This window comes from Rattus norvegicus, chromosome 15 (genome assembly GCF_021556685.1).
Source record: "Rattus norvegicus strain SHRSP/BbbUtx chromosome 15, alternate assembly SHRSP_T2T, whole genome shotgun sequence".
NCBI lineage: Eukaryota > Metazoa > Chordata > Mammalia > Rodentia > Muridae > Rattus > Rattus norvegicus.
In genome coordinates, this window is record NC_141548.1 from 50,231,391 (window position 1) to 50,300,244 (window position 68,854).

At 44.1% G+C, this 68,854-nt stretch overlaps 2 protein-coding genes across 2 annotated transcripts; both read left to right on the plus strand.

The window, feature by feature from the left end:
- Window positions 1-27,096: 27,096 nt before the first annotated feature.
- Nkx2-6 (NK2 homeobox 6) lies at window positions 27,097-31,193 on the plus strand. The gene is given in 2 exon segments (NM_001127653.1): window positions 27,097-27,166; window positions 29,820-31,193. Coding segments are annotated over 2 exon segments (642 nt in total). The 5' UTR covers window positions 27,097-27,138; the 3' UTR covers window positions 30,434-31,193.
- Window positions 31,194-57,797: 26,604 nt separating this feature from the next.
- On the plus strand, window positions 57,798-60,390 carry Nkx3-1 (NK3 homeobox 1). The gene is made up of 2 exons (NM_001034144.1): window positions 57,798-58,096; window positions 58,908-60,390. The coding sequence occupies exons 1-2, from the start codon at window positions 57,802-57,804 to the stop codon at window positions 59,327-59,329; spliced, it is 717 nt and encodes a 238-aa protein (NP_001029316.1). The 5' UTR covers window positions 57,798-57,801; the 3' UTR covers window positions 59,330-60,390.
- The last annotated feature ends 8,464 nt before the right edge of the window (window positions 60,391-68,854 follow it).

Below are 68,854 nucleotides of genomic sequence, written 5' to 3' on the forward strand. Positions count from 1 at the left end.
ACCAAGACGAACTCTCAATCCTAAATATCTATGTTCCAAATACAAGGGCACCTACACACATAAAAGAAACCTTACTAAAATTCAAAGCACACACTGCACTTCACACAATAATCGTAGGAGATTTCAACACCCCACTCTCATCAATGAACAGATCATGGAAACAGAAATTAAACAGAGACATAGACAGACTAAGAGAAGTCATGAACCAAATGGACTTAACAGATATTTATAGAACATTCTATCCTAAAACAAAATGATATACCTTCTTCTCACCACCTCATGGTACTTTCTCCAAAACTGACCATATAATTGGTGATAAAACAAGCCTCAATAGATACAGAAAGATAGAAATAATCCCATGCGTCCTATCAGACCACCACGGGCTAAAGCTGGTCTTCAACAACAATAAGGAAAGGATGCACACCTATACATGGACGTTGAACAATGCTCTACTCAATGATAACCTGGTCAAGGAAGAAATAAAGAAATAAATTAAAGACTTCTTAGAATTTAATGAAAATGAAGGTACAACATACCCAAACTTATGGGACACAATGAAAGCTGTGCTAAGAGGAAAACTCATAGCTCTGAGTGCCTGCAGAAAGAAACAAGAGAGAGCATATATCAGCAGCTTGACAGCACACCTAAAAGCTATAGAACGAAAAGAAGCAAATACACCCAGGAGGAGTAGAAGGCAGGTAATAATCAAACTCAGAGCTGAAATCAACCAAGTAGAAACAAAAAGGACTATACAAAGAATCAACAGAACCAAAAGTTGGTTCTTTGAGAAAATCAACAAGATAGATAAACCTTTAGCCAGACTAACCAGAGGACACAGAGAGTGTGTCCAAATTAACAAAATCAGAAATGAAAAGGGAGACATAACTACAAAATCAGAGGAAATTCAAAAAATCATCAGATCCTACCACAAAAGCCTATATTCAACGAAACTTGAAAATCTGCAGGAAATGGACAATTTCCTAGACAGGTACCAGGTACCAGAATTAAATCAGGAACAGATAAACCATATAAACAACCCCATAACTACTAAAGAAATAGAAGCAGTCATTAAAGGTCTCCCAACCAAAAAGAGCCCAGGTCCAGATGGGTTCAGTGCAGAATTCTATCAGACCTTCATAGAAGACCTCATACCAATATTATCCAAACTGTTTCACAAAGTTGAAACACATGGAGCGCTACCGAATTCCTTCCATGAAGCCACAACTACTCTTATACCTAAACCACACAAAGACCCAACAAAGAAAGAGAACTTCAGACCAATTTCCCTTATGAATATCAATGCAAAAGTACTCAATAAAATTCTTGCAAACTGAATCCAAGAGCACATCATAACAATCATCTATCATGATCGAGTAGGCTTCATCCCAGGCATGCAGGGATGGTTTAATATATGGAAAACCATCAATATAATCCACTATATAAACAAACTGAAAGATAAAAACCAAATGATCATTTCATTAGATGCTGAGAAATCATTTAACAAAATTCAACACCCCTTCATGACAAAAGTCCTGGAAAGAATAGGAATTCAAGGCCCATACCTAAACATAGTAAAAGCCATATACAGTAAACCAGTTGCTAACATTAAACTAATTGGAGAGAAATTTGAAGCAATCCCACTAAAATCAGGGACTAAACAAGGCTGCCCACTCTCTCCCTACTTATTCAATATAGTTCTTGAAGTTCTAGCCAGAGCAATCAGACAACAAAAGGAGATCAAAGGGATGCAGATTGGAAAAGAAGAAGTCAAAATATCACTATTTGCAGATGATATGATAGTATATTTAAGTGATCCCAGAAGTTCCACCAGAGAACTACTAAAGCTGATAAACACCTTCAGCAAAGTGGCTGGGTATAAAATTAGCTCAAATAAATCAGTAGCCTTCCTCTACACAGAAGAGAAACAAGCTGAGAAAGAAATTAGGGAAACGACACCCTTCATCATAGTCCCAAATAATATAAAATACCTCGGTGTGACTTTAACCAAGCAAGTGAAAGATCTGTGTGATAAGAACTTCAAGCCTCTAAAGAAAGAAATTGAAGAAGACCTCAGAAGATGGAAAGATCTCCCATGCTCATGGATTGGCAGAATTAATATAGTAAAAATGGCCATTTTACAAAAAGCGATCTACAGATTCAATGCAATCCCCATCAAAATACCAATCCAATTCTTCAGAGAGTTAGACAGAACAATTTGCAAATTCATCTGGAATAACAAAAAATCCAGGATAGCTAAAACTATTCTCAACAATAAAAGGACTTCTGGGGGAATCACTATCCCTGAACTCAAGCAGTATTACAGAGCAATAGTGATAAAAAAAAACCATGCATTGTATTGGTATAGAGACAGACAGATAGACCAGTGGAATAGAATTGAAGACCCAGAAATGAACCCACACACCTATGGTCACTTGATCTTTGACAAAGGAGCCAAAACCATCCAATGGAACAAAGATAGCATTTTCAGCAAATGGTGCTGGTTCAACTGGAGGTCAACATGTAGAAAAATGCAGATTGATCCATGCTTATCACCCTGTACAAAGCTTAAGTCCAAGTGGATCAAGGACCTCCACATCAAACCAGATACACTCAAACTAATAGAAGAAAAAGTGGGGAAGAATCTTGAACACATGGGTACTGAAGAAAATTTCCTGAACTAAACACCAATGCCTTATGCTCTAAGATCAAGAATCAACAAATGGGATCTCATAAAACTGCAAAGCTTCTGTAAGGCAAAGGACACTGTTGTTATGACAAAATGGCAACCAACAGATTGGGAAAAGATCTTTACCAATCCTAAAACTGATAGAGGGCTCATGTCCAAAATATACAAAGAACTCAAGAAGTTAGACCGCAGGGAAACAAATAACCCTATTAAAAATGGGGTTCAGAGCTAAACAAAGAATTCACAGCTGAGGAATGCCGAATGGCTGAGAAACACCTAAAGAAATGTTCAACATCTTTAGTCATAAGGGAAATGCAAATCAAAACAACCCTGAGATTTCACCTCACACCAGTGAGAATGGCTAAGATCAAAAACTCAGGGGACAGCAGATGCTGGCGAGGATGTGGAGAAAGAGGAACACTCCTCCATTGTTGGTGGGACTGGTACAACCATTCTGGAAATCAGTCTGGAGGTCCCTCAGAAAATTGGACATTGAACTACCTGAGGACCCAGCTATACCTCTCTTGAGAATATACCCAAAAGATGCCCCAACATATAAAAAGGACACATGCTCCACTATGTTCATAGCAGCCTTATTTATAATAGCCAGAAGCTGGAAAGAACCTAGATGCCCTTCAACAGAGGAATGGATACAGAAAAATGTGGTACATCTACACAATGGAATATTACTCAGCTATCAAAAACAATGACTTTATGAAATTCAGAGGCAAATGGCTAGAACTGAAAAATATCATCCTGATTGAGGTAACCCAATCACAGAAAAACACACATGGTAACACACACACTCACTGATAAGTGGATATTAGCCCAAATGCTTGAATTACCCTAAATGGACAGAACACATGAAACTCAAGAAGGATGACCAAAATGCGAATGCTTCACTCCTTCTTTAAAAGGGGAACAAGAATACCCTTGGGAGGGAAAAGGAAGGCAAAGTTTAGAACAGAGGCAGAAGGAACGCCCATTCAAAGCCTGCCCCACATGTGGCCCATACATATACAGCCACCAAACTGGATAAGATGGATGAAGCAAAGAAGTGCAGGCTGACAGGAACCGGATGTAGATCTCTCCTGAGAGACACAGCCAGAATACAGCAAATACAGAGGCGAATGCCATCATTAAACTACTGAACTAAGAACGGGACCCCTGTTGAAGGAATCTTAGAAAGGACTGAAAGAGCTTGAAGGGGCTTGAGATCCCATATGAACAACAATGCCAACCAACAAGAGCTTCCAGGGACTAAGCCACTACCCAAAGACTGTACATGGACTGACCCTGGGCTCCAACCTCATAGGTAGCAATGAATAGCCTATTAAGAGCACCAGTGGAAGGGGAAGCCCTTGGTCCTGCCAAGACTGAACCCCCCAGTGAATGTGATTGTTGGGGAGAGGGTGGTAATGGGGGGAAGGGTGGGGAGGGGAACACCCATAGAGAAGGGGATGGGGAGGGGTTAGGGGTAAGTTGGCCCGGAAACTGGGAAAGGGAATAACAATCGAAATGTAAATAAGAAATACCCAAGTTAATAAAGATGAAAAAAAATCATTGGCTGCTCTTCAGAGACCTGAGTTCACTTCCCAGCACCTAAATGATGACTCACAGCCATTCATTATTCCATTTCCAGGGGATCTGACCCCCACTTCTGGCCACACTGAGGAACCAAGGATGTATGTGGTACCCACGCATCCATGCAGGTAAAATGCTAATTCATATAAAACAAGGTTTTAAAGAGAAGAAGAGCAGGAAGAAGAGGAAGAGGAAGAAGAGAAAGAAGAGGAAGAGGAGGAAGTGGAGGAAGAGGAACAAGTTGACCAATGGCATTTATGGCTTGCATATTGGGACCTTTGTAGGTCATTTATTCTGTATATACTTTTTCTAGAACATGCTGTTACAATGTTAACCTTCTCAGGGAGACGTTTCTAGTCTGGTGTCTTTGTATGTTCATTTTGTCTCTACTGCTTTCCTGCTACAACAATTCAGTTGAAAACTTTGAAAGTGGTAAATAAATGCCTCTGTTACTATGTCTTCCCTATGTCCAAAGGATTTTTATTATTAAATTATTTTATTTATTTACCTTCCAAATGTTGATGCCCCTTCCCAGTCCCCCTCCCAGAGTTCCACAATTCAGCCCTCCTCCTCTTTACTTCTGAGAGGGTGCTTCCCCATCCATCCGCCTACCCACCCCCACATCACCTTCACCCCAGGATGCCCCTACAGGATCAAGCCCACCCTCCCTTTCCCACTGAGGTCAAACAAGGCAGTCCTCTGCTACATATGTGCCAGGAGCCATGGACCAGCCCATGTATGCTCTTTGGTTGGTGGTTTAGTCTCTGGGAGCTCCCAGGAGTCTGGTTAGTTGATTCTGTTGTTGGTCTTCTTATGGGGTTGCCATCCCCTTCAGTTCCTTTGATTCTTCCTCTAACTCTCCCATAGGGGTCCCCGACCTCAGTCCAATGGTTGGTTGTAAGTATCCACATCTGTCTCAGTCAGTGTCTGGTAGAGCCACTTAGAGGACAGTCATGGCATCAGTAATAGTATCAGGGTCTGGTACCTATGCATGGGATGCAGGACTCATGCATATGACCTTAGCCAAAATGCCCAACAGTGGACAGATGGGAGCCTGAAGAGACCATCTCCAGTAAATAGACAGAGACCCTAGTGGAGGGATGGGGCCACCCACCCATCTTCAAATTTTTTTGACCCAGAATTGTTCCTATCTCCAAAGAATTTTGTTAAGATAAACAGATGCATGCTTCTGTGCTAAGCAGGTCAGCACTGTTATTGTTTCCTTTGCTCAGAGAGGCCCAGGTATAGGATCACCTGACTTTCTAATTTCACTGTGGCCACTTGATGCTGAGTGGGAGAGGAAAAAGCCTTAGAAAGAGGGACTCTTGTGCTCCCTGCTTGGGCAATCAGACTACTTGTTGGAACAAAGCACAGCCCTCACCTCAAAGGAAATCAGAGATAGTTTATTCCTGAGCCATGTTAGTCCAGGAACATGAATTCAGACTGTAGCAACATATTCCAATGCGGAAGAAGTTTTGTGACGTTTTTAGAGTTGCAGTACAAAAGAAAGTCACAAATCAGAGCCCTTTGCAAATATGTTGGAAACGTGGAAGGTGGCAGGGTTATCTCTGTGAGGCTTTCAGATGCTGTCTGGTGACACTCTTGACTATCGATCTAGTAGACTACTACATTCCAAAAGGCTTCTCCTGATAGTCACAAGAATGGTGGGTCAGCCACAGAGGCTGGCAGAGAAAGCTGTTTCAGGGACCTAAAGACAGTTCAAGATCATTTCCCTGTAGATGAGCAACTGTGCAACTCTACAGGATCAGGAAATACAATCGGCCCTGTAGACTTTTTCTAGGAACATCAGATAAAATCAGTCTCTCCACATTTGCAAAGTTAGCTTGTTTACCAGGCAGGCAGGAAAGCTGAAACTGGCCTCCAGTGAAAAAATACAAAAGACTGACAAACTGGATTGGAGAGGAGTCCTACAGCCCCACAAAACCTTACCAATTTATAATCTTTGGTCCTGTAAAATTATAGAACTACCATAGCAGCAGGACTCTAAACTCCACATCTCTTACAAATGCAGGGAACAGAGCTAGAGACTACATGGAGGCGCCTGTCCTGGTGTGTAAGTGTATCTCATACTCAGAGCTCTAAGTGCACTAGAACCAACCTTAAAATAGCCACTGTTTATAAGTGATCCTTTAAAAGATTTGAACATAAACAGACCCTTACATGAACCTTGACTTTGTTAATATACAGTTTCCTCAGTAGTCAAAAACGTAATGAATCAGTGAAAATGTAAGCAATTGTCTTGTTTGGTTTGGTTTGGTTTGGTTTGGTTTGGTTTGGTTTGGTTTGGTTTGGTTTGGTTTGCTTTGCTTTGCTTTGCTTTGCTTTGCTTTGCTTTGCTTTGCTTTGGTTCGGTTCGGTTCGGTTCAGTTCGGTTTGGTTTTTGAAACAGAGTTTCTCTGTGTAACCCTTGATGTCCTGGAACTCCCTCTGTAGAGCAGGCTGCCTTCGAGCTCAGAGATCCACCTGCCTCTGCGTCCTAAGGGCTGGGAATGAAGATGTGTGCCACCACCATCTGACAGAAGCAATTGTCTTAATAAAACATGAAAGCCAGTTACCTTTTGCAAATGTTACACAAGCAGTATATTTTAAAGAAAGCCTTCTAGCTTTAGACGCAGAATAGGGTTTTAGTTTTGCATTAGTGTATTAAATTTTGAAAGTCTCCTTTTAAAAGTCTCTTCACATTTTGAGGCATCTTTTCTAAAACTTTTTGATAATAGCATCCATGACTATATATAAACTTACCTCACCTGGTCAGATAGGCAAATATATTGCACCTGTGTAATGTGCACATTTTGTATCCCAAAATGTGATGGCCCTTTCAATGCAGTTATAACATGACTATCGAAAGATCTCAGTCTCAATCTGTATAGCTCCACAGCCTAGAGCCACTTGCTGTTCTTCCAGAGGTGAATACACAAACACACAAGCACACAGACACAGAGAGAGGGTGGGAGGGTGCATACAAAACAATTCGTTCTTTTAAATCTCAGCCTAAATGGAAATTTAAGAACTCGTGGTTCTGCTCAAACTCTTCACGCCTATGTATCAGGTCTTCAAACAGATACTTAAATCCAAACTACATTTGGTTCTTTGTGGATGGAACCAGAGAAATTCTGTCGAGCAGACAGGTATGGAGGTTGCTGGCTTGGGTAACCTCCACTCTCTTTCCCCTAGGTTTTCAGAATATTCTGAGCCAGCTGCCTTCTCCAAGAGCCAGGAAGGTGCTCAAACCAAGTGGGTGCGTGATATAATATTTCCAGCAGAGGGCGGTATTGGCTCAAAGTTTCCGCATTTCTCTCTGGTCTGGTTGTACTGTCCTGCGGATATTTGTTTCATAACTATTTTAAAAATACTAAAAAGTACCCATAAGGCCATCACTTCTTTTAATCACGTAACTGCACGCCTCCCAAACAACTTCAGCTACCGATAGTCGGTGACGTAGCATTTAGTTGTCTTTATCCTATTCATAGAGCTAAATACAAATCTACCGCATTTGGTCTAGAGAAAGTACCAGCTGCTCTTCCAGGGGACCCAGGTTCAAATCCTAGAACACATGTACCAGCTCACAACTACCTCCGACTCCAGTTCCAGAGGATCCAAAATCCTCTTCTGCATCTTCCAGAACCAGGCACGCATGCAGTGTACATACGTGCACACAGCCAAAACAGATACATAAAATAATTTTAAAAATCTTAATTCTACCCATTATGTTTTTACACACGCCCACAAATATTCTCCAACAAACTTTGTTTTTCCCAAATGTAACATATAAAACTATAGGCTCCCAGCTCACATTTTATTGCATAAATAAATACATCATGAGTATCCTCTGCACCCACAATTTTAGGGCAGCTGTGTGTTACATAGAAATTTCATGTCATGATCACAGAAAAACCAAAGTGTGCTAATAAATGTTTTTAGCTTTGCAGTTACAAATTCTACTACATTTTCCACCTCTGAACATGAATCTTAATGAATCCCGGAATTACAGTACAACAAATTTAGACCAAGGATATAGTTTTTTTTTTTCTTTCAAAATTAAGTGTTGAGGACTGAACCCGGGGCCATGGGCAAGCACTCTGCCCTTGAACTCGACCCCTGACCCATGTCATTTTATTTTATATTCTATGTGTTTTGAATAGTTTTTAAACATCGTTTGATATATGCTTTACATTAAAAAGAATTACAGCAAGTCCAGCAAGATGGCTTAACAGGTAAAAAGACTTGCCTGATTGCCTGAGTTTGATCCTAAGGACCCACATGGTAAAAGGGGAGATGACTTGGTGGAGGTAGGTTGCTAGCGTGCATTACTTTTCTCATTACAAATGCTTTGAGACAACTTTCTTGAGGTCACTAAAGTATACCATTCATACAAAAGAATATTATTTTTAAAATATTGTACATCTCTCTCACCAGTTTTTAAGTGTGTTGCCCTTTGTATTCTACAACTTAATAAATGTTACTTTCTTTGTCTTTCAGGGTCCCTACAAACAAAAGGGGGGAAGCCAGTTAACCAGATGGTGCTTGGATTAACTGCACATCTTTATGCTGCTGATGAGATGCTGCCCTTCTGCCCTCATTAGGAGAAAGGGGGTCAGTTGCTTGTGTTAAGTTATGGCCACATTAGTGGGAACAAGGAGAGAGTCTCCAACTGGACTTGGGTAGGGGGAGGGTATTGTCTATGTCAAAGGATGGAAGGCTATAGAGCTGTTGGGGCAAAGGTAAGGGTCTTCAAAATGGCTTTGGAAGTGACAACCTCTGTCAAGGGCAAAAAGGTAACAGGGCAAAATAGGCAGCTCAGCCTGCACCCTGGGGAGATGGAGAGGACAGTAAGACTACCTTGCCCTGGGAATGCCCAGCACAGGAGGGCAAGCTTTGCAAATAACAACAACACTAATAATAACAATAATAATAATCTGAATGCATAATTGGAAGAGAAAAAAAGAAACTGAGGGAGTTTTGCATCTCTGTTCAGCATCCGATCAGATTACAAGATAGTTGGGAATAAGGGATGATTATATCTGAGAATGCAAAAATCGAAAGTGGATAGGAGAGAAGAGAGAACACCAAACAAGGAAAGTTTCGATCCAGTTAGCCGGCTTCCCTGGAAAGAAGCAGACCCCTCGCCCTGCTGGTCAATTGCTGGAGCTGCACCACAGGCTCCTAACTTAAATCCTGTTCAAAAAACCTTTAAAAATGTGGTAGGTAGGCCCCATGGAACCTGAGTCAGCTCTGGCTGTGTCCCCTCCCAAACTGTGCTTCCCCCGCCCCTGGAGAAATGTCCCACGGCTTCCCACAGCCTGACACCTGCCAGCTCATGGCAGCGTGGGATAAGCGTGGTCAAATTTCCCGCATCCATCCTCCGGAGAGGCCCGAGTCCTGTGGCGGGATGGATGCGGGACCCCACTATCATACATCTTAGGACTCTGGATCAGTAGAGCATCTTAGAGCTCTTCCCTTTAAAGACAATGATACCAAGGCCCAAAGAATCAACACAAAATACTTATAGTGGCAATCAGGGCTCAAGCTCTTTCTGGTCCCAGCAAACAGCCCTTCCCCATACATGAAGATCATAGAGGAATGTTACTTAGAAAATCTCCTGTTAGACCTAGTTTGAAGGGAGGAGAACTTGGTGTTCTCAAAGGCTCAGCACTTAACAGACGGGTTGTGTTGGCATGAAGGGTATCTAAGAGAGCAGAGAAAGTAGAGACTGCCTAGCTCAGCACTTGACTTGTTCTGAAGACAAGAGCCCACAAAGAGGCTGTTGGGGGCTGAGGGGGCAACCATCACAGTCCTCCTAGTTGGGATTGCTATCCACTGTTCCACAGCTAGAAGCTAGCATCCCAAACGCACCATTTCAATGGTTACATACAAACACAAAAATTGATATGACCTGTGTTAGGTATGTGTTTTACATAGTCCCAGACAATCATTACATTAGGCCTAGTGTAAGGCTTGCAAAAACCAGTGCCAACGAGGTCCAGGGAAATCAAGAGAAGTGTCATATGCCAAAGGCAAGAAGGATTGCAACAAATTGGAGAGTAAACATGGTGCCAAAGAATGTGACTGACTGCCAAAACCCACGTAAAAGTGGAAGATAAAGAAAGTCCACAAAGTTGTCTCTGACCTCTATATACATGCCCTGGCTTGTGTACTCACATGCATACACACCATACACACCTATGATAATAATAAATTAAATTAAATATATATACTTTCATATAACCACTTTATTAAAATCATGAAGTCCACATGAATATATCTCCCTTTTCTCTAACTTTCTCTATGATGGTTTTTATAGCTGTGGTGGTTTGAATATACTTGGCCCAGAGAGTGGCACTATTAGGAGGTGTGGTCCTGTTAAAGTAGTGTGGTCTTGTTGGAGGAAGTGTGTCACTGTGGGAATGGACAATAAAACCTGCCTCCTATCCACATTGGAGCAAGTCCTCTCCTGTCTGCCTTCAGATGAAGATGTAGAACTCTTGGCTCCTCCAGCACCATGCCTGCCTTGATGATATTGAACTGGATCTATGAACCTGTAAGCCAGCCCCAATTAAATGCTGTTCTTTAGAAGAGTTGCCTTGGTCATGATGTCTCTTCACAACAATGAAAATCCTAAGACAATAGTCAAAAGCAAGCAAGCAAGCAAGCAAGCAAGCAAGCAAGCAAGCAAGCAAGAAAGAAAGAAAGAAAGAAAGAAAGAAAGAAAGAAAGAAAGAAAGAGAGGGAGAGAGAGAGAGAAAGAAAGGAATAAAGGAAGGAAGGAAGGAAGGAAGGAAGGAAGGAAGATTTTATGTCTTAGTTTTGTGCCTCTTTAGTCTCCCTGCATCTAGAAATTATTCAGATTTTCCTTGAGATTCATAACTTTAACAGTCATGAAGGACATAAACTTACAATACAATGTGTTTTTCCAAAAATGACTATGGTAATATTTTAATTTTATGTGATCTTCTAGAACATGCTTGTCACTAATAATAATAAGGGAGGATCTATTTCCCCTCCCTGGAAGCTGAGTGGATGGTCGCAAACCTTTTCACTACTGAGAACAGCAAGCACACTGCTCTATGGTTCTGAGGCTGAGCCACACAAAGGATAGTGCTTTTATTACTACCACCACAGCTCTGCCACCATGATGGACTGTTTGCCCTCAAATCCTAGTTCAAAATATGCCCTTCCCTCTTCAAATTTTCTCTCTAATATGTTCTCAAAGCAAGGAGAAAAGTGACCAACATAGTGAAAATCATTCAGTTTGCTAGGCTTGGTAGTGCATACCTGTAATCCCAGAACTCAGGAGGCAGAGGAAAGCAAATCTCTGTAAATTAGAGGCCAGCCTGTGCTACACAGAGTTTCAGGCCAGCCAAAGCTACAAAGTGAGACCTTGTCTAAAATTTAAAAAGGAATCCAGGGTGTATATTTCAACATATAGGCTTAAATATATGATTTGGGCGACTTCAGTACATGGCTTCTGTTAAAATAGTAGAAAGTGGGCTGGAGAGATGGCTCAGTGGTTAAGAGCACTGACTGCTCTTCCAGAGATCCTGAGTTCAAATCCCAGCAACCACATGGTGGCTCATAACCATCTATAATAAGATCTGGTGCCCTCTTCTGGCCTTCAGGTATACATGCAGGCAGAACACTGTATACATAATAAATAAATAAATAAATAAATAAATAAATAAATAAATAAATAAATAAATATTTAAAAAATAATAGAAAGTACAAAGCATACAAAATGCAAAAGCATGAATTTGATGCAAGTAAATTTTCAGGGACAACCACACCACTTTATGTTTTAAAGTTTCAGTTACCCAAGGAATTCTGCTTTTTAAAATTCCAGTCACCCAGGGAGTCCTGCCTTACTTTGAACCTACCTACTGCATCTTCTCACCCTCTACCCTAATTTTGATGCACATTTCCAGAAAATGTATGCAGGAGCAGAGCCCTTCCTAGAGAAGGAAGACAACAAGATGGTTCACTCCTTTAGTCCCAGCAGAGGTAAACAGAGCTCTGAATTCAACGCCAGTGTAATATACACAGAGTTTTCCAAGACAGTCAGGGCTACACATGGATATTCTGTCTCTGGGGGAAAAAAACTAACAGACAAATAAATAAAAGAACAACAACAAAAAAATTATTCCTAGGGCTGCTGGTGTGGGTCAGTTGAGAGAATGTTTGCCTAACATACATGAAACTCTGTGTTTGATCTCCAGAACCTCAGAAATTAGTCATAGTGGTACACACCTGTTAATCCAACATTTTTCAGTCCAATAGAAACAAGAGGGACTATTCTTCATAGCAAGCTCCAGGTTAGCCTAGGGTACATGAGACCTTGTTGAAAGAAACAAAGGGAAAAGGGAGAGGAAGGAAGGGAAGGAAGGAGGAAAAGGAAGGAAGGAAGGAAGGAAGGAAGGAAGGAAGGAAGGAAGGAAGGAAGGGAGTGAGGGAGGGAAGGAGGAAGGGAGGGAGGAAGGAAGAATACCATTGTTGTGTTTTCATGCGGTTAATGTATTTTTGCTAGTTGGTGGTATTTTTTACTTCTCACTTTGGATTGATTGCGAGCATTCTTCTGTGAATGAGAACCAAGAATGAATTCACTCACCGTCCATGTACTACTACCACCTCCTGGTCCCCTGGCTTCTCAAGGCAGGATCATGTTCTCCAGAAACCATGGTATCCTAGGAGATGAGGAGAGACCCCAGGAGAGAAGGAGCTGTGTAAGAACCCTGTAAGCCCCACCCCTTGCATCCTGACTTCTGAGAATACACTAGGATAAGGACTTGGTGTAGGAGCACTCAGCTTGTGCCCACGACCATCATCTTGAAACATCTCTCAGTGATTTCCATTTTTTCTACTACATTTCACCAACATAATTCATCTTTCTAGAACTGATGCCCTTCTCCCCTACCCTATGTAAAAAATTTAAAAAGCAAGAAGTTGTATACTACAGGATAAAAAGATGTCTATGTTCTTTATGAAAGAAAAAAGTTGAGCATGTCAAATACTGAGGTGAATGCTAGCAGCAAACCATTGAACTGAGAACAGGGTCCCTGTTGGAGGAATTAGAGAAAGAATTGAAGAAGCTGAAGGAGTTTGCAACCCCATAAGAACAACAAACCAACCAGAGCTCCCAGGGACTAAACCACCAACCAAAGAGTACGCATGGACAAACCCATGGCTTCAACTGCATATGTAGCAGAGGCTGGCCCTGCTGGATACCAATGGAAGAAGAAGCCCTTGGTCCTGCCAAGGCTGGACCCCCAGTGTAAGGGAATGTGGGAAGTCCCGGGAAGGGGATGGTTGGGGAGGGGGAACACCCTTAAAGAAGAAGGGGATCGGATAGGGGGCTTATGGCTGGGAAACCAGGAAAAGGAATAACATTTGAAATGTAAATAAAAATATCCAATAAAAATAAAAATTAAAAAAAGAAAAGTTGAAAGAAGCAAATACCACATAAGAAATGTAGATTTAAGAATTATATATATGTATATATGATATTCTTTTATGATATTTAATGTAGTTTTCCTTAATACAGCATTAAAAGGCAAATTACAATAATATAAATAATACTTCTTTAAAATAAGTTTATTATACAAAAATATTAAAATTATAGACATATTATCAGATATAGGTAGTGGAATTAGAACTCTTTTTTTTCTATTTTTTTTTTCTATTTTTCGGAGCTGGGGACAGAACCCAGGGCCTTGCGCTTGCTAGGCAAGTGCTCTACCACTGAGCTAAATCCCCAACTCCGGGGATTAGAACTCTTGTGTGTTTATATATTTCTTTTCTTTGTCGTGAATGAATTATGCTTTGATTCTAAAGAAGGGAAGAAGAGAGGAGAGGGACAGAGATTGATTCAAGATGTTCCCCAAATGACTACAGCTTGTTAGGATGAGGTTTGGGTCTTTCCACATTAATCAATCCAATCAAGATAATTCCTCACAGACATTTTCAGAGGTTAACCACAATCTATATAGCATTCACAAGTATACCTGGGCCTGCCTCCTAGGCAGTTCTAAAGCCTACCAAGCTAAGAATTCTAGGAGAAAAGAAGGGAGGGAGGGAGGGAGGGAGGGAGGGAAAGGGGAAGGGAGAGAAGGAGAGAGAATGGGGAAAGAGAAAAAAGGAGAAAAGAATATACTAGTAACAAAGAAGAGAAAGAAGAGGAGGAAGAGGAAGGAGGAAGGAAGATGGAAGAGGAGTAGGAGGAGGAAAAGGGGAAGACGGCAAAGATGGTCTGTGGAATCCCTGGGCTTATTGTTGGGGAAGAGTGGAATTTGCAATTCTAATCTAACAGCCAGAACAACTACCACTGTGAACCATTTCCTAAGAGTAGCCAAAACAAAGAAACAATGTACTCTGTGCTCTAGTCATCTCATTTCCCCTGCTCACCCACCCTCAATTGAATAAATCCACACTGTGAAATAAAAGTTAATAAAAGCCTTGCAGTAATTCCATTGGTATGCCCTGCACAGTACACTCCCTACAACCTTCCCTCCACAAAGACTCACATGGGTTCCTGGCTTCTTGAAGTCCCATTGTCTGAGGCTCCATGCTCAACCTTTGGATTTAGGCACCAGAGGGGCTATCCTACCATGGTCAGCACAGATTGTCCTTAAGTCCAAGACTCACTTTTCACTTCATTTACCTGGCTTGCCAGTGGCATTTCATATCTTTTTTACCCACCCCACCTCACCCCACACTCCACAGGCTTCTTTTAATTGGTTCCTGTGGTGGTTTGAATATGCTTGGCCCACAGAAAGTGACACTACTAGGAGGTGTGACCTTATGAGAGAAGGTGTGACCTTGTTAAACGAAGTGTGGAGGCAGGGGTTTGAGGTCTCAGATATATGCTCAAGTCTGACCAGTGTGGCACAGTCCCCCTTGGCTGCCTGCAGAAGACAGTCTCCTTCTACCTGTCTTCAGATTAAGATGTAGAGCTCTAGGCTCCTCTACTCTATTTGCCTGTACTCTGTCATGCCTCACACCATGATGAAAATGGTCTAAACCTCTTAAATCTTTGCCTTTATATGAATTGCCTTTGTCATGGCAGTTTCTGTCTTTTTACAGCAATAGAAACTCAAACTAAGACAGTTCCCAAGCCATATACCACCCTCTCTAACCTTTTTACCTTTCTCTCTACATTCTTCTTTATTATTTCTCTTCTACCAACCCTTTCCCCTTAATTTTGACATGAAATTTTTAAAGCTACAGAAAGGGAAAAGAGGTACGCCAAGGTACAAAGCATACCTAGTTACCATTCATCAAATAGTCAGTCACTGCCATTTTCCCATGCTTGTCCTGTCACCACATTATCTGTTGAGCTGTCTTGGCTGCTGAGCAGTCCCATTGAAACCACACTCCTGTCTCAAGAAAATTAACAGTAATGGTTTCATTTGTTTGTGTTTCTGTGATAAAACACTGACCAAAAGTAACTTGAGAGATGAGAGTCCATTTGGTTTACAAATTGTAGTCCATCATTAAGAGAAGCCAAGACACGAACTGAAACAGAGAGTCTGGAGGAACACTGCTTACTGGCTTGTTCTCCTGCCTAAGAATGGTACTGCCCACAGTGGGCTGGGCCTTCCTACATCAACTATCAATCAAGAAAATGCCCTACAGAAATGTCAACGAGCCAATTCGATTTTTCCATCTGGAAGCAATTCCTCAGTTGAGATTCCCTCCTCCCAGGTATGTCAGGTTGACAACTGAAGCTAAACTATGACAGCATTGTGTCAGCTGTTACTCAAACTTCCCCATTTCTTCCAATGTACTTAGAGCTAAAGCTCCTTTCGTTTCTCTCAGTCTTCACTAATCCATGTTTTTTTTAAATAACTGTGGTGATTATGGTTAATTACCAGTTTGCTGGGATCTAAAATTGACTAGGAAATAGGCATCCAGGCCTACCTATAAAAATTATCTACATTGTGATTAACCTCTGAAAATGTGCAAGAGGGACTCTCTCAGTTGGGTTCATCTGTGTGAGAAGATCCATCTTAACTATGGATAGAACTGCTTTCAGAGCTGGAACCCTAGATGATATAAAAAGGAATGAACTTAGCACCAGCATGCATCAGTGTGAGCTGAGCACCAGCATGCACCAGTGTGAGCTGAGCACCAGCATGCATCAGTGTGAGCTGAGCACCAGCATGCACCAGTGTGAGCTGAGCAACAGCATGCATCAGTGTGAGCTGAGCACCAGCATGTACCAGTGTGAGCTGAGCACCAGCATGTACCAGTGTGAGCTGAGCACCAGCATGCATCAGTGTGAGCTGAGCACCAGCATGCACCAGTGTGAGCTGAGCACCAGCATGCACTAGTGTGAGCTGAGCACCAGCATCACCAGTGTGAGCTGAGCACCAGCATGCACCAATGTGAGCTGAGCACCAGCATGCACCAGTGTGAGCTGAGCACCAGCATGCACCAGTGTGAGCTGAGCACCAGCATGCACCAGTGTGAGCTGAGCACCAACATGCACCAGTGTGAGCTAGGCACCAGCATGCATTGGTGTGAGCTGATTACCAGCATGCATCAGTGTGAGCTGAGCACCAGCATGCATCAGTGTGAGCTGAGCACCAGCATGTACCAGTGTGAGCTGAGCACCAGCATGCACCAGTGTGAGCTGAGCACCAGCATGCACCAGTGTGAGCTGAGCACCAGCATGCACCAGTGTGAGCTGAGCACCAGCATGTACCAGTGTGAGCTGAGCACCAGCATGCATCAGTGTGAGCTGAGCACCAGCATGCACCAATGTGAGCTGAGCACCAGCATGTACCAGTGTGAGCTGAGCACCAGCATGCACCAGTGTGAGCTGAGCACCAGCATGTACCAGTGTGAGCTGAGCTCCAGCATGCATCAGTGTGAGCTGAGCACCAGCATGCACCAGTGTGAGCTGAGCACCAGCATGTACCAGTGTGAGCTGAGCACCAGCATGCATCAGTGTGAGCTGAGCACCAGCATGCATCAGTGTGAGCTGAGCACCAGCATGCACCAGTGTGAGCTGAGCACCAGCATGCACCAGTGTGAGCTGAGCACCAGCATGCACCAGTGTGAGCTGAGCACCAGCATGCACCAGTGTGAGCTGAGCACCAGCATGCACCAGTGTGAGCTGAGCACCAGCATGCATTGGTGTGAGCTGAGCACCAGCATGCACCAGTGTGAGCTGAGCACCAGCATGTACCAGTGTGAGCTGAGCACCAGCATGCATTGGTGTGAGCTGAGCACCAGCATGCACCAGTGTGAGCTGAGCACCAGCATGCACCAGTGTGAGCTGAGCACCAGCATGCACCAGTGTGAGCTGAGCACCAGCATGCACCAGTGTGAGCTGAGCACCAGCATGCACCAGTGTGAGCTGAGCACCAGCATGCATCAGTGTGAGCTGAGCACCAGCATGCACCAGTGTGAGCTGAGCACCAGCATGCACCAGTGTGAGCTGAGCACCAGCATGTACCAGTGTGAGCTGAGCACCAGCATGCATTGGTGTGAGCTGAGCACCAGCATGCACCAGTGTGAGCTGAGCACCAGCATGCATCAGTCTGTTTCCTGACTCTGGATGCACTAATGACCAGATGCTGCAAACTCCTGCTGCCAGGACCTGCTGCTATAATGAACTGGTCCCTTGAACTGAAAGCCAAATGAGCCCTTCCTCACTTAAGTTGCTTTTATCAGAGTATTTTGGCATAGCAACAGGAAAAGTAACTAAGACAATGACATTAATTCCCCCCAACACACACACACACACCATTCAGACCAGTTGCTTTGTGACTCTTGTGAAAAAATCTCTGACCTTGGCACTAGAGAAATGGCTCAGTGGTTACTAACACTGACTTCTCTTCCAGAGATCCCAGGCTCAATTTCCAGCACCCAGGTGGCAACTCACAACCATCTATATCTATAGTCCCACAGAATCCAATGCCTTCTTCTGGTGTGGAGACATACATGTAGACAAAACACCCATATACATAAATAAACAAATCTAAGAGGGTGAGGAACTCTGACCATGGGACTAAAGAGGTGGCTGCTCTGGCTGTTCTTCCAAAGGACCCAGGTTTGATTCCTAACACCTACATGGTGACACAACTATCTGTAAATGTAGTTTCAGGGGATCCAATGTCCTCAGACACCAAGCAGACATGTGGTGCAGAGCCCCAGCAACAGTCTGTTATTTCTCCAGACCAAGCTGTATCTTACCTGGCATCGCTGCTCCCTGCTACTGCAGGGAATCCATGACTAACCCTAACCCTAACCCCTTTAGGGTACTCTGTGGAGTTGATCTGAACCCGCACATGCACAAGCACATGCACATGCACATGCACACGCACTCACGCACACACAGGCACTCGTGCATGCACACACACCACATTTAGAGTTTTTTTTTCCATGGCTTGTTGGTGGCCTGTCCCTATCAGTGCCTGGTGTTTGGCGGCTGGTGCTGGAATGTTAATTGAAGTGGAGCTGGGAGCTGATGCTGATAAGTGTTGCCTAGCAACAGTGCCACTTGCACTCTACCACCCCTTGGATTACCTCCAAATTCCCTGCATGTTGTGGCTTCGTCTTGCTAACTGTGATGAGTTCCTTTTGCACAGATAAGGTGTGGAGCAGAGGGAGCTGGAAGCCAAAGGCATTGGTGAGAGGTAGGGCACAGGAGGTCTACACTCTGCCACACCCAGACAGGGAAGCCTGGTGTAGCTAGCGTGTGAGAGCTGGAGGTTGAGCTCCCAGCCAAGCGATGAAGAAGGAACACAGATTGATGACAAATGTCTAGTTGATAGTAAACAGATGAGAGAAGATAGATAAAGATAACAGAGCCATCCATCACACTTGCACACAATACCTTACGGAGTTGGAGATTGAGTCCAGTGCCTTACTAATGGACCCATAAACACCATTTTTATACAGTTTATAATTAATTAAAAATTAATAAAGACAATCACCATCCTTTTCTCTACCTAAGCACTTTCTTTAATCTCTAAATTTTCTCACTGATCTTCAGGGATTCACAGGAAGTATTTCTGAAGTTGACAGGTAAATTACTAAATGGCCCCAGCCCAACCATTGATGATGATGATAATGATAATGATGATGATGATGAAACTGTGAAATATTCTACCACATCATATGCTTGAATACACTGAGATAAAAATAACGAAAACATGCAAATACTAGAACACCTAACAGTCAAACTTTTCTCACTATGACTCAAATTCAAAAGGAACAGATAAAGAGAGTCCAGGAGATATTGAAAATGCAGAGTTAAACTTTTTATGGGAAATTCAGCCCAGGGGAAGAAAATACTTGCAGTAGTGGGCCGAAATCATTACTATAGAGAAGGTTTTAAAGGTATTAAAAGAATGGGGCTGAAGAGATAACTCAGCAATTAAGAGCACTGGCTGCTGTTCCAAAAGTCCCGAATTCAAGTCCTAGCAACCACGTGGTGGCACTATCTATAATGGGATCTGATGCCCTCTTCTGGGTATGTGTGAACACTGATCATTCATTTACATGTAAATAAATAATCTTTTAAATTATTAAAGGGGGAAGATAGAATCTGTGCATATACATTCAAGTATACATAGGTACATACTTTTTATATCATGTATGTATATATAAATGGTTACATATACATATGTATATGCCTCTCAAACACAGAAAGGCTACATCACTGAGATGCTATTTCTTGTCCATCAGATGACTGAAAACTTAGAAGACAATTCATCCCATGGTCCACACACGATGCTAGATTACCCAACACCTGTTTGACTGGTCGAGAGAGAACAAGTCCTTACAAAATGCACATACATGGTCAATTTGGACCCTTGATCTGTATGTATAAGGCACTCAAGAAATATCTACTCAGTGGAATCATTTTGAATGTATTAAAATAGTCTCATGTCTATCTTTGGATCAACAAAACTCACTGGGCATTTCTTAGGAATAAGCATAATACAATAAATATAGAGTGAAGTTGTAGGGGGGACACAAGACAATATGGTTGCTAAGCAGCTGCATTCGTCTCAGCTGGAAAGTGCAGGTAATGGAAAGGAGGAGACACAAGAAGTTCCAAACAGATACCACAGCCATTCTTCCTCCAGAGTCCCTCCTGTGTCTGCTTGGATTAATAGCTGTTTCCACATTCCACTGAATTATTCTGAGAAACAAGGTGCACATACACACTGAATTTAAATATGTACAATCTATGTTACATTGTGTTTTTTAACTTTATTATATGCTCCCGTACAGATAGCCTTCACTTTGAACTTTGTACATATTGTACTATACAATATTGATACAGAACACCCCGTTGCTATCACACTAGCAAGAAACTAGGAAAGAATTAAAAATAGGAAAATATGTGTTCATTTGGTCTTGTGTTTAACAGTATTAAAACAGGTGTGGAAATGATAATGAATTGAGACTTACTGACCTAGAAAGGAGGGGAGCAGGAATAGAAATTAAAACATAGCACTACTTCTTTTATTGATGTGTTTGTTTGTTTTACATCCCTGACTGGTTTCCCCTCCCTCCTCTCCTCCAAATCCTTTCACCTGCCACTCTTCCTCCTCCCCTGCCCCCCATCCACTCCTCCTCCCTTTATCTTTTAATAAGCCACTCATGTACATCAACCAGCTCTGGCATGTCACGTTACAATAAAACTAGGTGCCCAGTATGAGGAAAGATTCTCAAAGCCAGACAGCAGAGTCAGAAATAGCCCCTGCTCCCATTAGGAGTCCCTCAAGAAGACCAAGCTACACACTTTAACATGTGCTGAGGGCCCACATCAGTCCCATAAAGGCTCCCTGGTTCAGTCTCTGTGAGCCCCTATAGATCCAGATTTTGTTGTATTCTTGACCTCTCTGGCTCCTATAATCCTTGCTCCCCCTCTTCCACAGGATTCCCCAAGATACACCCAATGTTTGGCTGTGAGCCTCTGCATCTGTTCCCATCAGTTTCTGGGTGAAGCCTCTCTGATGACAGTTATGCTAGGCTTCTATCTGCTAAGACAGCAGAGTAACAATAGCAATGTGAAGGGTGGGATCCCTCCCATGGCATGGGTCTCAAGCCCATCAGTCATTGGTTGGCCACTCCCTCATGCTCCAGGATTACCCCAGTGCATCTGGTAGGAAAGACAAATGGTAGGTTGAAAGTTTTGTGCACAGGTTGGTGTCCAAACTTTCCTGGTTCAGGCTGCACATTTCCCATTGCTTGGAGTCTTAGCTCGGGTCACCCTTATAGATTCCATTGTCCTAGGTTTCTAGATTGCCCTAAAGATGCCCCACCCCAATCCAGTTCTCTCTCCCAGTGCTCTCTCCCTCTGCCCTCTGTCCACCTGATCCCTCTTGTTTCCATCACCATCTCCATTGTGCTCCTCCCCCATCCATTCATGTGGCCTATTCTATATGCCCTTCTCAGTGAGATTCATGGGCCCCTTCTGAGCCCTCCTTGTTACTTCTTTAGGTCTATGAATTTTAGCGTGGTTGTCCTTTGCCTTACAGCTAATATCCACTCATCAGTAAATACATATGATCTTTGTCCTTCTAGGTCCAGCTACCTCACTTGGGATGATCTTCTCTATTTCCATCCATGTCCCTGAAAATGTCATGATGTCACTGCTTTTAGTAACTGAGTAATACTTCATTGTGTAAATGAAGCATTATGTATGTGTAGATGTGTAAATTTTCTTTATCCATTCTTTGGTTGTGGGACAACTAGGTTGTTCCCAGTTTTTGGCTATTATGAGTAAAGCTGCTATGAACATGGCAAGTGTTCTTGTGATATGGTGGAGTGTCCTTTGGGCATATGCTCAGGTGTATTATAGCTGTGTCTTCAGGTAGATTGATCACCAATTTTCTGAGAATTGCCAAATTGGTTTCCAAAGTGACTGCACAAGTTTACAGTCCCACAACGAATGAAGAAGTGTTCCCCTTACTCCACATCCTCACCAGCATGAGCGGTCAGCTTGGTTTTTATCTTAGCCATTCTGAGGGGCGTAAGATGGAATCCAGAGTCATTTTGACTTGCATTCCCTGCTGGCTAAAGATGTTGAGCATTTCTTTAGGTGCTTCTTGTCCATTATAGATTACTCTGTTAAGAATTATGTTTAGGGGTTGGTGAGATGGCTCAGCAGTTAAGAGCACTGACTGATCTCCCAGAGGTCCTGAGTTCAATTCTCAGCAACCACATGATGGCTCACAACCATCTGTAAGGGAATCCAATGCTCTCTTCTGGTGTGTCTGAAAAAAGTGACAGTGTATTTATAAATAAATAAATCTTTTTAAGAAAAAATTATGTTTAGATCTGTACTCCATTTTTGATTGGATTATTTGGTTTCTTGATGTCTAGTTTCTTGAATTATGTATTTTTGTTATCAGCCCTCTGTCAGGTGTGGGGATGATGATCTTTTCCCATTCTGTAGGCTTCCATTTTGTTCCTTTGACAGCGTCCTTTGTCTCACAGAAGCTTTCAGTTTCATGAGGTCCCATTTATTAATTGTTGATCTTAGTGCCTGTAGGATTTATTGGTGTTCTGTTCAGGAAGTTGTCCCCTGTGACAATGAAATTGCCACTTCTTTAAGGACAATTTGGTGCACAATTTTGGCTTTAGAATGATTTTAATGTTTCACATATTAAAATAATGGTATTTCAGCATTTAAAAATGGGTTTTGGCAAATGGAACTATGCATAGAAAAGTGGGCTGTCAGCATAAGCAATTTAGTCTCTCCATTGGGAAGCTGTTCCCCAGGAAAACCTGGGAATTGTCACCAGCCAAACAAGACAGACATGTTTATCCAACAAGAATTTACAGCGTGCCAATTTCAACCTATTCCCTGAGGACACACTATGAGAGCAGACCCATGAGGTATGTGCAATCTAGTCCAACCAAGATCCTATCCAGAGCTTAAAAATCATTGGTTTCATGTAAGCCCAGGCTGTTCCCCACATTTGCAAGATCACTAAAAGTGACTTTTGTGGGTTGTATCTGAAAGTGTCTCCAGTGGTAAAAGGATATTCTAAGTCATAGCTTCAATTCCCTGGGATAGGAGAGAAAAAGAAAGAGGGGAAAGGAATGGGGAAGGAAGAAATTAAAAAGGACTTTTTAATCACAGGGGAGAAGAGCCTCAATAAATACTGCACACAAATTCCATATAGTTATGCAAAGGAACATATTTGGGGATTCACTTAAAATTTTGTCTTCTATTCCAGTCAGGAGCATGCACCTGTTGCCTCAATTACTCTAGGAGGGAAGACAGTACAGTTTATTGAGTCCAAGAATTCAAGACTAGCCTGGACAAAATAGTCAACCTTTACTCTTAATCAAATAATAAAAAATTAATTAATAATAATATAATAATAGTAGTGTCTTCCTTGCAAGAATGCAAATTGGGGCAGAAAGGGCCCAGGAACCATTCAAAATATGCAGTTAATCTAAGCCTTGGGTTTGAGTTTTAGCTTGTGTGATCTAGATGATGCTTATATTACATCCATTTTCATTCCTAGGACAAAGCTACTCCATCCCATTTAAGGACATAGGTTAAGTCTCCACACATGAGACAGGACATCTGTTTCATTATCTGTCATTTAGGATTGTGCTACCCAAGAGCCTTTGGCACCTGCCACCCCTGGGAGGTTGGGCAGCCACTAGGCGGCTATAACTGGGCTCCCCTGGGTGCCCCAAACTCCTGTTCTGGCAGGACTGGGAGAAATGACTGGACAGTAAATTCCCAGTGGAAAAAAATTGAATGTAGAACACGACTTTGCGAATTCTCCATGCCAGGCTGCACCAAGGCAAGGGTTTGGAGAGCGTTATGGACTTCCCTCTGGGTCTTGACTCATAATAAAGGGCTTTGCACACAATAAAGCCCCAGTTTGAATTGTGCTCTCTCTTACAAGAATGTTTTCCATCATTTGAGACCAGTGGTTCCCAACCTTCCTAATGTTCCAACCTTTGAATACAGTTCCTCTTGTTGCCGTGACCCCAACCATAATTTTACTTTTATTGCTACTATCATAATTATAATTTTGCTACTCTTAAGAATCATAATCGAAATATCTGGTTTTCAACGGCCTTAGACGATGCCTGTGAAAGGTTATCTGACCCTTCAAAGGGGTGTCAACTCACAGGTTAAGAATCGCTAGTTTAGAACCCCTTTTCAAGTTTCAAATAAGGCAAAATATTTTAACTCAGCGCTGTTAATCTCAAGTCCTGCCCCTCAAAAGCCCTTCTCTTCCAGACTTTCCAAGAGTGCATCTTGGTTGCTGAATGACAACGCTCTAGAAGTGTCAGACTTTATAGTTTTATCTAGTGTTACTTTGGACTTGAGATAACAGGGATCCAGCTCAGCTTATCTAGAGTGGCTGATCGGTCGCTCTCCTCCACAGTTCTCCAAAACCCAAGTATTCCTCAGGTTGTCGGTTGTCGGCCGGGTTGTCAGAGGTGTGCCTGAGTAAACATCCAACAGGATGCCTTCCCCACCTTCCCAGCCACTTCTGGGAGGAGGGTACAATAGCACAGTTTTTTGAGAAATTCTCAGGAGTTTTTAATGAGCAAAAAAATACTTCGATGTCTCCTCTATGTATGTACATATACTGAGGATATATGGCAGGGAATAAAGCTTCTACGAAGATTAAGCCTTATGAATAATGATAAAAAAAGAAATATTAGCTCAAATTATGAACTCATTCTGTTAAGGTCCGCCTGTAATGGGGGAGATTTTAATCCTTACTTTGACTCATACTCCTATAAACTAATGAATATATATGTACACTTAAGCACATGCAAAACTAAACAAGAATGTTATTTCTGAGTAGTTTTCAATCTTCTTTCCCAATTTTTTCCACTTTTCCAGAGTTTACATAATAATTTGATCAGAAAAAAATTTGAAAAGGCAGATAAAGTATAAGTAAATGTTTAGATTATCACAACATTTGAGATCCCTGCGGGCAAAAGGTGGGAAGTACTGAGGTCTATTTGGGGGAAAACACTATTGACATATTTGCTAATAAGAAGCAGGACTGCCTCTGAAATCTTCTTACCCCTCCCTCTCTGTTTTTCTGTCTTTCTCTATTCAGCGAGAGGAAAGGGGGAGGGAAGAAGAGAGCTGGAAACATGTAGCTTCATCGTAATGATTACATTATATATGAAATAATTATACAATTACTTAGTAACAAAAATATCAAATTTACTGAAATTTTTGGTGAATATTTTTGTTTTTCAAAATTGTGTGCTGTCTAGACCTGGAAGATGGTGCAGAGACAAACTGCTTGACTAGGATTCCTGAGGTCCACTGTCACCGTCACGTTGTCCTCTGATCTCCACTTGCAGCCCCTCTTTCCAAGAAATAAATTTAAGTTTTTGTGCTTTCTGGCTGGAGAGGGGTAGGTAGGTGAGTTCCTTTCATCGAGCATTCAGGAAATAACATCTAAATCTCTTGTGTAACTAAATTTTCATGAGAAGATTTAGAAAACATTTGATCTGAAATTCCCTTAAATCTCTAGTGAATTTTTTCTTGTTGTTTTAAACGATTTTTTAAAAACCCTCCCACCCTGCTTTGGGAATGTAACACCAAAACCTAGTTTGTTGATCTCATTAGCATGAGCTGAGCAAGAATTACTACTCCTCCAGTGGACACTAGCCTTGCTAGCCTCATGAAAGAGAGGTTCGCCCTTTGTCCCAGACTCAGCACCTTATGTTCCTATGCCTGCTCATTCTATCTGCTCTTAACCATTCTCACACGATGCCCAAGCTATGCCTGAGTTCTGAAGATCTAAGACTGGGCAAAACTTCTCACCTACACAGGCTTGATGGTCAAGTTTTAAGGCAAAGAAAGGGGGAAGAATCCCGGGGGAGAAATGAGATGAACCTACCTCTACACTTCTGGGACAGGGGCTTTCCTTACTTCCCAACCAATCCAGAAATACTTAAAGATGACAAGAGCTTCCCCAACATAGCTTCTGCGCCTCAATTTCCCTTCCTGGTTACGTGACAAGACGCACTGTGAATGCTGGACTCAAGACTTGCTCCTTCTGGCTGTGTTGGGTTAGTCTCCAGAGAAGAAACCTAGCCTTGTACTGGTTGAGAACCCCCACGCTTGGGGACTCTCCAGCTAGAAAGCCTTGGATTTTCCTTTTCTTTGAGAGTATTAACTGGAAGAGCCAGATGGGCTGGTTGAGCTAAAATGCCCCGCAAGTGCCATCCAGGTAGAGGGTTCTAGCAGGCTCCCCTCAGACCAGACCCCTCTCTGTAGTGCCCTGTTGATATGAGTTCAGCCTTCCTCTTCTGTCTTTCCTTTTGAGAAATGTCAGTAGGAACCAAACCTCCCAAAAAGGTGACAAGGGATTGAGGACAAACAGAAGGGCCCAAATTACCAGCTTTTGGGTAGGAAGGCTCAGGGTTAGCACATGGTTTCAGTGGGAACCAATGGAAAACTGCGATCTTATCACCCGGTCCTAGTCCTCCCCTCACCCCACCCCACCAGCCTGCAGACAGGACCAAGGGAAGGCGCGGTGGTCCAGGACCTTGAGTGTGCATCCTGGAGTCGATTAGGACTGCCACCACAGAGGAGGAAGTTGTGGGGCGACACCTGTCTATGGTTGAGAACTTGTCAGCTCCTCCCCCTCGGCTACGAGATGCTGCGGAGCCCTGTGGCCTCCACACCTTTCTCTGTAGAGGACATCCTCAGGTTGGAGTACTGGCAGAAGGACTCCAAGACCATGTCACAATGGGAGTTGCATAGGAACACAGTAAAGCCTCAGTACATAAGAATGAACCCGGAGTCCGGAAGGTCTGAGAGCTTCGACACAGTACAGACAGAAGCAACCCCTTTTCTGTGCACCTGGGAGACAGTCCTAGAGATGGACTCAAATCTTGTGAGGGAGCCGAGTAAGTAAGCACTCTTTTCTACAAGCGCTGTTGAGGGAGTGGGTTGTCACTAAGGGAGAAAGCACATCTTTTGGGGACCCTCATTTTAGGAGTTCAAAAGACAACCTCCCAGTTCCTACTCCTACCTCCTAAGGACTTGAATTTTGGGGTGTTTCTTTCCAAAGTTGCCCTTCTGCTAACCACAAAGACCCAATGGAGCCAGGTTCTAAGAGCTCCCCTCCCCAACCTCATCACCACTGCCCTTACCTGCCTAGCCAAAACATCCCTGGAAGAAACATCCTGGGGCCTGTTGATTCATCTGGACACACACACACACACACACACACACACACACACACACACTCATACACACACACTCACTTTTCTGTAGAGGAAATGGGAGATGAGTAGAGCGCGCTTACGTGTGTGTGTGTGTGTGTGTGTGTGTGTGTGTGTGTGTGTGTGTGTGTTGCTCTCCAAGTGGACCTGAAGGTACATACAAATATATGGGACCCTAGTTGGGAGGTCACCCCTTCAGAATCATGGAACCTGGTCTAAAATGCATGGGCAAGCAGAGAGGTCCAGGAACCCATCTTTAGCTTGTGGAAAGAGAAGGGGCAAACACGGAATTTGTATTCTGGTGGCTTCTATAATAATCTAGGTGGTATTTATAGTCAGGGAAGGCCTGCTATTGGAAAGAATTAATTGGCTTGTCTTCTCACCCAGCCTCCAGGCCCTGGTGAATATTTACACTAGTCTGAGGTGGGGAGGGAGTAGCTTGACACAACCAGCCTCTCCTAGCAAGCCAGACCACAGATAATCAAGGCAACAATCTAGGCAACTAAAAGGGAACTTTCAGAGTTACCCTCTTGACTTGAAGCTGTTTATCACTGGTGCCCCAGAAAAGAACATTAAATCTCTGCTGTGTTAAAAAAAGAAATGTGTGGGTTTTCTGTAGTGGGCACTAAGTACTCAGTTCCCTGGGCCCACTAACTTCAGTTGCCTTTAGCTTTGCTAGAAAGGTTGTTTCTCTCCCAACTGCCCCAGCCCCAGGTACACCCAGTGTGTCCCCTAACTAGCAACCCTGGCAAATACCACTGTGATAGCCACCTAGGTGTGTGTGTGTGTGTGTGTGTGTGTGTGTGTGTGTCCCTGAGGAATGTTGGTCAGAGAAATGAGCCATCTGGTGAGCTTCACCAAAAAGACAAGGGACATGTATCCCCATCCGAATCTGCACTTTCCTGAAAGCAGGGTTCAGAGCTCTCCAATAGTTTCTAAGAGGGCACAGGGTGATAACACCTTTTTATCTGTTTATTGGGTTTGGGTTTTTAAATGTAATCTTTAGTGTGTCTGTTGTTGTGTGGGAAGGTAAAGAATCTATTTTCATGATCTAAAAAATGAAATCCAAGGAAGCCAAACGACACTCCCTGTTCACTTCCATCTATCCTACCAAAGCGGTGTTTTTTCGAACCCAGGGATCCCATTAATAAATTGGGTTTCTTTTCAGTATTCAACTTGAATGATCTCAAATTGATTTTCATAATTTTGGAGATCTCACAGTTAAACTTTCTACTATCTTTTTGGATTTACCTGTGTGGGGGCTCTTTTCCTGATGGGGACTTAGAAAGTATTACTGAACTGGGGCTGGACATGTAGATCTGCCTGACCTAGAACTTAAAGCGTTTGCACCGCCTTTGCTTTCAACTGGAGTGTCTCTCTTGCTCTACAGTGTTGCTGGAGGTCAGTCTCGTTTATGTTTTTAAAAAGGAAACAACCCCTCTCTTTTCCTGCTCTTTGGTGCCCTCCATTTCTCTAAGTGCATATGCCCCTGGGGGAAAAATATTTTCTCTCAAGCTTTTTAAACAGCGTTTCCCCCAGAGGTTGTGCACAGGGTTAGGGGTTGAGAGTCAAGACCTGGACCCAAGCCAGCAGGATCTCTTGAGGATGTTCTTCCTGTCTTGCACTCTCTTCTCTTGCCCTTCTCTGCCCCTGGATTTTCTCCCTTGTGAGTTCCTCTCTACCCTCCTTTGAGACTAAAGGGATCTTAAACCATGGCAAAAGAAAGGGGCAGCAGGGAAGGAGAGGTTGCATCGAGGCAGACTTGGACATAGTCACAGACTAGCTGGGGAAAAAGACTATCCACTTGCCAAAAGGATCCTAGAGGAGGAAGAAACTGTTTTTCAAAAAGCCAAAGTGTGGATCTCAACTTCACATATCAAAGAGAACCTCTATTTCCAAGCAGAGAGTAGGGATCAGGAAATACCTGGTTTTTAATTTGCTCGGAATTACCTTGTTCTTAATTCACGGTACAGAACATCGTGTTTATGGAGTGTGTTTGAGATTCAGCCCCATTCTGCTAGGCCCGCACACTCACGGTTTAGATTTCTCGCACTGTTGGACTATCAGACACAACTGAAGACAATAAACACAACTGATCTCAAATCTACTATTTGTGAAACTAAATGTAGACTGGGGTGCACAGTGTGTCAGACTTTGTTCGGGCTCTGGCGGCTACAAAAGCCACAGAGATCCGAGAAATAGGGCATTCGGAAGAGGGTAGCGAAGGCAGAAGGGACGAAGGGATTCTCAGCTGCGGGGCGAGAGAGGGCGGTCCAGTGAAAAGAACCTGAACCTGATGCTGGCTGTTGATGGCGTTCCTTCCTTGTGACTTTAGAGACTCCCCCGGGCACAATCTCCCCACTTGGAGTCGAGAACCTGATGATGGAGCATGGCGTGGGCAACCGGAGCGACGACCCGCGCCGAGCTGGCCCTGTTCCGACCGTGACCCGGCCACGGCGGAAGCCCCGCGTGCTATTTTCGCAGGCCCAGGTGCTGGCCCTGGAGCGGCGCTTCAAGCAGCAGCGATACCTGTCTGCGCCGGAGCGTGAGCACTTGGCCAGTGTGCTGCAGCTCACGTCCACGCAGGTCAAGATCTGGTTCCAAAACCGGCGCTACAAGTGCAAGAGACAGCGCCAGGACCAGACCCTGGAACTGGCGGGCCACCCACTAGCACCGCGCCGGGTGGCAGTGCCCGTACTTGTACTGGACGTCAAGCCCTGCCTAGATCCCGACAGACACGCATTCCCGAGTCCCTACGCAACCACCGTGCTCTACTCCTGCTTCAGCAGCTACACAGGCACTCCCTACAGCGCTAGCTATGCGGGCCGCTACACCGGCGCCGGCCCGGGGCCACTTGCACCGCTGGCTAGCTCTGGCTTCAGCCCAGGTGGCCAAAGTGCGGCCCCGCAGGGCCATTTGGCCGCTACGCCACAGGGAGTCACGGCCTAGTGAAAAACCTGGGCTCACCTACCGACATCAGGTGCCTGATGCCTGATGCCTGATCCCCTCCCCTTCCACCTGCTCGCCGCTTGGCTGGAAAGCCGCGATGGGTCTGCACTGCCGGTCGTACTGATCTCGAAATGAACTGTCCGGAGGAGCGGCCCCTGCAGACCTTGAGAACATTCTTTCCCTCGGAGAAGTAACCGTGCTTTGGCCAGCCACATAGATGCTGTGCAGAGAGAATAGCACAGTGGTGGTTGATAGTTTGGGGGCAGGTGATTCTAAACTACAATTCCTTCTAAACTAATGCAACGGCCTCCCTTCCACCCCTTAAAGGAACGAGCCGAGCCGGGGTTGAGGGGATGCGGGGGGGGGGGGGGTTGAGAGAAAAAGGCCAGACCGTTGAGACTGACCAAGGAAGTGCCAGACAGGATTTTTATTGCCACCCACTCTCTGCAATGGGTTTAAGCATAGGGACCTTTGGAAACATCCACAGGCTAGCACTTCCCCTGGCTGTGATCTTGCTTTCAAAAGGGGCCTCTTCATTTCTCCAGTCACCTTAACTGCATTTTATGTAGGGAACAGCCAGACCAGTAAATGAGCTATTCAGTGTGCTTGCGTGTTAGAGCCGCCAAGACCCTCAAGAAGTTCTGTTATTCTCAGGAGACCCACACGGGAGAACTGGGGAGTTGGAGGCCAATCTGCACTAAGTAAAGAAACCCTGCCTGTATCTAAAGCAAAATAAAATAGACCTAGGGAGATAAAACCAGTCCAGCCCTGAAAGTAGGTTATTGGGTTTCTCTTCACACTTCTTGCCCTCTTTGTAGTTATTCCTGGGGGAAAACAGCCCTGCCCCCGCCCAGGTAAATCTAAAATGATAGAAACTTTAACTGTGTGGTCTCCAAAATCATGCAAAATTTACACTCCCCCTCCCAGTCCTAAGTCATTCAACTGAAGACAGAATAAATTCAACTTATAAGCACGGGGTCAAATAGGAATTTAGCTTTAATAGGACAAATAGAGTCAGGCATTGACTGGGGGCGGGGGTAGCAGTGACACCAGCCTCCTTGGATTTCATTTTAGACCATGAAAACCCAAATTCTTTTTCCCTTTCAAGTGATATCAAAAGTTAAATTTTATTATTGAAGAGGTCTCTGTGTTTAATTAATAGGAACACTTCCTGGAATTTTCTTTGGAGGGCGTACTCCCAGGCTGTCTCCATTAAAGGAAGCTGAGGAAGGGCAGGGTTTGATCTCTGAGACATGCTCAACTGTTGGCAGCTTGCACCCCTTAAGTGTTACATGCTTAAGCCAGGAGAAACCAAAGCCACTGCTCCTATTTTAAATTTACTACGACTCTCTTCTTTTTACATTACTCATTGGGGGGGGAGGGGGTGCATGCCGTGGTGCCTGTAGAGTCAGAGGACTATGTAAAGAAGGAAGATCTCTCCTTTTATCCTGTAGGTTTTAGGGTTAGCACCTCTGACCACAGAATCATCTCTGTGGTTCAGTATCACTTTCTTGTGCCTTTCTTTCATTCCCTTCCTGTTTTTGCATTTCTTCCCTGTTAATAAAAGTATTTTTAAGAGTGTGTCAGTATCCTCCACGTAGTGTAGCACCCCTGGGACTTAAGAAGCAAAAGTACCTATGATGGCAGGAGATGATGCTTGCTTCACATATGGAGACCCTGAGCTGGATCTCCCATCGCTGAACAAACTGAGCACTGAGCACAGAGGCACGGGCTTGTATTCCAGCTCTCTGGAGGTGGAAGCAGAGGCAGAAACTCCAGGCTATCCTCTGGCTATGAAGCAAGCCTGGCTAGGCTACACGAGGCCCAGTCTAAAGAAAGAAATGCACTACATATATTTCAGATTTGAAAAGCCCAATAAGAGATTTCCTCTCACCTAGGCAAAAGAGACTCCAGCTGAAATCTCTACCCTGTGAGAATTGCCAAAGGGTGTCTCCTCTTTTGCTTTGAAGGGTGTGTTTATCAAAGAAAGGGATATTGGGATGCTAATCTTAGATCAGGACAGACATCTTTCAATCCAGTGTTAACAATGAAGCCTAGAATTTTTTCTAGAAAATCCAAAAATATTTATTCATTAAAAAAAAAAACCTTGAATAGGTCCCACTCTAAATTTATAGGATAGCATGTTCTAGGTCTTTGGAACAGAGTAGGAAATTAATAAATCTATTCCCTTGCCCTTCTGTGTCCTTCTGTCCTAGAAAAAACATAGAAGCAATGGTATACTGTGTTATGGATAGGTCCTGGCTCTGGGATTAAGCCGAGTTAGACTCCCAGGCTCTCCTGCCTCGGGGGAAGCTTTAGAAGAAAGCCAAGAGGATGGGGGTTCTCTGAGTGAAAGCCAGCAGCAGGCTCAGATCTGACATGTTGGGAAACTGACACCTTCCTGGTAGGGACACAAGAGGAAATGAGATTTGGCTGCTGCCTTTCAGGGCCTTGTTATTTAGCTAGGCTAGAAAAAGGCAGTAAAAACAGAAGGTGAGGTATATACTGTGTGTCAGATAGGGAAGCCATAAGCTCCAGAAAGAAAATCCAGCCGAATAGTGTACTTAAGGGAAGACTGTGGGGAGGAGGTGGGTGACTTTTACTGATGAATGATTGTGGGAAGGACTGTTTCCCTGGAGAGCCCTGAGGCTTTGCCATGGAAAGGTTCAGTGTTTGGGAGGTTCAAATGTTTGCAGAGGTTCAAAGATTGGAACCTTGGTCCTGTCCCAGTAGTTTGAACTACTGGGTGTTTAGGAGTTGCAAGCAATCCACTGCAATGTCATTGAGTGACCTCCCTTTTCTTTCAAACATGGAGAGGAAATGATGTCATAACCAGGACACACAGTTGACCCTATATCAGCAGTGTGAATGAATCTTGTTACTCCCTGCAGACCAGAAGGCTGTGACACGCTATTTGGTTAGCCTCAAACATAAAAAATGACAGAACCCGATTCATGTACAACCCCATGGGAACCCCCAAGGGCAGGGGCAGGTGCGCGCGCACGCGCACACACACACACACACACACACACACACACACACACACACCCCACAGCCTTGGAAGTCCCCAATCCCCAGCTGTCAGTCTTCCCTAGTCTGCCCACTACTAAAAGCTTCCCACGTTCAGAGTTCCCCTACTGGAAACTTCTGGTCCTCTCAGGCTTTTACCGGGGAGGAGACCACTGTGTAAGCTTATCTTATCTTCAACCTTCAGAGCCATCATTCCAGTCACCTCCTAATGTTCACAAGTCCCCCAAATGGGAAGTAATTGACCTCTAAACCAAACAAAAAAAGCTCTCAGAGAGATAGCAAAGGTTTTTCTCCGACTGTCCCCAGCCCAGGAGCTTCACCTAGGCCAGGTGGGTGAGTCAATCCATTTGCAGACTTCCTGGCTCCTGATCCTCCATGTCCCATCCCATTCCCCTTTCCACTCACTGGTTCCCAGGCCACATACCAAATAGAGTCTAGACAGTAGTTGTGGGAGATTTGAGGCATTTACTTTTAAATTGTTTACGTTTAAATTGATGATACCCTTCTCATCCTCATATCATCATCATCATCACCACCACTATCATCCTCATTCAGAGTTGGGGAGTTTATTTAAATTTTTTTAACTTCCATTTGAAAAGCACCTAGAATTCTCAGGCTTTGCATACGTAACTGCACTTTCCCTTTGCTGGGAGACAAGGAAACTCTCAGGTTTAAAGTCAGTGCCTCCCGTCCTCTCTTTCAGAAGGGTGATGGCAAATTACTTGTTGTGTCAATTACTCTGGTCTGAGTTTAATTAGGAGCCTGCTCTGTGACCTTGAGTCTTCTAACCTCTCCATGTTTGCTCTGGCCATCTGTAAGACTAAGGGGCTAGAACTCTGACCATTATTCAACTCCGGGTGGCTCTCTGTTGGTCGCACATGCCCTTTAATTTTTAAACCAAGAAGACATATAGGTGCTATGTCCAGAACACTACATAAATCATCTAGACTTGGAAGGTGACACAGGTTCTGTCAACAACTCTCAGGGAACCAATCGAGCCTGGGGTACTAGTTCTCCAGCAACTCGGCTCCTGACCCTCACACACAACCCCTAATGGTCCAGCTCTGAGAAGGAGACTTTAGGTTTTTATTATGGATCTGCTCATGTGGTTGCCTCCTTAATCTGTGATTTAATTGTCTGGGCCTGAAGGGCACTGGGAATCATCTGCATGGATTCTCCAGTGACTGGTCTCCTTTATTCCAAGCACTGTGTGGGGATCCAGGCTGTTGGATGGAACTTGGGTTAGTTGGTTTGCTGCATTAGAAGACACTAGGTATGTGTACTTTTAATGCATGTGTTAGCTGGCAGTATAGCACATTTATAGCTAGAGATCGTAACACTGCTTCAATGGTGCCATTTCTCATCAGCATAGCTATAATCTCCACCTGAGATTTGTCTCTTCTTACTACTGTGACTTGGTAGGCAATGATCTATCTACTGGTGAATTACTATCCATTTGTGAGCAGTGTGTGTGTGTGTGTGTGTGTGTGTGTGTGTGTGCATGTATATGTGTATATATATGTGTATGTATATGTGTATGTATATGTGTATATGCATGTATGTGTGCATGTATGTATATGTGTGTGTATATGTATATACGTGTGTGTACATGTATGTATATGTGTGTGTGTGTATGTATTAATAGAGATTGGACTCAGGGCCTCACACATGCCAGGCAAGTGCTCTAATGCTGAGACACAACCCCAGTGCTAGATTTCTATTGATGTAGTGAATACCCACCCACCACTGCCCCACACTTGTAACTACTTGGTCATTTCACCCAGGATTCTCTTTCTCCATGAGATGCAGGCAAGCTGGTCCCCCTATCTACACACTCAACCAACTTTAGGTATTTTTTTTAAATACTTGAAAAAGCTCCAAGAGTTTCAATAAGCAAAAGTTGCCTTCGCATATGAAGGATATATATGAGTACTGCAGTGAGTACCTTCAGTCACTTAGAGACATTAGCAGACTCAGAATTGTGTGTGTGTGTGTGTGTGTGTGTGTGTGAGAGAGAGAGAGAGAGAGAGAGAGAGAGAGAGAGAGGGGTGGGGTGTCTGTGAAAACACTGTTCTATTTTAACAAAAGTTTTGACATCTGTGGATTTTGGCATCTAAGGGGGTCGGTGCTCTAGAAGCAAAGACCCTGAGGAATGACTACTCCCATCCAACAGAGGATATATGCAAGGTCCCCATAGGTGACAGTCACAATGTGAATTAGTGGCAACTATAACTATGCCCTTGACCCTCTGTTCTCAGTCCTGGAGTCCAGTGGTTACCAACCACATGATAATCAAGTGACTTTTTCTTTATGCTATAAGAAAAATCTACAGAAGATAGATCAAAGGGATAACTGGAGTCTAGGAGTCAGCTCAGTGGGAGATGGATGGAGTCCTGTGCTGTCAACCCCCAGCTTCATCCAAGAAAATTAAAAACTAAGAATTCAAAAAGGATCACATAACGTTAAAGGGCCAAGGCTGGGGTGTGACTCAGTTGACTGAGTGCATCAGTGTTCAAGTCTGCATGCTAATCCTTGACCACATACTGAGTATGGAGCCAACCTGGTAAACAGGTTAATATTAGCACAGAGGGACTAGAGAGGCAGACCAGCAGTGAAGAGCATTTGCTGCTCTTTCAGAGGACCCTAGTTCAGTTCTCAATAACATCTTTTTAAACTAGAGTTCAGGTGATCCAATGCCTTTTTATGACTTCTGTAGGCTGGTTGCATGCAGGCAAAACACTAGTTCAAGGAAGGTAAATAGTACAGAGAGGGCGGGGCGGCATCCAGCAGAGAAGACACTTCTGAAACTCTGGGGTGCCTGAGCAAGCTACATCTGAATTTGTTGTCAGTGTTGCTCTTGTTCTACCCTCTCCTCCTGTCTTTGTATATATTTCTTTGTATTCTGAGCCTATTCAGTGACCAGCTCTTGAGGGTGATAAGTTTCAGGACAGGCCTCCTCTAAGCTCTTTCTCCTCTTTAGCCACCCGTCCTCTGACAGCAGGGAGAAAGCACAATGGGGACATCTGCCTTCCACCAGATTCTATTTAGGTGCCTCTAGCAGCGCCCAACCCCCAGCCTCAACCTGAGGAAAACAAAGGCAGAATCTCCATGATGCTGTCCAGATTCCAGGGTTAAGAAAGACAAGATCTGCCCAGCAGTTGACAAGAGCCTGAGTACTCCCTCAGTCTCAGAGGGTGGCCTTTGAAGCTGATCTCAGTCCAGCCTGGCTCCCCCTCCAGCCATACCTACTGCCTCTCACCACTCAGCTTAATTGCCTGAAACCTGTGACCCTGAAAAAGGAATTCTAAGGAAGGCCTTTAGTGGGCCAAACTTTTCATCATCACTTCTGCTTGGTGTCCTTCTCTGTCTCCGCACCAAGGCCCCCACTCATGCCAGCCTTATCTACGCAGTGCCCAGGGAAGCCTGTCTCAATGTCCAGACTGCTCTTAGAGCCCTGAGGACAGCATCAGAAAGCACTCACCCTTCCTGTCTGTCATTTCTAAACAAAGAGGGTCTGACCTGGTCATTGTATTTCAGCCCTCAACCTGTTGATGAGCTGGGACTCTGGCTTGTGTCTGGTGAGTGGATTGTCTGACCTGGGCATTGTGTTTCAGCTCTCAGCATGTTGAGGAGCTGGGACTCTGGCTTGTGTCTGCTGAGTGGATTGTCTTGTTTAGGTTCCGTATACATCCCCACAAGGCTTGCAGCCTCTGACTCGGGTAGTCAGAATCTCACAGAATTTCCTTTCTTGTTGCCATAGCCCTCTGACTCCCAGTGGAGGTTGTTTACAGCCCAATAGCCTGGACCTTAAGAGTTTGTGCTATCCAGGGACCACACCCATGGAAGACAGTCTCTCATTTTTACCCCTCTGGCTGTCCTGTAGGTCAGTTAAATTCAGATAACAAGAATCAAGGAATCTCAGAGAAGAGGGCTAAGACTAGTCTCATTCAGAAATAGTCTTAAGGGCTGGCAAGATGGTTCATTTGGTAAAGTGTCTGCCTGAGAGCCTGAGTTCAGATCCCTAGCAATTATACAAGAAGCCAGTGTGGTGACACAAATCTGTAACCTTAGTGCTGGGAGAGGAGGAGACAGGCAGGTCCCTGGAGCTCTCTGTCCAGCCAGACACAGCAGCGAATGGATATGGACCAGCTCCAGTGAGAGACCCTGCCTCAAAAAAAAAAGTAAAGAGTGGGCTGGAGAGATGGCTCAGCAGTTAAGAGCACTGACTGCTCTTCCAAAGGTCCTGAGTTTAATTCCCAGCAACCACATGGTGGCTCACAACCATCTATAATGGGATCCAATGTCGTCTTCTGGTCTGTCTGAAGAGAATGACAGTGTACTCACAATAAATAAATAAATAAATAAATAAATCCTTTTTTAAAAAAAGTAAAGAGTAACATTGTCCTCTGGCTACACACACACACACACACACACACACACACACACACACACACTCCTAACCACATATGTGAGAACACACACTCACATGAATGCACTCACAGATATTTTCACAAAGGATCTCTTGCTGAGTTTAACACACATACTTTCCCTTGCTAAGTTTAGCACACTTCCTTCAAGAAAGGGAATAGACAATGAGAAAGCTCTGAGTGCATAAAACAGAGTCCTGTTCTTGAGATGTTGGGGGGGGCGGAGAGGGAGAGAAAAGATACTGTAAGCAAGTCAAGAGAAGCAGGAGGGATACAATTAACTCTGGCTGGGGCAAACTCAGCATTTAACTCATTGCTGAGACTACAGTTCCTTACAGCAGGGACACACTTGGCAGAAAGATCTGGCTATCTATCACCCGCTGTTCCCCTCCTTATTCTTTCTTCAGTAACAGAACCCCAAGTTTTAGTCTCACACACCTCTCAGCTGAAGACAGTGTTTTCCCAGCCTTCCGTGCAATTGGCAGTGGTCAAGCAACAGTGCTCTGACTTAAAAGATGTGTGAAAAAATAATGGGTACAAAGTCCGGGGAGAGCCTTCAGCAGAGGGATCTTCTGCCCTCTTCCTGTGGCTCACTGTAATACTGAGGAAATGATGACAGCAGCCGCAGCCATCTTAGATGCTGTAAGATCAATCTGATGGGAGACTCCTAACACCTAACACTGTAAGTAAGTGGGTAAAAGTGAAACCATAGCACCGTTTATCCATTTATTCTTCAACTGCTACCTGAGAGAAAGGTAGCTTTCTTCATTTTAAAGCCACAGCTATCGTGGCTGTTGTTATAGTAACCAAACAGATTTCTTAACCAACAAGGAACATAGGCAGGTAATTAGAAAAGCAACAGATCTTAGGACAAGAGATGCTTTAAAAACAATCAAGTCCAAGAAGCCCAACAGATATTTGTGAAGAGAAGGGGCTTGGGTAAAGGCCCCCTGGGACGGGGAGTAGAATTTGATCCAGTGGAGGAAAAGAACGGGATATCTAAGTAGAAGAATGCAGAGGGGAAACAGGGCACAAACTGCGTGAAAGATACAAGCTCCCAAAGTAGCAGACTCAAGCCCAAGGTGATTAGTATCCTGAATGAACGTGGAGAAGCCCAAGTTGAGGCTTCTGCATCCTCTGCCTTCCATTAAATCCCGAGACTCTCCACGGTCATCGAAGCATGCCGGGGTTTAGGGTAATGTCCAAGCACATGCAGCCATTTTGTCAAGGATTCACACCTGGTGACTGCACCATGATTCAACGTGGCTGTTCATCACGGCCTCCGAGGGAATGCCCAAAAAATAAGGAATTTCCTGACTCTTTTAGATGTCTGACATATATAAGACATCACAGTTTCACATGAGACTCGGCTCCCCCTTCAGATTCTCAACAGTCTGTATTGAGAATCAATTTCACAAACCTGTGTGATCATGGCTCTGGAAGTGAGAAAATTGGCATTGCATGCAGAACTTCAAATGACCACCAGGGGACGCCATTGGTCCCATTTTTCTCCTAGGGCGGAGGACTGCTCCACATTCCCTGAACCTCAGCCAAAGCTTCCAGGTTTCCTTGTTAGCAGTGCCTTCTCAGTCAGCTAAGGTTCACCCATTTCCTGATGGCTAAGTGTAACCAGAAGAAAGAACACCTTAAGCACAAAAGTACCTAGGAAAACACTGGGTGCTGAATAGGACTGAGTGCCCTCTGAATGTCAGACTTAACTGACAAGTGAGGAAACGCAGTCTTGAAAAGTTGAAGAAGAGAGAGGCAGACAAGCCTGGGAAGCCAGAAGAGACTACACTCTGCCCACATTTCTGACGCCAGAGGAAAACACCAAACGCCATCTGGGACCTCGGTGCATGGGGCTCCCCGGAAAGGGCGGTGCAGGCCCTCCTGGTTGCTGCCCTAGTGGAGAGCTCATAAGCAACACCACACGAGCAAACTTGAGCCTCGGGACCACAGGTAAGACCAACTTTTCTGCTCCAAACGACCTGACTGGTGGTCTCAGGACACACAAAGGCAAAATTCCTCTAGGACCGGACACTTCCAGTTTCTAGCTGGATTCCAAACTTCGCTGAGCTCTGCCCGCAGCTCACTGCTCCCGAACCCAGTGGGAGAAAGAGCTCACCGCCCGGACAGGTGGGCACGCCTGAGACTGCAGAGCGGGAGAGACCACCAATACTGCCCACCCCAGCCCACATCCCTGGCCCAAGAGGAAACTGTATACGGCCTCTGGGAAACGGTAGATAGGTGCACTGGAGCTGCAGACCCCCTGCGCCCAAGACACCGCCAGAACCTAAAGGGATGGGATTAACAACTCTCTGCACCCAAATCCCATGGGAGGGAGAGCTAAACCTTCAGAGAGTCAGACAAGCCTGGGAAGCCAGAAGAGACTGCTCTCTGCCCACATTTCTGACTCACAGGAACACCCAGGAACTCTTCAGGCCCACAGGAACAGCTGAAGACATGTAGACAGGAAAAACTACACCCCGAAAGCAGAAAACTCTGTTCCCATAACTGGCTGAAAGAAAACAGGAAAACAGGTCTACAACACTCCTGTCACACAGGCTTATAGGACAGTCTAGTCACTATCAGAAATAGCAGAACGAAGTAACACTAGAGATAATCTGATGGCGAGAGGCAAGCGCAGGAACCCAAGCAACAGAAACCAAGACTACATGGCATCATCGGGGCCCAATTCTCCCACCAAAGCAAACACGGAATATCCAAACACACCAGAAAAGCAAGATCTAGATTTAAAATCATATTTGATCATGAGGCTGGAGGACTCCAAGAAGGACATGAAGAACTCCCTTAGAGAAACGCAGGAAAACATAAATAAACAAGTAGAAGCCTATAGAGAAGAATCACAAAAATCCCTGAAAGAATACCAGGAAAACACAATCAAACAATTGAAGGAATTAAAAATGGAAATAGAAGAAATAAAGAAAGCACAAAGGGAAACAACCCTGGATATAGAAAACCAAAGGAAGAGACAAGGAGCCATAGATACAAGCATCACCAACAGAATACAAGAGATGGAAGAGAGAATCTCAGGAGCAGAAGATTCCATAGAAATCATTGACTCAACTGTCAAAGATAATGTAAAACTGAAAAAACTACTGGTTCAAAAAATACAGGAAATCCAGGACACAATGAGAAGATCAAACCTAAGGATAATATGTATAGAAGAGAGTGAAGACTCCCAGCTCAAAGGACCAGTAAATATCTTCAAAAAAATCATAGAAGAAAACTTCCCTCACCTAAAGAAAGAGATGCCCATAGGCGTACAAGAAGCCTACAGAACTCCAAATACATTGGACCAGAAAAGAAACTCCTCCCGTCACATAATAGTCAAAACACCAAACGCACAAAATAAAGAAAGAATATTAAAAGCAGTAAGGGAAAAAGGTTAAGTAACATAAAAAGGCAGACCTATCAGGATCACACCAGACTTCTTGCCAGAGACTATGAAAGCCAGAAGATCCTGGACAGATGTCATACAGACCCTAAGAGAATAAAAATGCCAAGCCAGGTTACTGTATCCTGCAAAACTCTCAATTAATATAGATGGAGAAACCAAGATATTCCATGACAAAACCAAATTTACACAATATCTTTCTAAAAATCCAGTGCTACAAAGGATAATAAATGGTAAAGCCCAACATAAGGAGGCAAGCTACACCCTAGAAAAAACAAGAAACTAAATGTCTTGGCAACAAAACAAGGAGAAGAAAAGCACACAAACATAGCCTCACATCCAAATATGAATGTACCAGGAAGCAATAAAGACTATTTCTTAATATCTCTCAACATCAATGGTCTCAACTCCCCAATAAAAAGACATAGATTAACAAACTGGATATGCAATGAGGACCCTGCATTCTGCTGCCTACAGGAAACACACCGCAGAGAAAAAGACAGACACTACCTCAGAGTGAAAGGCTGGAAAACAACTTTCCAAGCAAATGGTCTGAAGAAGCAAGCTCTAGTAGCCATTCTAATATCGAATAAAATCAATTTTCAACTAAAAGTCATCAAAAAAGATAAGGAAGGACACTTCATATTCATCAAAGGAAAAATCCACCAAAATGAACTCTCAATCCTAAATATCTATGATCCAAATACAAGGCCACCTACATACATAAAAGAAACCTTACTAAAGCTCAAAGCACACATTGCTCCTCACAAAATAATAGTAGGAGATTTCAACACCCCACTCTCATCAATGGACAGGTCATGGAAACAGAAATTAAACAGAGACGTAGACAGACTAAGAGAAGTCATGAACCAAATGGACTTAACAGATATTTATAGAACATTCTATCCTAAAGCAAAAGGATATACATTCTTCTCAGCACCTCATGGTACTTTCTCCAAAATTGACCATATAATTGGTCAAAAAACAGGCCTCAACGTATACAGAAAGATAGAAATAATCCCATGCGTCCTATCAGACCACCACGGCCTAAAGCTGGTCTTCAATTACAATAAGGGAAGAACGCACACATATACATGGAAGCTGAACAATGCTCTACTCAACGATAACATGGTCAAGGAAGAAAGAAAGAAAGAAATTAAAGACTTCTTAGAATTTAATGAAAATGAAGGTACAACATATCCAAACTTATGGGACACATTGAAAGCTGTGCTAAGAGGAAAACTCATAGCTCTGAGTGCCTGCAGAAAGAAACAGGAAAGAGCATATGTCACCAGCTTGACAGCACACCTAAAAGCTATAGAACAAAAAGAAGCAAATACACCAAGGAGTAGTAGAAGGCAGGAAATTATCAAACTCAGAACTGAAATCAACCAAGTAGAAACAAAAAGGACCATAGAAAGAATCAACAGAACCAAAAGTTGGTTCTTTGAGAAAATCAACAAGATAGTTAAACCCTTAGCCAGACTGACGCGAGGACACAGAGAGTATGTCCAAGTTAACAAAATCAGTAATGAAAAGGGAGACATAACTACAGAAACAGAGGGAATTCAAAAAATCATCAGATCCTACTACAAAATCCTATATTCAACAAAACTGGAAAATCTGGAGGAAATGGACAATTTCCTAGACAGATACCAGGTACCGAAGCTAAATCAAGAACAGATAAACCATTTAAACAACCCCATAACTCCTAACGAAATAGAAGCAGTCATTAAAGGTCTCCCAAACAAAAAGAGCCCAGGTCCAGACGGGTTTAGTGCAGAATTCTATCAGACCTTCATAGAAGACCTCATACCAATACTATCCAAACTATTCCACAAAATTGAAACAAATGGATCACTACCGAATTCCTTCTATGAAGCCACACTTACTCTTATACCTAAACCACACAAAGACCCAACAAAGAAAGAGAACTTCAAACCAATTTCCCTTATGAATATGGACGCAAAAATACTCAATAAAATTCTGGCAAACCGAATCCAAGAACACATCAAAACAATCATCCACCATGATCAAGTAGTTTTCATCCCAGGCATGCAGGGATGGTTTAATATATGGAAAACCATCAACGTGATCCATTATATAAACAAACTGAAAGAACAAAACCACATGATCATTTCATTAGATGCTGAGAAATCATTTGACAAAATTCAACACCCCTTCATGATAAAAGTCCTGGAAAGAATAGGAATTCAAGGCCCATACCTAAACATAGTAAAAGCCATATATAGCAAACCAGTCGCAAACATTAAACTAAATGGAGAAAAACTTGAAGCAATCCCACTAAAGTCAGGGACTAGACAAGGCTGCCCACTCTTTCCCTACTTATTCAATATAGTTCTTGAAGTTCTGGCCAGAGCAATCAGACAACAAAAGGAGATCAAGGGGATACAGATTGGAAAAGAAGAAGTCAAAATATCACTATTTGCAGATGATATGATACTATATTTAAGTGATCCCAAAAGTTCCACCAGAGAACTACTAAAGCTGATAAACACCTTCAGCAAAGTGGCTGGGTATAAAATTAACTCAAATAAATCAGTAGCCTTCCTCTACACAAAAGAGAAACAAGCTGAGAAAGAAATTAGGGAAACGACACCCTTCATAATAGTCCCAAATAATATAAAGTACCTCGGTGTGACTTTAACCAAGCAAGTAAAAGATCTCTACAACAAGAACTTCAAGCCTCTGAAGAAAGAAATTGAAGAAGACCTCAGAAGATGGAAAGATCTCCCATGCTCATGGATTGGCAGGATTAATATAGTAAAAATGGCCATTTTACCAAAAGCGATCTACAGATTCAATGCAATCCCCATCAAAATACCAATCCAATTCTTCAAAGAGTTAGACAGAAAAATTTGCAAATTCATCTGGAATAACAAAAAACCCAGGATAGCTAAAGCTATCCTCAACAATAAAAGGACTTCAGGGGGAATCACTATCCCTGAACTCAAGCAGTATTACAGAGCAATAGTGATAAAAACTGCACGGTATTGGTACAGAGACAGACAGATAGACCAATGGAATAGAATTGAAGACCCAGAAATGAACCCACACACCTATGGTCACTTGATTTTTGACAAAGGAGCCAAAACCATCCAATGGAAAAAAGATAGCAATTTCAGCAAATGGTGCTGGTTCAACTGGAGGGCAACATGTAGAAGAATGCAGATCGATCCATCCTTATCACCCTGTACAAAGCTTAAGTCCAAGTGGATCAAGGACCTCCACATCAAACCAAACACACTCAAACTAATAGAAGAAAAACTAGGGAAGCATCTGGAACACATGGGCACTGGAAAAAATTTCCTGAACAAAACACCAATGGCTTATGCTCTAAGATCAAGAATCGACAAATGGGATCTCATAAAACTGCAAAGCTTCTGTAAGGCAAAGGACACTGTGGTTAGGACAAAACGGCAACCAACAGATTGGGAAAAGATCTTTACCAATCCTACAACTGATAGAGGCCTTATATCCAAAATATACAAAGAACTCAAGAAGTTAGACCGCAGGGAAACAAATAACCCTATTAAAAATGGGGTTCAGAGCTAAACAAAGAATTCACAGCTGAGGAATGCCGAATGGCTGAGAAACACCTAAAGAAATGTTCAACATCTTTAGTCATAAGGGAAATGCAAATCAAAACAACCCTGAGATTGCACCTCACACCAGTGAGAATGGCTAAGATCAAAAACTCAGGGGACAGCAGATGCTGGCGAGGATGTGGAGAAAGAGGAACACTCCTCCATTGTTGGTGGGATTGCAGACTGGTACAACCATTCTGGAAATCAGTCTGGAGGTTCCTCAGAAAATTGGACATTGAACTGCCTGAGGATCCAGCTATACCTCTCTTGGGCATATACCCAAAAGATGCCTCAACATATAAAAGAGACACGTGCTCCACTATGTTCATCGCAGCCTTATTTATAATAGCCAGAAAATGGAAAGAACCCAGATGCCCTTCAACAGAGGAATGGATACAGAAAATGTGGTACATCTACACAATGGAATATTACTCAGCTATCAAAAACAACGAGTTTATGAAATTCGTAGGCAAATGGTTGGAACTGGAAAATATCATCCTGAGTGAGCTAACCCAATCACAGAAAGACATACATGGTATGCACTCATTGATAAGTGGCTATTAGCCCAAATGCTTGAATTACCCTAGATCCCTAGAACAAACGAAACTCAAGACGGATGATCAAAATGTGAATGCTTCACTCCTTCTTTAAATGAGGAAAAAGAATACCCTTGGCAGGGAAGGGAGAGGCAAAGATTAAAACAGAGACTGAAGGAACACCCATTCAGAGCCTGCCACACATGTGGCCCATACATATACAGCCACCCAATTAGACAAGATGGATGAAGCAAAGAAGTGCAGACCGACAGGAGCCGGATGTAGATCGCTCCTGAGAGACACAGCCAGAATACAGCAAATACAGAGGCGAATGCCAGCAGCAAACCACTGAACTGAGAATAGGTCCCCCGTTGAAGGAATCAGAGAAAGAACTGGAAGAGCTTGAAGGGGCTCGAGACCCCAAAAGTACAACAATGCCAAGCAACCAGAGCTTCCAGGGACTAAGCCACTACCTAAATACTATACATGGACTGACCCTGGACTCTGACCCCATAGGTAGCAATGAATATCCTAGTAAGAGCACCAGTGGAAGGGGAAGCCCTGGGTCCTGCTAAGACTGAACCCCCAGTGAACTAGACTATGGGGGGAGGGCGGGAATGGGGGGAGGGTTGGGAGGGGCACACCCGTAAGGAAGGGGAGGGGGAGGGACTAGGGGGATGTTTGCCCGGAAACCGGGAAAGGGAATAACACTTGAAATGTATATAAGAAATACTCAAGTTAATAAAAAAGAAAAAGAGTTAGACAGAACAATTAACAAATTCATCTGGAATAACAAAAAACCCAGGATAGCTAAAACTATCCTCAACAATAAAAGGACTTCAGGGGGAATCACTATCCCTGAACTCAAGCAGTATTACAGAGCAATAGTGATAAAAACTGCATGGTATAGGTACAGAGACAGACAGATAGACCAATGGAATAGAATTGAAGACCCCGAAATGAACCTACACAGCTATGGTCACTTGATTTTTGACAAAGGAGCCAAAACCATTCAATGGAAAAAAGATAGCATTTTCAGCAAATAGTGCTGGTTCAACTGGAGGTCAACATGTAGAAGAATGCAGATCGATCCATCCTTATCACCCTGTACAAAGCTTAAGTCCAAGTGGATCAAGGACCTCCACATCAAACCTGATACACTCAAACTAATAGAAGAAAAAGTGGGGAAGCAACTCAAACACATGGGCACTGGAGAAAATTTCCTGAACAAAACACTAATGGCTTATGCTCTAAGATCAAGAATCAACAAATGGGATCTCATAAAACTGCAAAGCTTCTGTAAGGCAAAGGACACTGTTGTTAGGACAAAACGGCAACCAACAGATTGGGGAAAGATCTTTACCAATCCTACAACTGATAGAGGGCTTATATCCAAAATAGACAAAGAACTCATGAAGTTAGACTGCAGGGAGTCAAATAACCCTATTAAAAAATGAGTTCAGAGCTAAACAAAGAATTCACAGCTGAGGAATGCCGAATGGCTGAGAAACACCTAAAGAAATGTTCAACATCTTTAGTCATAAGGGAAATGCAAATCAAAACAACCCTGAGATTGCACCTCACACCAGTGAGAATGGCTAAGATCAAAAACTCAGGTGACAGCAGATGCTGGCGAGGATGTGGAGAAAGAGGAACACTCCTCCATTGTTGGTGGGATTGCAGACTGGTACAACCATTCTGGTAATCAGTCTGGAGGTCCCTCAGAAAATTGGACATTGAACTACCTGAGGATCCAGCTATACCTCTCTTGGGCATATACCCAAAAGATGCCCCAACATATAAAAAAGACACATGCTACACTATGTTCATAGCAGCCTTATTTATAATAGCCAGAAGCTGGAAAGAACCCAGATGCCCTTCAATAGAGGAATGGATACAGAAAATGTGGCACGTCTACACAATGGAATATTACTCAGCTATCAAAAACAATGACTTTATGGAATTCATAGGCAAATGGATGGATCTGGAAAATATCATCCTGAGTGAGGTAACCCAATCACAGAAGAACACACATGGTGTGCACTCATTGATAAGTGGCTATTAGCCCAAATGCTTGAATTGCCCTAGATGCACAGAACACATGAAACTCAAGACGGATGATCAAAATGCGTATGCTTCACTCCTTCTTTAAAAGGGGAACAAGAATACCCTTGGCAGGGAATAGGGAGGCAAAGATTAAAACAGAGGCAGAAGGAACACCCATTCAGGACCTGTCCCACATGTGGCCCATACATATACAGCCACCCAATTAGACAAGATGGATGAAGCAAAGAAGTGCAGGTCAGGTTGGGGATTTGGCTCAGTGGTAGAGCGCTCGCCTAGGAAGCGCAAGGCCCTGGGTTCGGTCCCCAGCTCCGAAAAAAAGAAATTTAAAAAAAAAAAAAAAAAAAAAAAGAAGTGCAGGTCAACAGGAACCGGATGTAGATCTCTCCTGAGAGACACAGCAAGAACACAGCAAATACATAGGCGAATGCCAGCAGCAAACCCCTGAACTGAGAATGGGACCCCTGTTGAAGGAATCAGAGAAAGGACTAAAGGACTGAAAGAGCTTGAAGGGGTTCAAGACCCCATATGAACAACAATGCCAACCAACAAGAGCTTCCAGGGACTAAGCCACTACCCAAAGACTGGATTGACCCTGGGCTCCAACCTCATAGGTAGCAATGTATGGCCTAGTAAGATCACCAGTGGAAGGGGAAGCCCTTGGTCCTGCCAAGACTGAACCCTGAGTGACCGTAATTGTTGGGGGGAGGGCGGTAATGGGGGAGGATGGGGAGGGGAACACCCATATAGAGGGGGGAAGGGGAGGAGTTAGGGGGATGTTTGCCCGGAAACTGGGAAAGGGAATAACATTCGAAATGTAAATAAGAAATACTCAAGTTAATAAAAAGAAAAAAGAAAAAAAAGAAAAGTTGAAGAAAGTAGGAAGCTGAAGAATTTACCTCAGTTCACCCTTATAAAAACGTCAGACTAGACTACAAACCCACTAAACTTGTTTATGGGTCTTCTGTCCAGGGCAAAGAGTGTATGGTTGTTTTAAGGTGTAACTGGTTTTGATCCTTGTTTGTGTCTGTTGTGGGAGTCCTTGTTTTGAGACAGTGGTGCATGGGGCTCTTGAACTCATGAACCTCCTGTCTCAGCTTCTTGGATGCTGAGAGAGCAGGCAGGCTCCACCAAACCCAGCAAAACAATACGATTTTGAAAACATCCCTGAATGGAACACACTGTATGAACCAGGTTGGCCTCAACTCAGAGATCAGCCTGCCTCTGCCTCCTAGGATTAAAGTGTTTATCATGACAACTTGGCTCTGCCCTTCTTACCTCTTGACCAGTTTCAAAAACACCTCAAGGGAGAACCATCTTTCCTGTTTGAACTGCTCTTGACTCAGAGGTACCTACCCTTCCCTGAGTTTAGGCTGGCTTAGAGAATGGTTATCACTGAGTTTATTGAGTTTGGCTTAGCTCTACCACCACGAAGCAGATGAAGTGTTTAGTCTCTTGGTTGCAGTGACTGAATGGGGTAAAAAGGAGTTCATTATGGTTACATTTTTTTAAAGCTAAAATTTCAAGATCAGGTATCTCTCTTTGCCCTAGCAAGTGTTCCCCAGGCTCTGACCCCAGTCGCATCATGAGGTTGATGGGGACGTGGTAGGGGCCTATAGTGAGGCAGGAAGCCAAAGTGTGTGCGTGTGCATGTGTATGTGTGTGTCTGACTTGCTCTTCATAGCTTCCTCTAAGGAGCAAACTCCATGAGACTAGTATGTTTTGAGACCATTTCCCAGGGACCTGCTACCTCTCAACAGCCTACCAACCTGCCACCTCTCCCTGCCACTGCCACACTGGACACCAGCCTTCCCACACATAGGAAAACATTTAAAACCACACCCACAAGGCAGCAGTGCAGCAGAAGTTCCCTCACAAACATGGTGACCTGACTTTAATTTCAGGTTGGCAGAGTAGTCTCTGATCTCTACACACATGCTATGGTATGTGCGCTCTCTCTCTCTCTCTCTCTCTCTCTCTCTCTCTCTCTCTCTCTCTCTCTCTCTGTGTGTGTGTGTGTGTGTGTGTGTGTGTATCTCTGTCTCTGTATCTCTCTCTCTCTCACACACACACACACACACAAAAATTTAAATTCTGTCAAGAATGCTTTAGCTGAGATAGCAACATTTTACTCCTCTATGTATGTATGTGTGTGTGTGTGTATCTCTGTCTCTGTATCTCTCTCTCTCTCTCTCACACACACACACACAAAAATTTAAATTCTGTCAAGAATGCTTTAGCTGAGATAGCAACATTTTACTCCTCTATGTATGTATGTGTCTGCCATGTGTCTGTCTGTCTGTCTGCCTGTCCTCTGATGCCAGATCCTCTGGAGCTGGAGTTTCAGGCAGTTAGGGGCTTCCCATTGGTGCTGAGAAACTGAACTCGGGTCCTTCCTCTGAAAGAAGGGCAAGCACTCTTAACCACTGCACCATCTACCCAGCCCAAAAGTTTATATATCCTTCCCTTAGAAAATTACAAAAGAAATTCAATAATAGCGAGGGTCTTTGCCTTTTCTGTCCCACTCACTCCATCCCTCCTCTTCTCCCTCCCCACTTTGGAAAGTATTTAAGGCGGGCATGATGGTTCTTGCCTGTAATCCAGCACTCTGGAAGTTAATGATCGTTCAGTCAGCTACAGAGCAAATTCAAAAACAACCTGGGCTTTATGCAATACCGTCCCAAAACACAAAACAAAATGAAAAAACTAAACAAACAGAAAAAAACAAAAGATAAAAACAGCAAAACAAAATGTTTTAGAAGACAGAAATAAAACTAGTCTGCATTGACAGCCAAACTTCTGACTTAGTCACTGATAAGCGATTTCAGGAAAGTTTCTTAGGACCTCAATATGATGTCTTAAGTCTTATATCTAAGTCTCTGTCTCTCTGTCTCTCTGTGTCTCTGTCTCTGTCTCTCTCTTTCTGTGTGTGTGCGTGTGTGTGTAGGAATATGCCACACTTCCTGTTTACAGCCTGACTTTCAGTTTGCTCTCTGACTCCATCCTTTCTCCAGCTTCCTGTGGGAGAAGGGGGCTTGGATAAACACATTACCAGAATGCAAGGTGTCCTCTGTCCTAAGGCACTGCAGGGCCTGGATATTGCTACAGGGTGGTCTTGAGGGTCTGCCCTTCTATCCAACTCCAACACTGGGTGGCCACTTCCCCTCCAAGCTGTCTAAACACCAGCCCAGCCCAGCCGGTCTTACCATCATCACTGGAAATCCAGGCCTCAACTCAGTCACAATACCACTTCATGGCTAGCAGTCTCCAAGCCTGTCTTATGGGCCAAGGCTATGCCATTCAAAATAGGATCTGGGGAAATATCTATTGGATGACATGGTCCTAAAATAAAATAGTTTTCTTTTGGACAGCCCCACAGATTCCCTAGGTCTTGTCTAGTTCGAAGCAGGTAGAACTTTCTGCAGAGCCGAGTACTATCATGTTGTTGTCCCATTTCCCCATCCCATGTCTAAGAATCCCCTCTGCCACCTTCTTAGATGGCCACCTGCCCTCTGATGATCATTACCACTGCTCTAGGGCAAACAATGCTCTCACAACCTACTCAGTGGCATCATGGGAGACTCTCAGAGCAACAGACGGTGGCAGAGGGGCAGTATCGAATTGCCAGGGATAGCCAGAGCAGGGGGAAGGTCAAAGGCCCCTCCCCTAGACAAACAACCCCAATGTGTCTGCCAGGTGAGGGCCTCTGCTAAGCTGTTCAACAGATCATATGGGCCACCCAGTCAGAGGACAGGGAACTTCTGCAGACACAGGTCTAGCAGCTGTGACAGAGGAAAGAGGGTGGCTGGTCACCAGGGCCGGTGCATTAATACTCTTGAGCTCCTATTGCTTAACAGATCTTCTCCGTGGCTATTCTTGGGTGCTAAGCACGAACAAGATGAGGAGCATCATGAGGTTGAGCTGTTATCTTCCCACCAAAGTTTTCCAAAGCTTGATGCTCTGGGCCATGCAGAGAGGCATCAGGGAAAGCCGGTGGGTACACAGAGTCCCCAATGATGCTCAGAGGTTCACAGTGTCTTGGGATAGAGGGAAAGGAGCCTTTGAGCAGGTATGGGATAGGAAGCCTGGCCACTTTCAGAGTGAAGCTAAAGCTTCGGGTATGTGGGAGTACAACCACAGTATAGCCATGCCTGTACTATAGCCACCACCCCAAACACATCAGTGTTCCCTCACTGAACTGCTCAGGGATCTCACCTCCCTACCCCTTAGAGATGGAGTCCCCCTGCAGACTGCTCAGTGATCTCAGCACCCACCCTTTAGAGGTGGGAGTGCCCTGCAGCAGCACTAGGGTATTGTTTGGGACCTTACTAGATATGTAGACTTGTAATGCCCACCTAGGCTGGCTGAGGAGAACTCTTCACTCTGACAATAGACCCGGGATTCTGAGACAGGCCGCTTGCTGTAAGGGGCCAGGGTCCTATCTCTGTTCTTTTGAGGTGCCATGGTTTAAATGTCCCCTTAGATCCTCATGTTGAAAGGTCATCGCCCTGGTAACAATATAAGTAGACGGGAATCTTAGAAGGTTGTGAAGGTTCTAGAAGTCCTTGGGGATGGGTTAGGGGGAAAATGATTTCCTGATTATCCAGATGAGCTTGGCCTGTAGCTTCTATCCCTCCCTCTTTACCTCCCCCCCCCTTTTTCTCTCCTTACAGTTCTGTTGTGCCATCTGCCTTCTTACGAATAAGCAAGAAGTCATGGCAGGTGCAACCCTTTCACCTTGGGCTCTTGGGCTTTGCAGCTCTAAAGCCATAAGCCTGCATATGTAACAGAGTATATACAAGAACACTTTTAGTAGAAACAGAGCCCAAAGTTTAGTGGTCCAGGTCAGACCTCGTCTAAACACCCAAGAAACCAGGGAACGTGTTCTCTGCCCCACACCAGGGTGTGAAAATCAAGGGGCCTGGCACTGTGCCTGGAGTTTTGTTTTAATGCTGAGGAAGATGAGGTGGGTGGTGGAGTCTCTGCTGACAGAAACATCACAGCACATCCTCTCTCAGTGAGGACTGGGGACTAGAACAAAGGTCTGAAGTAGGGATACAAAAAGAGAAAAGAAGACAGCACTGTGAAAATGTTGTGAGGAACAGAGAGGGAAGAGAGAAAAACCAACTGTGTGAGGGGGAAGGGCATTTCTCAGGCAGCTATGTGGCAACCTTGATCTTTTGATACGGATAGGGTGAGAGTGCTTCCTCATGATTTGTTCTTTCTCCCAGGATCCCCCTCCCTTCTTTTTCCTATTTACTTTCGGGATGAGCAAAGGGTCTCCACAGAAAACACCCCATCATGATGCATGCGCAGGACACTAAATCCAGAAAGTCTTGAGGGGTATTTTAACAGGAAGACATTCACTGAAAAGATGATGTCATCAACAGTGACACGTGTCACACTCAGCATTCCTTTACGATTTTTACTGTGGATGCATGTGTGGAGGTCGCAGGACAATTTTGTGGAGACAATTCTTCCCACTTTTACATAGGTACCAAGGATGGGACTCAAGTCCCCAGGCTTGTGCAACAAATGCCTTTACCTACTTAGCCATCTCGCTGGGCGATATTCACCAAGCTTTAAGAATTTTTTTTTGTTCTACGCTTCATGATAGTTTAACATCTTGGAGGTCTGCAGAGAAGGAATGGCCCCTCTCGGGCTGACCAATTCCCATGAACTAGAATCATATCCATGATTGAAAACACTTCAACTCTCACAAATTAAACCAATATACTCCCTGGCCTAAGTCAGCTCAGATGCAGGCACCACACAACCAGCATCACAGCCAGAGGCTGCCAAATGATTCTGGTTGTAAGGAGAGTCTCTCTCACAGCCATTGCTCTACACTCGCTTCAGAAGCCCTGCGCTCTTCCTACTGACTGGCCCACCTGCTTTGTCTTGTATTCCAGAATAATCTTTCCACTTCAAGTCTAGCTCCAAAGCAACTTTAATTCCACCTGCAGCATAACTATGTCCTGACATTTGCAGGGCATAGTCACAGGTTTGGGGGTCCATGGGTGGACCATTGGGTCCATTGTTCTGCTTCCCACAGTGTCCTGCGGCTACCTGTTTGCCCATGGACATTCTCAGCCAGTTTAAGCTGCACAGACACAACTAGGAGATGAGGCCAACTTAGCTTCCTATCACCTGCCATGGGACGCTGTGGAGATGTCTACCAGCCAGTGAGATGCTTCACAGTAACAGGTGGTAGATTTCCAAATCGTGAGCATTTATTAAATGCTTGTTGTATGCCAAGAACCAAGCCAGGGGTTGGTGATAATACAAACAGGAGGAACTGGTTTTTTCTCAGAAAGCAAACTTCCAATGAACGAAGAGACCTGCCCGTAGAGGCCAAGGGCCAAGCATGAAGGGAAGGAAACAACATGGAGAGACAGGGCTTTGAGCTGGGTCCCCATAATGAGGGCATCTGGGATGGGGGGTCATGGCATAGGAGAGCAGTCCCCTGCAATTCCACCCCTAAGTTTTTAATTAATATTTTAAAAGGATGTATGTTTATTTTTTATTTGTCTGTATAAATAGATGTCATATATGAAGTTACAGGCAGTTGTAAGATACCCAGTGTGGGATGATAGGAACCAAACTTAGGTCTTCTGGAAGAGATGTGAGCACTCCGAATGACTGAGCCATCTCTACAGTCCCTAGGGTTGTGAGTTTTAAAAGTGATTTGTTTGTGACTGTGCTTGTTTGTATGTGTGTACATGTGTGTGAGTGAGTGTGTGTGTGTGTGTGTGTGTGTGTGTGTGTACATATATGCCATGCATTTGAGTGCAAACAGGATCCAGAAGTAAGTGTCAGATTCAGAGTCTCAGGACCTTGATACAGGCAAGTCTTAAAGCCAACTGATGTGAGTTCTGAGAACTGAACTTAGGTCTATGGGAGATCAGCAAGCATGTCTGTCTGTCTGTCATTTCTCTTTCTTTTCTTCATTCCTTCCTTCTTTAATTAATCCATTTAATTTGATTTATTTATTTAAAAATTGTTTTTCCTTTTGTTTTTCAAGACAGGCATATGCCTGGCTGTCCTGGAACTAGCTCTGTAGACCAGGCTGGATCAAACTCACAGAGATCTGCCTGCCTCTGCCTCCCGAGTGGTTGGATTAAAGGTGTGTGCCACCACACCTGGCAGGGCGAACACTTTTAACCACTAAGTCATCTCTCCAACCCCAGGTTTGCAATTTTTAAGAACTACGAATCAATGAAAATAAATGGGCCCTGTTGGCCTCTCCTCCTTCCCTTCTCTCAGCCTCACTCCACCTCACTGAGCAGGCACAACTGCCCTACTGAACACATACATGTCCATGTCAGGATGTAAATTCATGATTCACGTGTGGCTACCCTTTTACGTATACAGTTGATTCTACAACTCAGTTTGCAACTGGAACCCGTCTGTGACTAGACTAAAAACAGGTTCCCAGGTCAGGACATTGTATATTGAGTTTCCAAGGCAAAAGACAAACTAGCTGTGTTGAAGGATATGTCCATTTTTAATGTGAACAGATACTGTCTAAATATGCAGATCAGCCTATTCTCCATCCACAGCAGTTACTCACCGCTGGGGTAAAACTTTAACAAAGTCTTTCCCATCTCATACATAGAAAGGAGTATCTCAATGTGGCTTTGATTTGTATCTCTTCTTCTTTTTAAAAAAGTGATTTTTACTTTTAAAACATTATGTGTGTATTTGCATATGTGTGTATGTGAGTGCATGTGTATTTGCACATCTGTGTGTATGTGAGTGCATGTGTATTTGCACATCTGTGTGTATGTGAGTGCATGTGTATTTGCACATCTGTGTGTATGTGAGTGCAGATGCTGCAGAAATCAAAGGCATCAGATCCCCTGAGGCTGGTATTACAGGCAGATGCTGAGAATGGAAATCTAGCCCCTTGATTTGCATTTCTTTAATGAGCCTGATTAAAAAAACTTTCTCCCATGTGCCTGTTTACGTTTACATCTTTGAGCCTTCCAGGATTTATTTTGAGACCAGGACTTTATACTGTCTCATCAATGAAGACCTGCACCCGGCCAAGATCAACATCATCAACAGTCAAGTGCAAAATCAAAACTAAAGCCAAAATAAAATAGCACTGTACCTATGTTAGTGCCTGAAATGAAGAGACTGACAAGAGCTAATAAGGATTCAGATAACTGACACTCGTTGCCTATGGAAACGGTGGCATGGTCACGGTCATGCAGAAGAACAGCTAGCCTGTTACTCTGCATCTCTTGGTTCAGTTATTTTTATTTCTAACCATTGTGACCAAATATACAACAGAAGTAATTTAGGGAAGGAAGGATTTACCTTGGTTGGTGGTTTGATGGTATAGTCTGTTAACATGGGAGGAGCATATTCAGATCTCAGTCAGCCAGAAGACACAGAAGAGTAAGCCGGCATTCAGTTTGCTTTCTCCATGTTTCCCCCTTTGCACACTTAAGGTGGAATTCTGCCCCTCCCTGCCACGGTTAACCTTCTCACAGGCACACCCACAGGTAAGCCTCACTAAAACTCTGATCAGGTTGGTGATCCAAAGGAGCCACCTACCCCCTCATTGCCCAGCACAGCAACTGCACCCCTGGGCAGAGAAAGGAGACTTGCTGCACTAAGTCTCTGCCATTCCAACCAAAACCCAGATGCAGACCAGTTAAGTGAAAACCATGTTTGCTGTAGTTTATGAGTCTAGAACTTCGAGCCCAAAATTAGGTGGCCTAATTGGGTGCAGTACAACAACATGAGAGGAGCATGGGCTGGTGGGAAAATTCATACACTGGGGCCAGGAGAGGAGGGAAAATTGTAGCTTACGATCCTTATGTCCTCAACGATCTGAGGACCTGTCATTAGGTTTCATCTCTTAAAGGTCCAAAGCATCTCCAAAGTACCTCCCTGGGGAACAGCATTTATGTGTGGGCCTTGGAGGAAGAGGAAATTCTTCACACACACACACACACACACACACACACACACACGAGCGCATATACACTAAATAAATAATCCTATCATGAGGGACATTCAAGTTGTTATTTCTGCCATTCCCAATAAACCTATAACTTCATATATATACATATATTATATGTGTGTGTGTATATACATATATATTTTTTAAAGGAAAATAAGTCTAGGTAAAATGCGGAGGAAAGCTAGCTTTTCTGAAGGCCTTCCGGTTATTCATCTCAGTTTCCTTCAGCAGTTGCTGTATTCTCAAGAACCTGTTCCTCTTTCTTCCTCCTCAGACATACAATGTAGTACCCTGCAGAGCAGATTCTAGTTGAGTCCTCATGCCTTAGACCACATCAGACTCTAGTTGCATCCAGTAATTAAAAAAAAATCAACGTGGGCTTCCCTCAGTTTCCACTGAATGTTACTATTTTAGCAAATTTCTTTTATCAGATAGGGTCTGTTTACCAACCCAAAGCAGTGCCCCGAACCACGTGACACTTAAGTGACAGACATGGGGAGCCCCGACTTGAGTGTTCGTTTCTTTTGTCACTTTAGTTTGTGTGGTGGTGGTGGTGGTGGTGGTGGTGTGTGTGTGTGTGTGTGTGTTGTTTGTAAACAAAGACAGGGCCTCACTATGTAGGCCTGGCTGTCCTGGAACTCCCTGTGTAAACCAGGCTGGCCTCCAAATCACAGAAATCCACCTACCTCTGCCTGTCTTCGCTGGGATTAAAGACACGCCACCCAATACAGCTTGAGTGTTTATTTCTTAAGTATATTCTTTACTGGCGTTACAGCATATGGTCAACTCAGGAAATGAAACACTGCTATACAACTTTGACCTTCCCTAATATACTTTTGCTGGTTGTCCACATGTGTCCAGCTGGGAATCCAGCGTGGGGCCATCGTGAGCCTGATTGTCAGACCTAGAACCACTCAGTAGATAGGTCTGACTTTGTTATCAATCTCTCTTGCTATCTGAACACAATTGGGGTAGGTGAAAGGACCTGCCTGCTCAGCTCAGTGGGCCAGGACGTTTTACCGATCTATGAGAGCTACTCGCAGGTCTTCCACATCGCGAATCCAGTAAGAGTTTGGGGTCTGTGGCTCATCTGGGAAAGGGAATGAGGGGATAACCAGGAAAGGCTAAGAGCGCATCTGGAGCCTACTCCGCGCAGGGCTCGCCTCTTGGGGGGTCACCTGGAGCCCACCGCAGCCAATCGGGGCGCAGCCGTGTTCCCGCGGCCAATGGGCGGGCGGCGCGGCGCTCAGCATGGCTATAAGTGCGCGCGACCTAGCGATAGCAAAAGCGGCGCGCAGTGGAGGCGGGATGCTTAGGGTAGCGGAGCCCCAAGAGGCACGGTTGGAGGCGGGTGGTCGCAGTCCCTGGGCAGCGCCACCCACGCAGTCCAAGCGGCTCACGTCCTTCCTCATCCAGGACATCCTGCGGGACCACGCAGAGCGGCGTGGGGGACAGCCGAGCACCCCGCAGCACCAGTGCCAACCAGACCCTAAGAGGGATTCTGCTTCAGAGCTCGACGAAGCAGAGGGTAGCAGTGTGACTCTGGAGGACCCGCCAGGTATCCGGTCGAGCCCCACAGAGACACGGGCTGAAACCGAGTCAGGTAAGTGGAATAGACCAAAGGGCATGCTCCACAGGAGAGGACGCTCTCAGGCTGATGGCCACGAGCTCTGGATACAGGCATCCGGGAGTGGGGGTGGGGGAATGGCCACAGGAAGGACCTCAGGGTCCTCTGCACCGAGCCACCTTGAGCATCAACCCTGAGGGCAGCTAATAACTTTGTCATAGGCTTGACTCTTTTCCAGGGGCTCCAGCCATTTTACCACTGGCTACTAGAACTAACGGTAACCATCAATAAATCAAGGCCACTCCTAGGTTCCTTAGGTCTCCATTCCACAAGCCATAAAATTATTGATGTTCCTTTAGGACTTTAGAAATAGGATCGATTACGCCTTTATCCCACCCCAGCCCCAACCATTTTCCATGCTGGTAACTAAGCCACAGTCACAGAAAGGGGACTAGGGCAGAAAATGATCTGTTCACCATCCCAGGCTACCTGCTCATCTCCACAAACCTCAGTCACCCACTTAAATGTCCCCACAATGCCTCGATGCCTCGGTCTTCCCTGTTGGCACGTCACCCACCTCTCTTTACCTCATACATCCAGGATCCACGTTTCACTGATGTAAAACAAGGCAGAAAGTTCAACTACGTGTACTTCACACTGATTATTAGAGGCGAATACATAGTATAAAAACCTACTTGCTTCTTCGGGGTAGTTCCTTAGTCATGCGAACAAAGCAAAATGTATCCAGATGACAGTGGGCTTTTTGTTCCCTAGCTGAACACAGAAAGGTGGCTTGAATTCTGGGCTAACATGTAACTCTTTTCTTCTCTCCTCTGTTCTTCTCCAGATGCACATTTTGAGACTTATCTGTTGGACTGTGAACATACTCCAGTCTTATCAAGTGCCCCCCAGGTCACCAAGCAGCCACAGAAGCGTTCCCGGGCTGCTTTCTCTCACACTCAGGTGATTGAGTTGGAGAGGAAGTTCAGCCATCAGAAGTACCTGTCCGCCCCTGAAAGGGCTCACCTGGCCAAGAACCTCAAACTCACCGAAACCCAAGTAAAAATATGGTTCCAGAACAGACGCTACAAGACTAAGCGAAGGCAGCTGTCAGAAGACCTGGGAGTCTTGGAGAAGAACTCCACATTGTCTTTGCCAACCCTGAAAGATGACAGCCTATCCAGGGCCTCCTTGGTCTCCGTGTATGCTAGCTACCCCTACTACCCCTACCTATACTGTCTGGGCAGCTGGCATCCAACTTTCTGGTAACAACAGTTCAGATGACAACTGCATAGATCAGAAACTGCCTTCCCTGGGGGTCCCTGGGAAAAAGCCAGAGTGGCTGATGTCAAGGAGTTGAAAGCAAGAAGTGTACAGACACAAACTGTTGGGTGTTCCCAGGGAATACTCCGATTCTTCTCTGGTGGCCAATGAAAGATCTGGGGCAGTGGACATTTTATTATGTAGTCACAGTTCCAAGTGTTCTGTAGGTCACGGCTGTCAGTTCCCTGTTTAGAGAGAGCTAGACAAGTTCAAGTCTTATTTCCAGAGCTTAGAGTGGCTATGGCTGCAATGGCTACATCGTTCCTAAGAATTCTGTTGCTGCAATTTCATCCTCTCCCATAACTGGGTATCATGAAAGGGCCAAGCAAGGGGAGGGATGGCCCCTTAGATGAGGATTTCCTCTTGAATTAAACTTGTGTTTAAAAGTCTCTTGTTGGCCTTGGACTCTGACCAGAGTTTCCCTCTGCCCTTGTAAAAGTGAGGGTAAACGGGAGATTTGAAGAAGGGGAGAAAAAACCTTAGTGATTAAGCAGGTTGGCATAGGACATGAAGGGGCTGGAAGGTGGCATTTTCAACTTCTTACTCCTTTTGCAGTGATGTGCCAATCCAAGGATTTACAGGGCAGCCTGAGTGCAGCAGGGTACATATACTGAAGGGGGTTAAGACAAGCTGTGTAAACAGTTTGCCTGCAGGGGTGGGCTTCAGAACAGACTTCCTGTCCAAGACAAGGGCCTATGGGGTTTCCAAACTCCAGGTGAGCTGCTTCGGTCATGACATTTTATTACCAGTGAAGGGGGAGGGGAGATCTTAGACTCAGGAGATCCTGCAGCTTCCCTGGTCTGAGAATTCACACCTCATTATGACAGAGGTGCCATCATTTTTAAACAAAGGATCTTCCTTCTATTCTTTTATTTCTTGTTCTTTCTTACAGGACTCCTCAGTTCATTGTTTTCATATATGCCTGTCTTATTTAGTGTAAGATTTGCTCCCACCACCTCCCAAGTTTTATCTTTCCCAGTTTAATAACTAACTAGCTTCAGACAGATTATGAATTGACTAAATGACATACTTAAAAAAAACCTAGCAACTCATCTCTTTCCTTTAAAAATATGACATACTTAAAAAAAAACTAGAAACGCTATCTCTTTAATTTAAAAATACTTAGCATTAAATCCCAAACCCTACTTAAAAGACCACGAGAGCTGAAGATCATGGTTTCTTTCACAGGACTTTCTGCTGGCTTTGTGCCCATTGGGGTCCCTGTAGGCACAGGAGATCAAGGGGCATCTGCTTTTCATACATAAGGAAGAACAGGACAAAAGGAAGGGCTGGCACTGCTGACAGGTCTGGGAGAGAGAGGGGTCTTGGCCCAGGCATAGCTGTCAGCCCAAGCCAACCAGCAAGCAAGGAGTGATAGCTTTGCAGAAAGATGCTATGAGGAAAGGTAAACTGTCTTCAAAATACAACCTCACTACAGCGTCCATCCACAGATGAGTGTGTAAATGCTTTAGAAAACTGTGTTTAGGGGCTTCCCTAAAACGGGAGGAGTGAAAAAGAAAAATGATTGCCCCTCCCTTTCCATCCTGATACCTCAGTGCTGAGTGGGAGATACAGAACACACCTATAACAAATGAGGCTTTCTGGGGCCAGGAAATCCCTTTATCCCACCACTCAGTACTGTGCAGTGAGAAAGCTTTTAATTTCCTCCTTTTAAATGGGCCAAATTACCGTTGGTGGCAAAACTGCCAAAGGGAGTTGATGGAAATTTGGCCTCTTGCACCCCGTTCTTTTACAGCCCCATGTTAAAATATTGTTCGGTGCCGCTTGTTGCTGACTGCTGTGGCAGCATTAGACCACACCAAAGCTGGAGGGGTCTGGTTCACTTCTCCCTATCTGTCTTTTGGCCCTGACTTTCTCTTCTTTCACTCTGACTAGAATCTGGTTTTTTTGGGTTTTGTTTTTTTTTTTTTTTTTTTTTTTTTTTGGCATGCACTTCCATTAAGATTAAACTATTAGAGCGTGCAGTGTGTGGCAAGGTCAGAAAGGGAAAGGCTTGTGGTTAAAATTATTTGTGTGTGGGGGGGTCTGACTCCATTTTGGTTTCTTCCTACTGGAGCTAATCATTCACCCACACCCGAACTGGTAGAAATATGACCTGTTGTCTCCAGCATGTGAGCTGGAAAATGCTTTGGGAATCACCTGGGTAACATATTTCTGTCCTGTCTCATCTGTTGGTTAGCAAACCCTGCTCTAACATAAAAGTCCTTCACTTGACATTTAGAAGAGTACTCTAATCCAACTTTATTTTTCTATGTTGTTTTTTGCAACAGATAAATGTTTTAAAATAAAGCCTCTATGTTTTTATTAGACACCTGCATGTGTTTTTCAGATTCTTATGAACGGGGTTTCTTTTTAGCTTGGATTTTCACGGTGGCCATGTTCCCACAGCACCCTTGGCAGTTCAAAGGCTGACAAGCCCTACAGGCCACAAAATCAAAGTGGCAATTCAGCAAGTAGCCAAGAGGTTTCTTCAAGCAGTGGCCTTTCCTCCCATCCTGGTAAATCAAGGGGAAGGAAGAGACATTTCTGCCTGTGCCAAACAATCACTTGAAGCAGCTGGTGTTTCTGTACCTGTCATCCCAGCACTCAGAAGGCAGAGGCAGGAAGATTAGAAGTTCAAAGCCATTTTATGTTTTGGCTACATGGTGAATTTCAGAGCAACTTGACAACATGAGACCCTGTCTCAAAAGTTAAAACTCATCATCCACATCCATATCATCCATGTTGGAATACCTTGTGCGTAACTGAAGACCTGTCATGCATTTAGTGACTCTAAGGGAGCAGAATGGTCACAGCAGCTTTCAAAACGCCCCCTTTCTTATCATCCCTGGCTCTCTCACTCCTAAACTTGTCACCTGTGTCTAGAGCCCCATTTCCTTCCTGTAAGCGATGTCTCTGACATGGAGTCGCTAGTCTACAGTGCGCCCACCCTGAACATTCTGGATCTCGTCTGAAATGAGACCACAAGTGTTGAGGATACGTTTTATTACTGCACTAACACACATAAACAGCACATCTCATCTCCCTGCACTTAAACCTTCCTAAAACCCCACAAAGTGCCTCCTGGGCCTCATGGCCCATGAGAGCTGGTGGTCTGCTCCCCTCCTTCAAGGAAATAAAAGCTTAAAGAGGAAGGTGCCTACTTCAGGTAATACATACCATAATTTCAAAGTGTGCCCTAATCTTTTAAGTACATTGCACACACAGGTGGGGCTACTTGTAGCAGGCACGAAGCCTGAGGTTTAATTTGCACAAATCTATAGCCACCCCCTAGTCCCAGGGAAGGCCATTAGCTCTCCAATTACAAAGCCTCTTCCAGCAAATTAATAGATGCCTCTTTTTATAAAGTAAACCATTTAAAAGCAATCTAGGAAATTAGACAAAAGTCTCCTATCTTTAAAGAAAATCCCCTCTGCCTTTTTATTGTCCTGTTTCCAACATTTCCTAATATCTTTGAAAATCTCAAGTCTTCCCCCCAGGAGTTAGTTTCCTTGGCATTCCACACAGTCCTGCTACTTGAAATACACTGTCAACCTGCCTTTTGGTCTGCTTCCTGTGGAAGTTTCTCATCCACAGGTTCCTCGGCAGCCTTCGAAGCCTTCTGTGGCTAGAAGGGTGAATGTGTGTCAGAAGCCAATAGCCAACAAGATTTATTTCCTCTTAACTATACGTATCAAATTGCCCTTTCCTGGGACGATACTAAACCATGCTCACAGTGATGCTCACCTAAGAGAAAAGGCATCCACAGGGACCAAGCCCTGTAATGGGAATTGTACATAGAGACTCTGAGGGTCTTGGCACATACACCTGGAAGAAAGCAAGGCCAGCAGAGCTGAGGAGAGAGACTAAAGCCATGGAGTCTCCTTTTGGAAAAGTGGGATGGGACTTTTGACCTCAGCACCAGTTGCATCCTGAAGGTGGGGGTAACCGGGAACAACGAAATTTCTTTGTGAATAGAGCAAGGAACCACCAAGGGACACAGTGACCAATCACTGTCACATTGTCACATAGGATTGGCAGTCTCCTCAGCAACAGGTCAGGAGTACATCGGCTTCATCTGGGAAGACATTGTTGTATACCATGGAGTGTACTGCAAGTCATGGATCCTTTTGCTGGTCACTCAGGGCTAATGACTCTAACACTCTTCACACTAGTGGACTTGGTGTCAGGTGGGTCCTGCTGGGGTTGGAGTGATGACTTCTACACTCAGACATCCAGTCTGTGGTCCTCCCATGGCCATCAGGAACATGTCACCAAAGCATGTTTTTCAATGCCAAGAGTAATTTACTGCTCAGGAGAAAGGGCATGAACGAGAGCCCCGGGACACAAACAGCTCCCAGTTTAGCTATACCCTTGACTTCTCTGCAGACTTTCCTAGACAAAGTAGCCCTTGAAAAGACTGGCCCAAAATCTGCAAGGGAAAAGGAAGAGCCTCAATTTCCATGAAGCCTCCCATCCCCTGTGGCAAGCCTCCAGGTATAACCCTGACTTGTGTCCTGAGCTCATGCTGGGTGACTGGTGAAGCTGAATGCCGAGTTTAGACTTAGCCAATCATTTTCTAGTATAGACTCCTTTGTCTGGTTGTTTGCCACCTGTTTCTGTTGAATTCAATTAAGTGCCCTTCCTGGAAAGCTGATGGGTAAAGAGGAAAGGTATAGACAGACAGAGGTCTCATCCTCTCATTGAACAACAGCAGACACACACTATGGTTTGGATACAGTACGCCCCACAGAAGCTTGTGTGTGAGAAAGCTTAGTCCCTGGTCTTTCTTATGTGATGGGATCAATCCATTAAGAGGTATGAGTCGGAGCCAACAAGATGGCTGAGCAGGTCAAGGTGCTTGCTACAAAGTACAGTGACCTGAGTTGGATCCCTGAGACCTACATAGTAGAAAGAAAGAACCAATTCCTGAAATTTTTTTCTGACCTCCACACATGCACAAGTTCCAGAGTGTGTGTGCACTTGCAGACACACACACACATACACACACACACACACACACACACACACACACGTGCATGTGTGCATGCGTGCGCTCGTGAGGTTTTTTTTTTAAGAGGTTGAATCCAATAGAAGGTAATTAGGTCATAAGACCACAACACTCATAAATTATTACTGTCTTGTAAGTGAAGGTCAGGTCTCATGGATGTGGATTAGTTCCCAAGAAGTGGGTTTTCAAAAGGAGTGATCCTAGATCCTCCCTTCTCTCTTGCTTTCTATTTCTCTGTTGGACAGCTCATACATGTTCTTGCCATGCAATGAATCCCTCAGAAGAAGCCAAGGCTGGCTTCATGTCCTTGGGCTTCCAAAATCATGAGATGAAATAATTCTCTTCTCTTTATAAAGTGCCTAGCCTCGGGTTTTCACTGAAACAACAGAAGGCTAAGGTGATGCCTGCAGTCATAATTTTAATAACCTAGAAGTGCATTTTGGTGCATGGCAGAATGAATGTCGATTTCACTTTCTTATGGGTAGATACTCAGCATGTGCATTTTCTCTCAAAAAGCAGGAAGCCCACATCCCCTGGGTGCCCTTTTATGGTTTGCCCATGTTTGATGGAACTTAGCAGCTACTAAAAAATGGAGAAAGGCTTAGTACTCCTCTTAACACTTACTGTGATGTGAACTCTGGGAAACAGGGCTCCGGTGTCTGTATTTTTAGTGCCAGTGCCCATAGCTACAAACCATTGCTTTAGCCTTTTTATGACTGTTTTGCCTCTTTAGCTTCTCATGCTGATGTCCAAGGCAAAGGGGGAGCAACCCGTGGTGAGTGCCCTTTGCTGTTGCTTCTAACAGAATGCAGATACCCACCTTTTCTTGCCTTCTATCCTCGCATTCACCCTTTGGGAATTTCTAACATCATCAAAAAATGACTCTGAAACCAGAGGAACCCCTGAGTACTCTAGAAGAGCACTTGCCTACAGCAAAATTCCCCATCCCCTTTCATTCCCAGGGCCCTGGACTGACAGCACAAAGTCCAGTACCCCCTCCCGCATGTCACAGGAGTTTACACCGGCTGGGAACCACACACCTTGTTTGTGCTTCACTGGGGACAGCAGGTGCCAAATAATATCTGTCAATTTGTGTCACACTTCCCTAGCAACTCCTCTATCAGGATTAGTCTTACCACTGACACAACATTTACACTTCTTTCTGCCAAACCGGTAATATTAAACATTTTTCTTACAGTGTGTGTGCTGAGATGGATGTGAGTGGGAGTTATCCAAGCAGGAGACAGAGTATGCCCTGTGGCCATATGATTTTGACTAAAATTTGCATGCAGCGAAAGCACAATGGGCATTTGAACCCTAGCCCAAAGCTAGAAAAGCTTCAGTCTGGCCCTAACAGTATCTGAAAATAAGTTCACTCAGGCCAGGACTTCCATGGAGAAGAATACAGACAGTTTTCACACTAAGAAACTGGGGTTGGGTAGTGACTGGTATTTGCTCATGGAAAATTTTGGAATCTCTCCTTCACTCCATGCAAGGGGCTTGTTGGTGGCTACTGGCTGCCTTCAACATATCAAAGAATAACATGTGCAAAGGAGGTGAATAACATCTGCACACGAGGGTGTGGAGAATAGGCTCCAGGGGTTGCCGGGGTACTTAGCACAGAGTGCTAGTCTACACCTCCTTGCTGTGAGGTTGGGGGATATTCATTTTGATGGAGACATCAGTAGACAGACTTTTACTGTTTATTTTTTTTTAATTGCATTAACTTATTTGGAGGGGGTGTGCTCAACATAGCACATGGGCAGGATCAGTGGACAACTTCAGAGTTTTGTTTCTCCCCGTCTACTATGGGTCTTGGGGATCTAACTTAGGTTCTCAAATTGAATAGCAAGTTCCTTTACCCTCTGAGCCATCTTATGGCTCAAGACCCAAGACTGGTTTGAATTAGAGAAGACACTTTCAGAGACTGCAGATTTTTTTGTTTTGTTTTGTTTTATTCTGGTTTTTAGTTGTCCACTTAATGAAACACACACATCAGCAGAGCAAGTTAGTGGCAGGAGGTAGGACATGGCCTCACAGTCCTCAGGATAACTCCTACAAGCTGAACTTATGCATTTATCTGTGAAAGAGACAAGACCCTCTATACAAGTATAATGGCATTAAGGAATTCTCATGGAAAGAGAGCTCTTCAAATAGAAAAGGAAGTGAAACAGAGGAGAATTGCGAGTTAAGACATGTTCATCCGTATAGCTTTCAGAGCCAGGGGCCTCCACACTCCAGAACCCTCCCTCATTCTTTCTTGAAAGGCCATATAGGCCTTGATTTCAGGCAGGTCCCACGTGACAGTTACTGCTTTTCTTTCCTCTGAGCCAGTTCATGGGAAGAGCAGAGGAGAGGAAGGAGTCTAGAGTGAGGAGGACGAGCAGGTTGGGTAATTTTCCACTGCCTCTTAAAGCATCGCAATATACACTTGAGCTCATGACTCCTCTCCTTGGCTCCCCACTGACCCCTGAACAATCAAGCGATGGCTCCACGTCTTGGAGATTAGGTTTTATTAGAGACAGGCCGGAGGCATGTCAACTGTGACTTCAGGAAGGAACAAAAGCTGGCCTAGGATCTGAGGGAAGGTGTCCTTGTTACAACCCTAGTGGGTTTTTATAAGATCCTGTGCCGGCAAACATCCCAGAGAAGTAGCATGGTTTTGCAGAGAAACAAGGCCAGCTTTTCGCACAGAAGCATTTATTCAACGGAGAGTGAGGCACAGGATTTCCCAGGAAGCCGTGGGAAAGGGTTCAGAGGAGCTAGTTGACTAGAAGCTCCTGAAGACCAGAGTTCAGAGTTTAATTTTTGACAGCAAACAAAAGTGATATTCCCAAACAGTGGAGTTAAGTAGCCCCTGCCCCACTCAGCCCTGGTCCATTTACACCAAGCAACCATGTGTTCGCTGAATAAATGATCAGATATTTGAGCAAATGAGCCCAGACTACCCCTGGAGTGCTGGGCTTGGTTGTAAGCATCGTATTCTGAGAGGCATCATAGCAGGTTCTGAAGAACATAATTGGTTGATGTCAGGATGCTAAAGAAACCAGAGTTGACTAAGTTAGGAGATTGTATGAAAAAATGGATGTGTACTATGTACCTCTGAGGTCCTTGTCCCTCCCTGCTCCTGATCTACTATTCTGCAGAGAAGCATGGGGCTCAGTTTCAAACTTCTACATGATCAGTTTACAGTGGTGAGGGGACACTCCCTTCTCCGGCACATCAGACACTTTGGGTTGGTTCCCCTGGTCAAACAACCTGTTTACTGTGAGATAAAGCAAACCCACTCCCACCAGTTTCTTTGAGCTTCAAATATTCCTATGTTAAAGGAACATTCTTTTGATGCTCATTAAATCAAATCAGTACAAGAGGTTCTATCTATGATTAAAAGGGAAACAAATCATTGTGTAAGGGACAGCGGAGACCCTTGATGGACTTATTATGTACTGACTGAGATTCTACCCTGTAGAGAGTCATTCTTTATTTCTTTTAATTTTATTGGTATGAATGCTTTGCCTGTATGCATATCTGTGCATTACTTATGTGCCTGGTGCCCACAGAGGCCAGAAGAGGGTTTCAGATCCCTTGAAAATAGAGTTACAGTTACTAGTCAATCATGTGTATACTGGGAATTGAACCAGTGTCTTCTGTAAGAGTAGCCAGTGCTCTTGACCACTGACCCATCTCTCCAGCCTCTTATTTTTTAATAATATAATTTTTAATGAATTCCTTGATAATTTTATTCTTGCATACAATACATTTGATCATACATATTTCCTCTCTTTCCCCTCACATCTCTAGTTCCACTCCTACCCTCATCTCCAGAAATCCATTTGTGAATCTTAAAGGTTCACCTCTAGTCTAATAAAATCCCTTAAAAGCAAAAGAAAAAAGAAAGAAAGACAAGAACATTCTGGGGAAAAAATAATGAATGAAGCACAACGAATCATTTACTCTTAAAATGAGTAAGTCTGCAAATTTCAACAGACCCAACATGGTTTTGTGTTTATGATTAGAATAGAAGGAAAAGGGAAAATACAAACAGAGTTTCAAGACTTGAGGAGAGGAAAAACTTTTTCTATTTCTAAGTGTCATACAAGTTTGGTTCTGCCTCTGGGGAAGTAAATCTGGTTGTCTAATTGCTTTGCATTACACTCTAGGCCTTCATGATTACAGTCTGCTCTTGGAGTTCTTAGGAGTAGTGGGAACATGTATCTTGTTGCCTGGAAAATGAATATCCTGAGAGGTCTGCTGTTGCAGAAGCAGGATGTGCAGAGATGATGACATATCTGTACTGGTTCATTAATGATAATTTCGCCAACTCAGAAGGGAGTCATCCCGGGGTTCTGAGGGCAGAGGACAAAAATAACTTCATATAGATTCAATCACATTGGTATTTTATTTGATTGCAAAATAAATATGTAGTATAAAGCAAGGACCCATTGTGTTATATACTGCTA

What these genes read in the sequence shown, in the direction of transcription:
- Nkx3-1 (NM_001034144.1), top strand. Translation starts at nt 57,802, where the DNA reads ATGCTTAGGGTAGCGGAGCCCCAAGAGGCACGGTTGGAGGCGGGTGGT. An exon ending in ACGGGCTGAAACCGAGTCAG is followed by an intron (nt 58,097 to 58,907) that starts GTAAGTGGAATA and finishes GTTCTTCTCCAG; the next exon opens with ATGCACATTTTGAGACTTAT.